Genomic DNA, 72,089 nt, shown 5'->3' with positions numbered 1-72,089 from the left:
ATGCTAATTTATTGGATAACACTATTAAGATCATGAATCAAGACCTAGTGAGGTTTGGATAGGTTTGATGGGTCCAATTTCACTAGATGACAAGACAAGGTGAGATTCCTTTTGACCACTCTCAAGATCGCCTACATTCCAGAGTCCACTCTAGAACCTCTCCCCATGCCATTCGACAAGGACACTCTCGAGGAGGTGGAGAAGAGAAGGAAGAAGGAAGAGGACAATCTCATTTGTAGGGGTCATATCCTTAACGCCCTTTCCGATAGGCTCTATGACCTCTATCCCGAGACCAAATCGGCAAAGAAAATATGGGATGCACTCGAGACAAAATTCAAGGCGGAAGAGGAAGGCACCAAATTTTTTTTGATATCTCAATATATTTGTTGACGCGGTTCTTCGGCAACAGTTAATTAATAGAATAAAGAGCAGGATTAGTGCTAAATAATGAACCGTAATAGATGAATGATCTCTGTTATCCAGATTTCCGGATAGCGTTTAGATGGATAGTCTCGGGGAACCAGAATTATCAAAGTCTTTCACGAAAGGAGACCAGAGCTCGCGGATGGACAGAAAGGCTCCGCCTCTCCCGTTTAGTGTCCAGCATACTCTTTCAACCAACCGCGACGCGGAAGCTCGTCAATTCTGCCGGACTCCCGAAGGGATATCCTTCAGGGAAGGTCCTTCCAGGAGAAGCTCTTCAGGTTACCTTCGCGGATATAGTTCCGTGCCTCGCATGGAAGAAGACCAAGCGGTCGAGTCATGGAGAAGGCATAGTTGGAATGATATCCACCTGACACAGGATCCCGCCTGACACGCCCGACAGGTCGAGGCCGCACACATCCCAGCACGCCTAAAAGTACCATTTCGCCTACTGTTCCGCTGATAGCCTGGAAAAGACAGCTGCCTTTGTGCATTCCCCATACTTTCATGTAAATATACCCACATAGAGCTTGGTAGCCAGGCGACTGCGGTAATTGTATCCCCTATTTATGGCTGGTGTAATTAAGACTCAGGGGGGCAAAGCAAAACCCTAATCCAAAACTCTAGCTATAAAGACCTCCTCATTTTGCAATAGGGAGGGGAGAAGAACACATTACATAGCAAGAACTCTGCTAAAATCCCTCTAGCTTCGTCTTCTTCTAGAGAACTCGAGAGAAACACTGTGAGTTTGTGAGGTTCTTGTACACCAGCCATTTTACTGTAATTCTCTACAAGTATAATAACATCGACTCGTGGACTAGGGCTCGTTAACGCCTGAACCACGTAAAAAACCTATTTGTCTATTTATATTTCTGCACTTCTACAGTTCTTATCTTTTTATTATTTTGTTTGTATTCGTTTCCGAAAAACTCGGTAAACATTTTGGTGCTTTCATTGAGAGCTGTAGGGAGTTGTTAGTCAGCTCTTTTTCTGCGTACTGAAAAGATGGTGACTACGAGAAAAACCGCGGTTGACAAAAATGCTAAGGTCAACCCCGATACTATGATGGAAGATGCAGTACAAAACGAACCCTCGGCAGCCCAGACCGAAGGAGAAAGTACCCACGACTCGGACTACCAAGGTGAAGACCCGACATCCCGCCAGGATTGGGTCAGTACCGAAGATACGACATACTTAGAAAGCGAAGAAGAGTATGTCCGAGACGGTTACTACAAAGATGGCTACTACTACGAGAAGGATCCCGAACTGGTCCAAGTAGCCGAAGAACTGGTGGCCACTAAGGCCAAGCTTGCTGAGCAGGAGCGCGTCTCCAGAAAAATGCAGCGCATGATGGAGCGCCTCCAAAGTAGGTTTGGAGATCTAGGCGACTCGGACGAGGACGCCTATGTTTTAGGTGGTGCTGATGCCACCATGCCGGATCCCGCCGCTGCTGGACCATCCAAAGCCGCCCCTAACAAGGGCAAAGAAAAAGTTGGGGAACCTGTGCGCACTAATGCCCCTGCACCTCCTAAAGGCGTGAATCACCAGGCCGACTGCCCCCCCCCCCCCCCCCCCCGCGCGCAGAAGGTCTCTGGCGCTTCTAAGCCCAGACGTCCTTCAACCTCAAGGGGGCACTCTGTACCTAAAGGGCCCGGTGCTAAGGCACCCAGGCCTAGGGGAAGGAACAACCGCCCCAGTGATTCCATCAACCAGGACGGTCGGGCTGCGGACACGCACTCCGAAGATAGCTGGTCCACGGTGGACCTAAGGAAAAGGTTGGAGGCCAAGTACGAAAAGGCTAAAGGAGAAAAGGCCCGGCCTCGCGGAGATGACCTGCAAAATCATCTCAACGACAAGCTCCGGGGACGTGACCTCCCGGAGAGCGATACAAAGAGGCTCGAGGAACAGATCGCTGCCTTAACCAAGCTGGTCCGGAAGCAAAGTGGGGCCCTGTCAGACTCTGAGGAAGAAGACCCGGAACCATGTATTCGGAGGATCGCGGAAACGCCCCTCCCGGAGAACTTCAAAATGCCTCACATAGAATTATATGAGGGGAGGACAGACCCGCGCACCCATCTAGCTAAATACAACAAGATGATGCAAGTGGCGCGCGTCAGTGAGGATGCCAAATGCATGTGCTTCTCACTCACCCTTACCAAGTCCGTGGAAGACTGGTGGAAAAGATTAGCTCCCGGATCCATCCACAGTTTGAAGGAGCTACGGTCCGCATTCAGGAGGCAGTTCATTGCTGCCCGGGACCACGACATGGAGGTTGGTTCTTTAACCAACATCAAGCAGCTACCCAATGAGAGCCTCAAAGCTTTCATTCAAAGAATGATGGAAGCTGCTGCTAAGACCAAGGTTAGCGATGACATGAAGCTGATCGCCCTTCAATCGGGGCTTACCGTCGGCTCCCTGCTATGGGGAGAAATGCAAAGGAGGCAAGCAGAAACTCTGTCCGAATTCATATCAAAAGCTCAAGGAATCATCAACCTTGAAGATGCCTACCAACAGGCCTTTGGAGTTCCCCCAGCTTCGACGCCCTCCGTGACTACACCGAGCTTTGCTTCGCAAGCTCCCGCGCCAGCCCTCACGCTTCCAGGAGCCCAGTTCACTCCAAGCGTGTATGGACCTTCCGCGTCTGCTCAGACGCCGAGTCAAACCCATTTCTCTAGGTACGGAGCTATACCAACCGGATGTAGTATCGCTCCCGGCCCGTCGCAACCGCAAGCGGAAGGCCCAGAACAAAATCTGAGCCAATCGCGGAATAAACGAGGCGGAAGAAACTCCAACTGGGGGGACCATTCAACGAAACCCCGGAAGAACTATGAGCCCAAGTTCACGGATTACACCAGTTTGATAGACTCGCGAGAGAACGTCTATCGGGCAACCTGTAATATGGTCAACTACCGGAAGCCCCCGAAAGTGTCTCACGGAGGAAGGCGTCCGCGAGACTCCAATAAGAGGTGTGAGTTCCACGGAGACGTGGGGCACACCACAAACGAATGCCTTCAGCTGAAGGACGAGATCGAGTCCCTGGCAAGAGCGGGACACCTCAGTCAGTGGGTGAGAATACCCATAATCTATCCCGGACAGGGAGTAGTTCACGGAGCTGCGTACTCTCCGGGACAGAGGGGGACCGCTAGCGCTCCTGGATCCAGTCACCCCCAAGCTCCTGGATCTCAGTTCCCAGCGCTTCCTGCTCCGACCTCTCCGGCACCCATTGCCATGTTGACTCCAGGACCCGGAAAGCCATATCCGCCTGGCCTTGCTCCGCCACCCGTTGACGGACACGTGGCCACCATTTCCGGAGGACCGCACCTTGCCGGAAGCACCTGCAACTCCCAGAAAAGGTACTTGAGGGAGTTAAGAACACACCGGGGAGATGTGCGCCTTAGTTCAGTCACCTGCTCAGCGTCCCCGAATGATGGATCTTCCCATCACCTTCACGGAAGACGACGCCCAACATGTGCACTTCCCCCACAACGATCCCCTCGTTGTGGAAGCCCAGATCACCAATAAGAAGGTGTCACGGATCCTAGTCGATAATGGAAGCTCCGTCAACATCCTCTTCAAAGCTGCCTTCCACGCGATCGGATTAACCGAGACAGATCTGATCCCATGCCCCATCCAGCTTCAGGGGTTCAATGGGGATGCACTCATGCCCTTAGGCAAAATTCAACTTCTAGTCACCCTCAGAGGAGACAGCGACGCTTGTGCCTTCAAGCACTGCACCTTCGTGGTGGTCGACTGCCCCACGGCGTATAATGCCATCCTAGGCCGACCGGTCCTAATAGATGTTGGGGCCATAACCTCGATAGGCCACTTATGCTTAAAGTTTCCATGCGACGACGGGCGCATCGGCACCCTCCAGGGAGACCAACGAAGTGCACGAAGCTGTTATAACGTCTCCGTCCGATCCGTCTACACGGTCCAGGAGGCGATTGTTGCCACACCTTTGGCAGAGGATTTACCAGAGACTGGGGGTGCCCAAGGGGCATACGTTGATGAACTCGACCCTAGAGTAGGGGTCGAGAGGGCGATCGAGCCGATGGAGGAAGTCGAAGAGGTGATCCTCAACTCGGAAGATCCCACCAAAGTCATTCAGGTGGGGAAAAACCTTCCATCGGCCATTCGAGAAAAGATCGTGGCCACTGTGAAGAATAATCAGGATATCCTGGCATGGTGCCACGCTGATATGACGGGGATTAATCCTAATGTTGCGTGCCACGCACTCAACATAGACCCATCTGCAACTCCAGTTCGCCAAAAGAGGAGGCCGTTAGACCCAGTAAGAGCCGAAGCAATCAAAGCCGAAGTAGACAAGCTGATGTCCATAGGCTTTCTCCAGGAGTCACTCTATCCCGTGTGGTTGGCCAACCCGGTTCTGGTCCCGAAACCCGATGGATCCTGGAGAATGTGTATTGACTTCACGGACCTGAACAAAGCCTGCCCAAAAGACTGTTTCCCTCTTCCGCGAATCGATCAGATGATATACGCTACTTCCGGGTATGAACTATTGTCCTTCATGGATGCATACTCCGGATACAACCAGATCAAGATGCATGTCGCGGACCAGGAACACACCAGCTTCCTCAAGGACAAGGGTGTCTACTGTTACGTGGTCATGCCATTCGGTTTGAAGAATGCTGGGGCGACATACCAGCGTCTAGTAAACAAAATGTTCAAGGATCAGCTGGGGAGGAACATGGAGGTGTATGTAGACGACATGTTGGTGAAATCCAAGACCACCGGGGACCACAGTGACGACCTTGAGGAAGCTTTCGCCGTGATCCGAAAGTACGGAATGAAACTGAATCCGAAGAAATGTACTTTCGGGGTCTCGTCTGGGAAGTTCCTCGGTTTCATTGTCAGCTCCCGCGAAGTGGAGGCCAACCCTGAGAAAATTAAAGCATTCATAGATATGCCTTCTCCCTAAAAGCATAGGGATGTCCAAAGCGTTACCGGAAGGATAGCTGCTCTCAGCCGCTTCGTATCTAAGGCCACTGACAAATGTGTCCCCTTCTTCAATGTGTTGCGAGGAAACAAGAAGTTCGAGTGGACCCCCGAATGCGAAGCAGCCTTCCAACACATCAAGGAACATCTAACTCGAGCTCCCATTCTGTCCAAACCTGTCGAAGGAGAGGCATTGTTCTTGTACTTAGCTGTGACAAAGCATGCCGTAAGTGCCGCTCTCGTCCGGGAAGACGGCCGTCTCCAACTCCCTGTGTATTACGTGAGCAAGAGGTTACTGGACGCCGAGTCCAGATATACAATGATCGAAAAACTCTCCCTCTGCTTGCAAATCGCTTCGCGGAAGCTAAGGTCCTATTTCCAAGCGCACACCATCAGAGTACTCACCAACCACCCTCTCCGGCATGTCCTGCAGAAGCCCGAGTCTTCTGGCAGATTACTTAAATGGGCCATGGAACTGAGCCAGTTTGACATCCACTACCAGCCACGTGTTTCCATAAAAGGTCAAGCTCTCATGGACTTTATTGTGGAATGCTATGGAATGAATGACCTCCCGGAAGATCCTGTCCCGGAACTTCCCACATGGAAGGTCTATGTAGACGGAGCCTAAAATGAAAAAAGAGCTGGGGCAGGTGTTATCCTAATTTCTCCCCAAGGACATCAGCTCCAGAGCGCCATCCGTTTCGCGTTCCCAGCATCCAACAACGAGGCAGAACACGAAGCCATGCTAGCTGGATTACAACTGGCCAGAGAAGTCGGAGCCCAAAAAAATCGAAGTATACAGCGACTCCCTACTTGTGGTAAACCAAATATCCGGAGAATACCAGACGAAAGGCGAAAAAATGGCTGCTTACGTGTCTCTCTCCCGCAGCCTCCTGCAGCATTTCAAAGGCTACCAAATCCGCCAGGTCCCCCGGGACCAGAATTCACTCGCGGACACGCTGGCCAAGCTTGCAACAGACCCGGAGATTGAACAATATCGCCTAGTGCCCATCGGGAACTTAGAAGCACTTAGTACTGAGACACAGAGGGTAAATGCCATCATCGACCATTCCCATTCCTGGATAGGACCCATCCTCAGATTTCTCACCACCGGAGAGCTCCCCACTGATAAAGCTGACGCAAGAAAGCTCCAATATCAAGCTCCCCGATACGTGGTTATGGATGGAAAGCTTTACCGCAGGGGGTTGTCCATACCCTTCCTTAGGTGTGTTGCCGGAACCGAAATCAGCACCATCATCCATGAGATTCACGGAGGCTTCTGTGGCGACCATACCTCCGGGCTGAGCCTCTCCAAAAAGATCCTTCGTCAAGGATACTTTTGGCCCACCATGAAGAAGGATTGTGTGGATTATGTCAGAAAATGTGAGCAGTACCAGAGGTACGCCAAGGTTCCGCGAGCGCCGCCTACAGAAATTACCTTAATGACCAGCCCCTGGCCATTCGCCGTTTGGGGCATTGACCTAGTAGGTTCCCTTCCAACTGGAAAGGGTGGAGTGAAGTATGCCATAGTCGCGGTAGACTACTTCACCAAATGGGCTGAAGCAGAACCTATGAACACGGTCACGTCTAAGAAAGCACTGGACTTTGTCATCAAGAATATAGTGTGCCGTTCCGGGCTTCCACGTAAAATTGTGTCCGACAACGGGAAGCAATTTGATAGTAAACATTTCACAAACTTCTGTGCTTCGCATGGAATCATCAAAAGCTTTTCCGCAGTCGCCAGACCTCAAGCTAATGGGCAAGTGGAGGCAGTGAACAAAATTTTAAAGACCACGTTGAAGAAAAAACTCCAAGCATGCAAGGCTCACTGGCCGGAAGAGCTCCCGCGAGTACTTTGGGCCTATCGCACAACAGAGAGAACTTCGACAGGGCACACACCTTACTCCATGACCTTCGGTTATGAGGCCGTCATCCCCGTAGAAACTATGATCACCTCTCACAGGCAGGACACCTACGACCCTACCCGGAACCACGCCCTTCTCCAGGAGTCCCAGGACATGATCGAAGAGTTCCGGGAGCAGTCACAGGTCCAACTCAAAATGTACCAAGGCAAGATAGCCCGACACTTCAACTCAAGAGTCAAGAGCCGTACATTCGAAGTTGGGGACCTTTTCCTACGGAGAGTATTTCCTGCAACGCAGGATCCGGGAGTGGGAGTCCTCGGACCCAACTGGGAAGGCCCCTATGAAGTCCAAGAAAAAGTGGGCCATGGGACGTATCACTTAAAGAGACTCGACGGATCTAAAGTCCCACGCGCCTGGAACGCGGAGCACCTCCGCCGTTACTATCAGTAAGCCCCGGACTATCTAGTCGAAAGTCCTTGGTGGACGTAGCAAAAATGTAAAATATGGAGATAGTCCTCCCAGCTGTAAAACACATGCCTAACAGGCTAATTTAATAAAACACGGAGAGTTTCACTCCGCTTTTACTGCATTTTTTATCCCTTTGTTCCAAGCTGCGTTTTAACAAGTGACCACGTGGTCCGGAGACGTCTGGACCCCACGATCACTTGGGGGGGTATACATGGCTAAGGCATAGCCATACGCCCCTTGAAAAAAACATAAAGAGAACACCACTTATGTGCTAGCATTGTGTTTGAAATTTTTAAAATTGATTAAGCTTAGGTTGATTTGTTGCCATGAACATAATTGCATTACGTGTCATGTGTGCATTATGTGGTTATGTGAAAATTGCCATGAAAATATCTGCCATTAGGCATCATGAAAGTTATCTCCTGTGTAGCCCAGCGATGAACAGGACTGGAGGTTGGGGCACATTCAGAGAGCCATGCCGAAACACCCCCAACTCCCTGGCAAGTCCTTCGCAGAATACTACGCGTTCGCTGCAAGCTTTGCTACGCAAGCTTCAGCTCCGGGACTCATAAAGTATGTAACGCCCTACTTCCTTAGAGCCGTTACTAAGTGAGTTTTTAAGACAAAACAGTGTGCAATGAACTCGCTAACCGAGGTTTTGAAACAAAAGTGTGACTAGTTAAAAGTTAAGGCTGTAATCTCTGAAAATGCGTCGTTTCATTAAAACTTCTATTATTAAACATTTGGGATCCCAAAATAAGGTTTGAAAACTAATTACAGCTTGAAATAAGGTTACAGTTGAGAAATCATAAAATCATAGGTTATTACAGCCATTTTTGAATAAACCCCCAACCAAAGCAGTCGGGCAGGCCAAACATGTACGCGTCGCTTCACGCTCTCCGTACTCATGGTTGGTTGACTCAGTCTTTGCCCTTCCTGCAACACGGAGCACCCGTGAGCCGAAGCCCAGCAAGAAAACTCATGCAGAACATAACATATGACAATATATATAGTTAATCATATCAGATAGCCCACAGATAAACAAGTCAATCATTAGACTAAGCAAACACGGCCAAGCCGCCCCAGAGCCTTACCGAAGCCTGGGGTATCGGTTCTCACCGCGAGGATAACTCATGTATCCCTTGGGTCCCACCCTGAATATAGCATAACACATGTATCCACCGGGCCCCGCCCTGACTGTAGCATCCCATGTGCTAGGTGTTACTTTCGGCCCACGGCCGCCCCAGCTTACGCCGTACTCGGCCCACGGCCGCCCCGGCCTACGCCGTACTCGGCCCTTGCCGTTCATTTCATCATAATCACACATATAGTACATTCGAAATAATCATTCACACACATCATGATTCATTTAAGGTTAAACATTTGCACATAATACAATCTGGGGCCATGCCCTAACCTCGGGTGTTATAGTTTTCTTACCTGCATTCCGAGCCTCCTGATGCACTAAAGCCGCGAGCACGGTCCTCAAGCACGAGCCTCTCCAATAACCTAGTCACAACACACAAGAAATATCCCTCAACACTAATCAAATCAAAAACCGCTTCCCGGGACCAATCCCACACTCTCGGGACTTCCAAATTCCTAAAACAGTTCATCGGAAACATCCCCCGAACCCCCGGAGCAAAAGCTGAAAAATGCAAATTTCCAACCCCTGAAAATGGCCTAGCGCCGCGGCTCAGCCCTACAGGGCCGCGGCGCTAATCAAGTCAGAGGCCCCATCCCCTCCTGCCTTCAGCCTTGCGCCGCGGCGCCCAAGAACAGGGCCGCGGCGCCCCAACGCGAACCCAGAAAAACTGGGTTTTTCCCCTGCATTTCCTCGAGCCAAAACACTCCCAATTCAACCCAAACTCACACCCAAGCCCCAAAACCAACTCAAGACTCCAAATAAACCATTCCACAACCCATAAACTCAATATTCAAGCTCAAAACACAAACATACTCAAAATCCACCCAATTGATCTCAAATTTCAGCAACTATCCCAAAACTTAACAATGCTTAGCTTAGGCTTTAAATTCATCAATTCAAAACAGAACCCAAACTTAAATGTGTATAAAACTCTTACCTCAAATGGAGAATCCACACAAAGCTTCCTTGATCTTCTCCCAGACTCCCACTTCTCCTTCTCTTCTTCTTCTTGCCCTAACCTTCTTTCTCCTTCTCTTTCTTCTCTTCAAATTCTATGAAAGCCTCAAGTGACCAAGACCAAACCGTGTACCCCTATAACACAGCTCAAATTTGTCTATTAACCTTGCCAAATGACCACTTTACCCCTCCTTGTTTATCCTTTCATAACTAAACCTCAAGGGCTTACTTGTCATTTCCTATCCATTACAATTCTACCATTTTACCATCAAAACCTGTTACTCTCTATGGTTACTAACAGTCACACAAGTTACCAAATTACCAGTCACCAAAATCTCTCAAGAACTAAGTTACAAAATCCCCGAATTACCCCTAGGCTCCCCCCAAGCCGGGTATAAAATCCCGTTGTGACATCTAAGTTAAACTAGCTCTCTAGGACCGTCTCGGCACGTGCATCACAACAATAACACCACACTCGCGTGGTACAAATCACGGATTACAATTATCACATATCAATACAGTTATGCCCAACATGGCCAAAATTACAATTACGCCCTTCTAACACGATCCGGGCCTACATGCATACTAGGAAACATAGCCATGCATCTCAGTTAAACAAATAGCCAAATAACATGCTTTAAATCATAACCGCGCATTTAACTCATAAAATCACACATAAATCCCAACCTGCCCTCCTGGCACACTAATCAAGGCCCTTAAGCCTTATTAGCGAATTTGGGTCGTTACAACTATCCCCTCCTCATAAAAATTTCGTCCTCGAAATTTACCCAAACACATCAGTCAGCAACCCGCAATCTGACCATAATCTCCAAGGTCCATCGCCTTACTTTAGTTCCCATCAATGCTCTTTCAGGAGAACAATCTTGGCTCGCAAGATCTCGTCTAATAGCCATACCATGATAGCTTCTTGGTTTAACACCGCAACCCTGCCGAAGCCCAAGGTCTGCCTAGATTACAATGACCAATTCATTGTCTTATTCCGGATTCCATAGATACTCAAACGTCGTCACCTCTACTAGGTGGGATCAGCTTGTAGGCCCCGCTGGCCTAACACTTAGTACAACTTCGAAATTTTATGTCGAATTAAGAGTCAGAACTCTCCATTCTTTCTCTGAACACCTTACAGATCCTTGTCTGTTAAAACGCAGAGGTGCAACACTTTCCTTCCGGAGCTTTATTTCCTCATAATTTAACAATTTACCAGCTCTTTATTCTTTCAGATAGGCAGACACTCCTGCCTTAAGGATTCCAACAACCTCTCTGGCTTTCTCTCTGAACCAATGCCAACTAGTAGTATTCATTATCCTTCGTCTCTTACCATGTCCTATGTCGTGTTACTTTAACAAGACGCCAACATTTGCCACCACGGCTAACTCACCAGGGATAACGTTTCCCTTAAAATCTCAAGTTCTCGCATACTCAGCGCTCGATTCAGTTGATGTCTGATAAACTTTCAGACTGCCATTCCACTTGCAATCCACTGGTAATCCCAGATTCCCACTCTGCTCTTTTCGTCCTCTAGGCCCATTCCAAAATTTAAACTACTAAAGGGTCTCAATTCGATATCAGCGACGCTCCATCCTGAAACCAGTTCACTCGACCCAATCAACATTAACTCAAACAACCGAGTTAAAACTCTTCATGTCTAAATATCTTACTTAAGGTCTAATGTGGTCTATCCCCATGATACACTACCACATCTCCTAAACGCTGTCACCCGCTCAGCCCTCCCGGTACAATGTACCCTAGGAGGTGGAATGATGTCATTCAGAATCCTCATCCAAAACCATATCCTGCCTGGATCCTTCACTCGATCCTGGTACCCTACTGTAACACCATGACAGGGTCCTTCCCTGTTTCAACTCAAGCCAACACTTCGGATTCCATAGCTCAGTGGCACACACCAGCTAACCCTTACCTATTGACATTATGCCGATCTCAGTCGTTGCCTTATATCCTCCATCACAATCTATGGCGTTATTCCCTGACTGATACTCGCCTCACAGCTAGGAGCTCCGCCTCTAATTATATCTCCCCTCGCTCAATCGAGGATTTCAAGCACTGGTCGTCCGTCTGCTACTTTTCGCCACATCTGGGTCTCAACGTTAACCTTCTTACTATTACCCAACACTCAAGTACCTCATCATAGACCAAGTCCTTTATGCCACCACTCTTAACTTAGCCATAACACACACACATTCCAACATTCCCAGATATTAATCAATTCTTACCTTGTCTTCTGAATTTCTTTCTGATTTGACACACTCAGTCCGTCCAACCTCAAGTTTTACTGTTCTCCTCATCTCTGATGTAGTTGTCCCCGGAGATGCTTGTGCAATAGATGACGCGCTTACCAGCCTCGTTATGCCTTCAATTCTTCAGACGTTCTTCATTAGCTTCTTTGCAGTTTCAGATCGATTCTTCTCTTACCTGTCCTTTCTTCTCGTAGCTCTAATCTGAGAACTCCTGACGACACCCAACTAACACTCCGTAGAACCTTACCTGAGACTCTGCCTTCTGGGTACTAACGTCTTCAGCATAATTACCAGTTGCTCACCATTTCCATCTGGGAGTAATCCACATGCACTGCTCGTGAGCTTGAAGGGGACTTGCCCATACCATTCACGCATTCTCCGCCTAAAGAACTTACCTGTGCTGCTGCAGCTTGAACCGTTCCAGAATCCTTGTTACCAATTCCTCACACCCTGCCCGGTGCAACCAAATCAATTCACGAAAAGTCTTTATCCTTGGTTTCCAACTGGTAATAACCAGGTCATAGATCAACTCTTGGGGACATCGTCCCATCTTGTATCCAACATTGTACTTTTCGTCCTAACCCGACGATACTAGCAATCCCCGCAGTATAGCACACTGACTACACCAGGCTCAGATTCCTTCGATCGTTTCAATAGACTTTCTGTCGGCCAAAACCGCCTTTTACAACATCCCTTATACCAATCCTATCTGTAGTCTGACCTTGAAGTATTCCCTAAATCTTTCTTTGCATACCCACATAACTTTCCCACTGGTCAGCTCTGTCTCCTTTACGTACTCCAGATGATATCTGTTGACGCGGTTCTTCGGCAACAGGTAATTAAGAGAAGAAGAGAAAGAGATTAGTACTTAAAAGTAGAACCGCCGCAGATATGAAATCTTTGTGAGAAGAACTAGGTGACCCTAAACACGTTTTTTAAGTGGTTCGAAGGTTAAAATCCTTCTACTCCACTAGTCAATATTATTGATCTTTTCTGGGTAATTGGTTTACAAAATATATAGTTCTTACAAGACTCTTTTTTCCAACCCCTATCAATTCCCAGGGTCTCCATATTTATAGGAGAAGGCACCTGGAAATTGGTAGGGAGGTCATCCCGTGACCTTACCATTTGTCATATCAAGTCTGTGATATTCATGATTACTTCCTAAACCTGACACACAAGTGTGGTCTAATCAGTATGGAAGGAGATAATGGGCCGCACGGCCCAACCCATCCGTGGGTGTCTGAATACGCACGTTCCTGCGGCGTGTCCGAGAAGTCAGGGGGATATCGGACACGTGATGGCAGGATTATGCACGTTTATCTTGCGTGTTGACCTCCCATAGGGTCAGAGCTTCCTGAGAAGCTCGCTACCGGAGCAATCCATAACCCGAGCTGATCCTTCAGTGGTCGTCGGATGTTGTTCCCAGCTCCTGGAACAACAAGAAGGAGCAGGAAACTCCATCCCCTCGAGCTAGAAAGGGCCCGTCCTGAAGATAAAGCCTCTGGCCTGTGGGAGCCTCGGGCTAAATCATGTTTAGTCCGAGGATCGTCCTGCTAAACAGCCCGTGGGAAATCCAGGGCGTACATCTGCCCCCCAAGCTCCTGCTCGTGGTTCATGACGTCAGACATGGGAGACCAGAGTTGGAGCTTTTAGACTTCTCCCACAACCCTTCGCATTCCATGCTTTTCGCATGCGTCTGATACATGGAACGCCGAGGGTGGCGACGGTACATTCTACGAGAACCGCATTAAATGGCCTAGCCTACTGTCCAGCCGTCGTTTCACATTTCGAGTGGAGGGTCTCCCAGGAGCCTTTTACACGTGATCCCCCCTTGTATAAAAAGGGGGTGGTCATCCCACGCACGGACCACCTTACCATTCAGAACCTCTCAAATTTCCTTCTTTTCTCTCTGACCTTCCGAAGAGCAAAACCCTCATTTCCATTGCTCTCATCTTCTCCGTTCACGAAGCTTAAGCGTGCGAGTTCCTTCAAGGCCTTGGAGACTACTGTGCCAACGAAGCCTCTACCCGCGCAGCAACCTCGCTCACCATCCAACCCTACACTGTAAGTCTTCTGTCCCCATTTATTTTTGAAAGCATGCCACTGTAGCCTAGGTAAAAATTTTTACTGTAGCCACATGCAGAGGTTTTCTGGGTCGCGCGGATATGGAGGGTGATGGCCCTTCTTTGATTAGGGCACATTTGCCATGGGACATCGCCTTAGAACATGGGTTCCATGATTCTTTCTTAGGAACAATTTCTGGTAGGATCCGTAGGAACTTTGGGTGCAAAAACCGGGTAGCTTAGGGAATACGCCTTAAAAGCGGTTTTGCCACGCCTTGCCTGTTGAAACTTTCCCCCCAAGGAAAATTTTTTTTTCTTACTCTGAGCCATCTGACACACGAATTCCGAGTAATCTGGGATCTGTTGAGGGCATAGGCGCGTGTTCCTTGGAACGCGTGGCACCACTCTCCACGGGCTGGGCTTACCCCAGCTCGTGTACTTAATGCTTGCCTCACTCTCCTGCTTGGGTCGCCTTTTCTAAAGTGTTTTCTTTTGTTCGATAGGCGACCAGATGGCTCCAAAGAGAAATCTGCCACAGAAGAATGTGGGAAGTTTGGCCTCCCAGAAGGATAAAGGAAAGGCGGTGGTGACCAGCTCGCCAATTCCTCACTTTGGACCGGCGGTGGAGAAGCAGGCCGAGGTGGCTCCTGACGCGTTTTTCGAGGCGGAGAGAATCGTCTCGAAGATAACCAGCCAGGCAAAGATCACCAAAATCTTCCTTAACCACAACATTCCTCTGGGGAAGACCTCCGTGATCGCCCGACCTGCTGCGGATGGGGAGAGGAGCTGCACGCCGCTCGACGAGTCGTTCGCGGCCTGGAGCGGGGAACACTTCAAGGCAGGGGCCTTCCTCCCCCTGGATCAGTATTTTGCTGATTTTCTGAACTACGTGGGGTTGGCCCCATTTCAGCTCCCCCCCAATTCCTACCGTCTGCTGGCGGGACTGAGGTATTTGTTCCAAAAGCATGAGTGGGAGGTCCCCACTCCTGCTGATATCTTGTATTTCTTCTGCCTCAAATCCAGCCCGGACCAGTGGGGGCGAGGTGACGGGTTCTATTACTTAACCCGCTTCCCTAACACAGCAGCAGTGATCGAGCTGCCGAGCCATCCAAACGACTTCAAAGACCAGTTTTTTATGTCTACTGGGTTTCAAAACTGCGATCATCATTATTTCAACCGCCCTCGTAAGTAATCCTCCATTTAGCTCGCCTTTTAACGGTTATCTTATTTTAGCCCGTCCCTTATTCCAATTCTGATTTCGACCAACCTTGCAGCCATCTACTCGAGGACCGAAAAGTCCGTGACCCTCAGGGGTCAATACGACACACTGGCGAACCTGCCTCCCAGTGAGAAAGACTACCGCGTGCTCGTGACGGACGAGACGATGGTATTCTGCAAGCTGATTTTCCCAAATCAGACTTTGAATTTGAAAAGGCCCCGGGGGCCTCCCCCAGCCCGCGACAACAGGCCGATCGTCGCGGAGGAGGTCGCAGATGACGAAGGCGAGGAAGAAGGTGAGGAAGTTCCTCTGGTGAGGAACAGGAAGCGGAGCTTGGAGGTCGCCCAGGGGATGATCGAGGAGAGGGCCCAATCCGGAGCAGCCGCGGGTCCTTCCGGTCAAGGTAACTCTTACTTATTTAAGAACGTAGATAGGGCCACTGCAGACCCCCGGCTGGTTAGGTTCAACCCTAGGCAGCTCGTCCATCGTCACTCAAGGAATCCGGACCTGGACACGCTTCTGCTCCACTGCGTTGACCAGCTCGTGCTGGACAACCAAGAGAGTCGGCCCAAGGGTACCGTAGTAGTAGATAATACCCTAGCCTTTAGGTCGGCCATTTTTGAGGAGTACCGGACCAATTTACGCACGTGGCCTGCGCTCCAGAGGGGCGTCTACGCTCCGGGGATTAGGCAGTACGTAGAAGAGTCCAGCCCCGATTCAGAACCGGACCTAGAACCTTCGCCAGTTCGCGAGATAATCGTCCTAGGCTCTTCCAGCTCGGGGGGTAGGGCTCCCTTAGTATTTGCTTTCTTATTGCCTTTATTTCTGTATGACTGCTGATAACCGTGTTTTTTGCTCTTTGGCAGAAGAGATGTCTCAGCCCGGGAATAGTCTGCGGGGCGTTGTGTTTGGTGGGAATCCCCCAGCGGGGCCGAGGTTAAAGAGGCTTCGCGAGTCCAAGAGCTCGACCGGGGTCTCCACCAAATCCCCAGCTACGGAGAAGGGGAGAGACCCGTCATCCCAGGTCGCGGGGGCGAACCTCCCTGTCGCCAGGACAGGACTCATGCATCCGCCACCACAACGATCTCCACTGGCCGCCCAGGACGGGGTAATAGAGGTCGGGAATCTGGCCGCGGTAGCCCCGGACGTGCGTATCCCGGTCGACCCCCGGGCTCTGGAGAAGATGCCCGAAGCATTCCGGGGTACGGTGTACGAGTCGGCCAGCTACGCCGTCAGCCACTATTACAATATCAGGGAGAAGGAGCTCCGGGCCATCGAAACAACGAGCCCGGTCCGAGTTATAGAGTCCGCTATGGACATGACTTTAACGGTAAAGTGCCCCCTTCTTTTAAGGCTTTGACACTCACACGCCGCCTTTCTCCTTCCAGTTTGCTAATTTATCACTCTTTTCTTGCAGGGCATGGCTGCCGCCTATAGAGGCATCGTTAGGACCAAGGCCCAGCTCGAGGGTTTGGAAGCAGATCGCCAGACTGCCCTCCAGGAGTCTCAGGAGGCAAGAGACGCCTTGGCGGCCTCAAAAGCCGAGCTAGAGAAGGTCCGCTCGGAGAACCAAGAGCTTAAACGCTCCCTGGCCGCATCCGAGCTAGAGAAGCTTCACTCCGAGAACCTAGAGCTTAAAAACTCCCTGGCCGCATCGCGGGCAGACCTTGAGGTGGCGAAGGCCGAAGTCCAGACCTCCCAGACCGCCCTGAAAGACGAACGGGTCATGTCGGAGCAGTCCTTACAGGACCTATTCTATCACTGCTGGTCCCACAATCCGGACGCGGACTTCTCCTTCATGCCGCCGGACCTCTGGGCATTCCTGTTGCCGCGGCTTCAAGCCCGCCTGAATAAGGAGGCTCCTCCATCGGAGACTGGAGAGGCCTCTGCCGCGGTGGAGCAGGGTGAGACCGCGACCTCCAAAGGGCCAGCTGATGGGGCTTAGGATGCTTCTTGTTTTCGTATTTTGAACTCTATTTATTTTTTTTTTATTTTTTTTTTGTGTGAGGCGTTTCCGCCTCGAGACAATTTGCTCAACCAGTTTTACATATATATTTTCATGTATTTGGTCATAATTTATCTCTTTATTTTTATGAACGTAGTTCGAGTTAACTTTATCCGTATCCCGGGCTCTTTAAATAAGATCCGCGTTCAACAATTTTCTAGTTCACTCCTAAGTTTTCTGACCTGGTTAAGACCAGGAGCTTATTTTGAAAAAACTCAGATCGCGTCAACTTTTATCCGTATCCCGGGATCTTTAAAGAAGAACCTCGGTCAACAAATTTTAGCTAACTTCTAAGTTTTATGACCTGGTTAAGACCAGGAACTTATTTTGAAAAAACTTAGTTCGTGTCAACTTTTATCCGTATCCCGGGCTCTTTAAAGAAGAACCTCGGTCAACAAATTTTAGCTAACTTCTAAGTTTTATGACCTGGTTAAGACCAGGAACTTATTTTGGAAAAAACTTAGTTCGTGTCAACTTTTATCCGTATCCCGGGCTCTTTAAAGAAGAACCTCGGTCAACAGATTTTAGCTAACTTCTAAGTTTTATGACCTGGTTAAGACCAGGAACTTATTTTGAAAAAACTTAGTTCGTGTCAACTTTTATCCGTATCCCGGGCTCTTTAAAGAAGAACCTCGGTCAACAAATTTTAGCTAACTTCTAAGTTTTATGACCTGGTTAAGACCAGGAACTTATTTTGGAAAAAACTTAGTTCGGGTCAACTTTTATCCGTATCCCGGGCTCTTTAAAGAAGAACCTCGGTCAACAGATTTTAGCTAACTTCTAAGTTTTATGACCTGGTTAAGACCAGGAACTTATTTTGAAAAAAACTTAGTTCGTGTCAACTTTTATCCGTATCCCGGGCTCTTTAAAGAAGAACCTCGGTCAACAAATTTTAGCTAACTTCTAAGTTTTATGACCTGGTTAAGACCAGGAGCTTATTTTGAAAAAACTCAGATCGCGTCAACTTTTATCCGTATCCCGGGCTCTTTAAAGAAGAACCTCGGTCAACAAATTTTAGCCAACTTCTAAGTTTTATGACCCGGTTAAGACCAGGATAGGACTTAGTTTGTGATAACTCTTATCCATAGATAAAAATTAACACCTAAGTCGTTAAGGAGACCTGGATATATCCGGGTACCATATGCCCCCCAAGTAACTGGGAAAGGGTCTTTCGTTGTTACTTTAAAATTACCCTTGCAAATAACGAGAAACATTTGATTTTTATTTATACATGGGAGGTGACCTTCTAGGTCTTACACATGTTTATTGATAATATTTCTTTAGGTGGATTGCATTCCAAGTCCGCGGGACCGCCCCTCCACCAAGTCGAGCTAATTTATACGTCCCTTCTTTGATGACTTCGATGACCTGGTATGGTCCTTCCCAGCTTGGTCCCAGAACCCCATCTTTGGGATCTTTCCCGGCCAGGAAAACTCTCCTCAAGACCAAATCGCCGACGCTAAAGGCACGTCTTTTGACCTTAGCGTTGAAGTAGCGAGTGATTTTCTGTTGATAATGGGCGAGCTGGAGTTGTGAATCCTCTCGCCTCTCATCCATCAAGTCTAAGGAGTGGCATAGGAGCTCGTGGTTCTTGTTCTGTTCGTAGGACCGGACCCTGTGCGATAGGACCTTTACCTCCACGGGGAGGACCGCTTCACTTCCAAAGGTTAGGGAGAAAGGAGTGTGACCCGTGGGAGTCCGATGTGAGGTCCTATAGGCCCACAGAACTTGGGGGAGCTGTTCTGGCCAGATCCCCTTTGCCTCATCTAGCCTCTTCTTGAGGCTTGCCTTCAGAGTTTTATTGACAGCTTCGACCTGGCCGTTCGCCTGGGGATAAGCCACGGATGAGAAACTTTTCACAATTCCGTTCTTTTCGCAAAATTCGGTGAACAGGTCGCTATCAAATTGAGTGCCATTTTCGGAAACGATCTTTTTGGGTAGGCCGAAGCGACAAACGATGCTTTTAACCACGAAGTCTAGCACCTTTTTCGATGTTATTGTCACCAACGGCTCTGCTTCGGCCCACTTTGTGAAGTAGTCAATGGCTACCACGGCATAACGGACCCCGCCCTTTCCGGTGGGCAGGGCGCCTATTAGATCTATGCCCCAAATGGCGAAGGGCCAGGGAGACGATATCATTTTTAGCTCGGTCGGGGGTGCTCGTGCAACCGCGGCGAACCGCTGACATTTGTCGCACTTTTTTACGTATGAGATCGAGTCTTTGGACAGAGTCGGCCAGTAAAAACCCTGCCGAAGGATCTTCAAGGCCAGGCTTTGCCCCCCAGTGTGATCTCCGCAGAATCCGTCATGAAATTCCTGCAGGATGGCCTTCACCTCACTTGGAAGAACACACCGGAGGAGAGGTAATGAATGCCCACGTCGGTACAACACCCCCTCGACTAGCGTATACCTCGGAGCTTGATAAAGGACTCGCCGTACGTCGTTGCGCCCTTCGGGTAACTTGCCCTCGACGAGGTACTCAACAATGGGAGTCATCCAGGTCGGCCTGATGTCAATCATCTCAATATCCGCTCGATCTCCGTCTATGCTTGGTTTGTCCAAGAACTCAATTGGCACCAACCCCAGGGTTTCTGCCTCCCCCGAGGTGGCGAGCTTGGCAAGAGCATCTGCATTGGCGTTCTGCTCCCGAGGTATCTGCTCGATCGACCCTTGCCCAAACGTAGATAATTCGGATTTTACCTTAGCCAAATAAGAGGCCATCTTGGGACCCCGCGCCTGATACTCGCCTAAGACCTGATTCACCACGAACTGGGAGTCGCTGAAGCACTGGACAGAGCTTGCCTTTAGCTCGCTAGCTATCCTAAGTCCGGCTAACAAGGCCTCGTACTCTGCCTCGTTGTTGGACGCCTTGAACCCGAATCTCAGCGCCGAATGGAATCTATGTCCTTCTAGGGATATCAGAATAATTCCGGCCCCGGAGCCGTTCTCGTTAGATGAGCCATCAACGAAGATCCTCCACGATGAGCCTGAGGATGTGAGCTGCTGTGAATCTTCCGATGGGATCTCACGGAATCCCGCGCATTCTGCCACGAAGTCGGCCAAGGCTTGACTTTTTATGGTAGTTCGGGGAGTATAGAAAATCTCGAACTGACTGAGTTCGACCGCCCACTTTAGCAAGCGTCCCGAGGCTTCAGGCTTTTGCAAAACCTGCCTTAGAGGCTGATCGGTCATGACGTGTACAGAGTGGGACTGGAAGTATGGCCTGAGTTTTCGCGAGGCCGTGATTAGGCAGAACGCCAGCTTTTCCATCAACGGGTACCTTGACTCAGCTCCGAGGAGTCTCTTGCTGATGTAATAAACCGGTTTCTGAGACCGGTCCTCTTCTCGCACCAGAACGGCACTAGCTGCGTCCTCAGTCACGGCCATGTAGAGGAAAAGAGGTTCTCCTACCCTGGGCTTTGATAGCACAGGTGGCTCAGCCAGGTGCGTTTTTAGGTCGAGGAATGCGCCCTCGCATTCTACTGTCCATTCGAACTTCTTGTTTCCGCGGAGCAGGTTGTAGAAAGGCAGGCACTTGTCGGTCGATTTGGAAATGAACCGGTTCAGCGCCGCCACCCTTCCTGTGAGTCCTTGGACATCTTTCCGCGACCTGGGGGATGGAAGCTCGAGCAGTGACCTGATCTTGTCGGGATTTGCTTCGATTCCTCGGGTATTGACTATGAAACCCAAGAACTTCCCCGATGCGACACCGAAAGTGCATTTCTGAGGATTGAGCCTCATGCCATATTCTCGCAGTATGTTAAAACATTCTTCCAGGTCGGCGACGTGGTTAGTGGCAGTCTTTGACTTGACAAGCATATCATCGACGTACACTTCCATGTTCTTCCCGATCTGATCCGCGAACATTCTATTTACCAGCCTTTGGTAGGTAGCTCCGGCGTTCTTTAGACCGAACGGCATGACCTTATAGCAATAGACATTAGTCGGGGTCATGAAGCTGGTGTGATCCTGGTCTGCTGGATTCATCGCGATCTGATTGTAGCCCGAGTACGCGTCCATGAAGGACATGAGCTCGTGCCCCGCCATGGCATCCACCAGTTGATCGATCCTCGGCAACGGAAAGCAATCCTTGGGGCAGGCTTTATTCAGGTCGGAAAAATCAATACAGGTCCGCCACTTGCCATTGGGCTTTGGAACTAACACGGGATTGGCAACCCAAATGGGAAATCTGGCTTCGCGGATAAAGCCACATTTCTTGAGCCGGGCCACTTCTTCTTCAAGGGCCTCGGCTCGGGTTGTCCCTAAACGCCTCTGCTTTTGAGACTTTGCAGGGACGCTTTTGTCTAGGTGGAGCGTGTGCATGATTACGCTCGGACTGATCCCTATCATGTCCTCGTGCGACCATGCGAATACGTCTAGGTTCTTTTTCAGAAACGCGGTCAGATCCGCCTTTCTTCTATCGCAGAGGTTCTTTCCGAGCTTCACCGTCCGTGAAGGGTTTTGTTCATCGATGCCTACCTCCTCGAGATCTTCAATAGCTTGGAGCTCGGACCTGTCCTCGCCTACTCGGGGGTCAATGTCCTCGCTTAAGGCGAGCTTTTCGTCTTCGGAAACCCGAGGTTTTTCAATCTCAGGGGCCGCCTTGGGTCCCTGCGATTCCTCTTCATCCTGAATGGCCATCGCCACCTGCCCGGGTTTAGATTTTCCCTTCATGGAAATGCTGTAGCATTCCCTGGCAGCGAGCTGATCGCCCTTTATAGTGCAGACCCCTGTCGAAGTAGGGAACTTCATGGCGAGGTGCCGGACGGATGTGATGGCTTCGAAAGCAACGAGCGTTGGTCGGCCCAAAATTGCATTGTAGGCAGCGGAGCAGTCAATGACTACGAATTCGAGCAGTTTGGACACTGTTCGGGATTCGTCGCCTAGGGTGATCACCAGCTCGATCGTTCCTATCGCTGCTGACCCTTCGCCTGAAAAACCATATAGCATCATCGAGGTTGCCTTTAGCTCGGAGACGGTCAGACCCATTTTTTCTAAGGTTGAACGGAATAGGAGATTCACCGAGCTCCCATTGTCCACTAACACCCTCCTTACTCTCCGGTTGGCGAGCTGGACTGCTACGACCAAGGGATCGTTATGAGGGAATTGGACATGGCCCGCGTCCTCCTCCGTGAAAGTGACTGGTTGTTTCTCTAACCTTTGTTGTTTTGATTGACGCTGTTCCGGGACGAACTCCCCTCCATTGTGGGCCTTCAACTCATTTATGTACCTCTTCTGGGCGCCTCTGCTCGTGCCAGCCATGTGTGGCCCTCCAGAGATGGTGGAAATCTCTCCCTCGACCACGGGGGGAGGGACGTCCTGATCTACTCGAGGTCTAGGTTGACTGGCTGGGATCTCCGGAGTGGGTCGACCTGTGGGGACCCTGTTCCGCGAGTATTGCACCAACGGACCTGCTCGGATGAGAGTCTCGATTTCATCTTTGAGGTGCCTGCAGTCGTCGGTATTGTGCCCGACGTCGTTATGAAAACGGCAGAATTTGGAAGCGTCTCTCTTTCCCTTAGGGTGCTTTATTGGCTCCGGTCTTTTCCAGGGGACTCGCGTAGCGTTGGCCAGGAAAATATTCTCTCTGGTTTGGGTGAGCTCGGTATACGCTGTGAACACGGGCTTGAATTTATCCACGGACTTATTCTTCTTTTGACCGTGCTGGACGTTTTCACCATTTCCTTTTCTTTTGCCGCCACCGGGCTGGTTGCTCTGCGTGACGTCGGGAGTCGCTACTACGATCTCTGTTCCCGCCCCAGCGGGCTTCTCGAGGACCTGGCTGGTCCCCGCGGCTGAAGCTTCAGCTTCCTCCAAGTTTATCCATTCTTGGGCTCTGTTGAGGAATTCACTAACTGAGTTGACCCCCCTCCTTTGAATATCCTTCCACAGATCTCCGCCTACTAGGATCCCGGTCCTCATAGCCATGAGTTTGGAGCTGTCGTCGGCATCTCTGGCTCGAGCAGCGACATTTGCAAATCTGCTCAAGTAGGCTTTTAGCGTTTCTCCAGGTTGCTGTCTCACGTTAGCTAGGGAGTCGGCCTGGACCCTGGCGGCCTGAGAGGCGCGGAATGCCCTCTTGAAGTCAGCCGAAAAGGTCTTCCAGGAGCTGATTGACTACCTTTTACTTTGTTTGAACCACTGCCTGGCAGGTCCAGTTAGGGTGGAAGGAAAGATCAAGCAACGAAGCTCTGGCCCGATGTTATGAGCCATCATTAGGGTGTTGAACATCCCTAAGTGGTCAGATGGGTCTCCATCCCCGTTGAACTTTGACAAGTGAGGCATACGAAAGCCAGAAGGGTATGCCGTTGCTGCTATGTTGGGGGCGAAGAGCTCCATCTCATCCCCTGAATCATATTCGTCTTTTTCTTTCTCTGACAGGAGCTTCTTCATCAGCTCCTCCATTTGAGTTAAGCGCTCTAAGGTTTTGTCCTGAGATCCTGGGTTATTCCGGGGCTGTTCAACAGCTCCGGACCCGTTGTACATATTAGGCGGGTTATTTCCCCTCCTATCTGGAGATAGGTCATTTGGGGCATTCCCGCCATTACGTACTTCGGATCGGACCCCAACTGAGCGGGCCTGGCTACCATCCCTAACTCGATCCTCTCTGTGAGAGTTGAGGCGATCTCGAAGGTCGCCTCCATGGGTATTATGGTGACTTTGTGTTGAACTTAGTCGCTGTCGCAGGTCTCCTCCTGAAAGATCACTCCGTGCACTACCGGTCCTGTGACTCCTGCTGGACAGGCTCGATGTGCGTCTTTGGCGGCTCCGACCTGATCCTTCCCCCGGCACCCTGCTGCGCTGGGAAGGCCCGGCCGATGGCGGGTCTCTCCTACTATTTATGTAGGCCGGGATGTCTTGGATGGTTTGAGGAGACGGATATCTGATGGGAGAGGGAGGATGTCTGACCGGAGAGGCGATCCTAGTGCCGTCTGGACGGACTAAATTTGGTGGGGGCCTCTCGGCCCTGCCAGCTTGATGGTTTCGCGCTGGGCGATCTGGACGAGGAACTGGACGCTCTTCGGGGACGGGCTGACGTCTCTGGATCTCCTCGGCCCTCCTTTGGGAATTTCCCCTATCTCTTCTGGGTGTCCTTGAGGAAGGCTGAGAGCTAGGGGTTGATGTCCTAACCGAACAGCTGTACTGCTGCGGTTCGGTCTGAGGCATTTCCCTGAAGTTCGCCTCTTGATGGCGTGATGAAGGGGTGGAGTTGGCTGCAGGGAGTCTACCCGAACGGCTATACCTGGATCGATTACTCCGGCGAGACTTAGGAGCCTCGCCTTGCCTCTCTCCAACGTTACCGTTGGTTGTGAGAGGGGGTAGTCGACTCAGAATATCCTGGATTTGCTGACCAGCTGCTGCTAGCTGGCTCCTCAGTTGAGCATTCTCCATCTCCACCGCAGTATAATAACCTGGATTCGGATTAGGCGGCCGGGGCGTCGAACTACCAGTATCGTCTTGGCCGGACGGCTGCTTTCCTGGCCTTTGCTGGACTTCAGGAACTTGCTCCTCGGGGAGGGCAACATGGCGGGCCTCCTGCCCATCATGCTGTTCTGTCTCGTTGCCATGTTTGGATCGAGTGGTCACCATAGTTGTATGTTTGTGGTAGTACTAATTGGACTTGCTCTCAATGAAAGCACCAAACTGTTGACGCGGTTCTTCGGCAACAGGTAATTAAGAGAAGAAGAGAAAGAGATTAGTACTTAAAAGTAGAACCGCCGCAGATATGAAATCTTTGTGAGAAGAACTAGGTGACCCTAAACACGTTTTTTAAGTGGTTCGAAGGTTAAAATCCTTCTACTCCACTAGTCAATATTATTGATCTTTTCTGGGTAATTGGTTTACAAAATATATAGTTCTTACAAGACTCTTTTTTCCAACCCCTATCAATTCCCAGGGTCTCCATATTTATAGGAGAAGGCACCTGGAAATTGGTAGGGAGGTCATCCCGTGACCTTACCATTTGTCATATCAAGTCTGTGATATTCATGATTACTTCCTAAACCTGACACACAAGTGTGGTCTAATCAGTATGGAAGGAGATAATGGGCCGCACGGCCCAACCCATCCGTGGGTGTCTGAATACGCACGTTCCTGCGGCGTGTCCGAGAAGTCAGGGGGATATCGGACACGTGATGGCAGGATTATGCACGTTTATCTTGCGTGTTGACCTCCCATAGGGTCAGAGCTTCCTGAGAAGCTCGCTACCGGAGCAATCCATAACCCGAGCTGATCCTTCAGTGGTCGTCGGATGTTGTTCCCAGCTCCTGGAACAACAAGAAGGAGCAGGAAACTCCATCCCCTCGAGCTAGAAAGGGCCCGTCCTGAAGATAAAGCCTCTGGCCTGTGGGAGCCTCGGGCTAAATCATGTTTAGTCCGAGGATCGTTCTGCTAAACAGCCCGTGGGAAATCCAGGGCGTACAATATCCTCAACAATCCATCTGCCAGAGTTTCTAATTCCTTCTCAATAAGTATTACTGTCCTCGGCCTCTCAAATGGCACCTTTGAGGCAACCTCTCTATGTCCATCTCCCTCGCGGAACATTCTCAACACCGAGCCCTTCTAGTTCATTACATGCCCAAAGCACAAGCTCGCCAGTTAAATACTCATCCTTGAGGACTCAGCCTCGAATGTATCGGTGCATTCCAGTTCTCCGTTTCCCGCACCATGGGAAATCCATCCTAACATCTCGAGTCATTCTTCGTAGAAGTCATGTCCTCACCTGACCTCCTCTCAGGTGGCATCCTCTTCCTCATGTGCATACCAATTAACCTCCTGGTTCCTGTCGCCATCTCGATAACTACCTTTTCGATCATGCTTCTTTCCAATCTCAATCTAGGTGCCCAAGCACTGTCTGGAGTCCTTGTACCTCAAAATTGAGAATCCGACCTCGCTGCGTTCTATCAACAAAAGTACCGTCTTATCAGTCAGACTTTTCCCCTTTTTCTTGGCAATCCAAAAGCCACCACACTATCTGGGGTTCTTTCAACTTGATTATCACGAATCTATCTTTACTAATTCCATCAAAGGAAGCACCGCCCTTGCGGCTCTAGCACTCATGCTCTATACATCAACCATCAGTTCCTCAAACAATATGGCCCTTCCGCCATCCACATGCAGACAAAAACTCTTTCCTCAAAGCAGCCCAAATGCCTTAGGTTATTCCAGATCTCATGCCCTTAAATGGGTCGCCACCAATCCCAGATACATCCATCTGTATAAATTTCCGAAATGAACTATCCAATTCACCAAACCCATTGATCTACGCTGTCGTTACCCCTAACAGTCCAAACCAGACTTAAACATTTGCCCGTCTCCACGGTTCTAATCATGTCTTTAAAATCTCTTTTAACCATTCATCATCTAGGTTCTTTCCAACCCATTAAGCTAGTACCTCAGCCCCAGTACCAATTCCAGGCATCCCTCTGCCTCATCATTTAACATAACCCTCTAATCAGGATCTCTCATCCTCTTAACCATGGGTGGAATTAACTCTGCCCGTCTATTGATAAATCCCTTGTCAGTCCGAATACCTCATAGTAAACCAACACTGGTAACCTTACTGTTAAAACATCGAAATCAGCCATCTCCCCAGAGAATCCGCTGTTCTTCTATCTCATCTCAACTAACAAACTCCACAGCTTACTCACACACTAGTGACTCTCTGCTGCTACTTTCAGGGATAACTGGAGATCTCAACTCCAACTTATATCTAGAATTCCCTTTTAACACCATATCAGGTCCCCAAACCCTTCTAGGAACCAACAACTCGAGTTCATCTGTCTAAACGGACCAAACTCCTGAACTCTGAGGTTCATACCCTGAACCAAACCACAACTAGGTCCAAATATCCACAGGTATAATGCACACATAAGCCTATACTAGGTCAAATCCACAATGATATACATTTAGCTACCAGATACTATTATCACTAAGTGTATCCATACTCAACATGCTTCACACAAGCAAATAAACGGATATAACATACAGATTCAACTTAAACAATCGACCACATAGCTCAATATGTAAACCATTATGCCAATATTCATCCATATGCATAATAGTATTATTCAGCATGCATCAATCTCAACATGCAATAATCAAGGGCTCAACCCAACAGCATCTCCTGCATATGTCAACTCATTTCTCATGCTCCATATATATAAGCAGGCAAACAGGGCAATCAAACATATATTCAAGCATATTAATCATTCATACCAACCAACCCTGAGTCGAGCTTGTCACTGACAGCGAGCGTACATGTTTGGTCGATCTCCAGAACCAATAAACCTTGGCTCGCTCTGATACCAAGTTGTAACGCCCTACTTCCTTAGAGCCGTTACTAAGTGAGTTTTTAAGACAAAACAGTGTGCAATGAACTCGCTAACCGAGGTTTTGAAACAAAAGTGTGACTAGTTAAAAGTTAAGGCTGTAATCTCTGAAAATGCGTCGTTTCATTAAAACTTCTATTATTAAACATTTGGGATCCCAAAATAAGGTTTGAAAACTAATTACAGCTTGAAATAAGGTTACAGTTGAGAAATCATAAAATCATAGGTTATTACAGCCATTTTTGAATAAACCCCCAACCAAAGCAGTCGGGCAGGCCAAACATGTACGCGTCGCTTCACGCTCTCCGTACTCATGGTTGGTTGACTCAGTCTTTGCCCTTCCTGCAACACGGAGCACCCGTGAGCCGAAGCCCAGCAAGAAAACTCATGCAGAACATAACATATGACAATATATATAGTTAATCATATCAGATAGCCCACAGATAAACAAGTCAATCATTAGACTAAGCAAACACGGCCAAGCCGCCCCAGAGCCTTACCGAAGCCTGGGGTATCGGTTCTCACCGCGAGGATAACTCATGTATCCCTTGGGTCCCACCCTGAATATAGCATAACACATGTATCCACCGGGCCCCGCCCTGACTGTAGCATCCCATGTTCTAGGTGTTACTTTCGGCCCACGGCCGCCCCGGCCTACGCCATACTCGGCCCTTGCCGTTCATTTCATCATAATCACACATATAGTACATTCGAAATAATCATTCACACACATCATGATTCATTTAAGGTTAAACATTTGCACATAATACAATCTGGGGCCATGCCCTAACCTCGGGTGTTATAGTTTTCTTACCTGCATTCCGAGCCTCCTGATGCACTAAAGCCGCGAGCACGGTCCTCAAGCACGAGCCTCTCCAATAACCTAGTCACAACACACAAGAAATATCCCTCAACACTAATCAAATCAAAAACCGCTTCCCGGGACCAATCCCACACTCTCGGGACTTCCAAATTCCTAAAACAGTTCATCGGAAACATCCCCCGAACCCCCGGAGCAAAAGCTGAAAAATGCAAATTTCCAACCCCTGAAAATGGCCTAGCGCCGCGGCTCAGCCCTACAGGGCCGCAGCGCTAATCAAGTCAGAGGCCCCATCCCCTCCTGCCTTCAGCCTTGCGCCGCGGCGCCCAAGAACAGGGCCGCGGCGCCCCAACGCGAACCCAGAAAAACTGGGTTTTTCCCCTGCATTTCCTCGAGCCAAAACACTCCCAATTCAACCCAAACTCACACCCAAGCCCCAAAACCAACTCAAGACTCCAAATAAACCATTCCACAACCCATAAACTCAAGATTCAAGCTCAAAACACAAACATACTCAAAATCCACCCAATTGATCTCAAATTTCAGCAACTATCCCAAAACTTAACAATGCTTAGCTTAGGCTTTAAATTCATCAATTCAAAACAGAACCCAAACTTAAATGTGTATAAAACTCTTACCTCAAATGGAGAATCCACACAAAGCTTCCTTGATCTTCTCCTAGACTCCCACTTCTCCTTCTCTTCTTCTTCTTGCCCTAACCTTCTTTCTCCTTCTTTTTCTTCTCTTCAAATTCTATCAAAGCCTCAAGTGACCAAGACCAAACCGTGTACCCCTATATCACAGCTCAAATTTGTCTATTAACCTTGCCAAATGACCACTTTACCCCTCCTTGCTTATCCTTTCATAACTAAACCTCAAGGGCTTACTTGTCATTTCCTATCCATTACAATTCTACCATTTTACCATCAAAACCTGTTACTCTCTATGGTTACTAACAGTCACACAAGTTACCAAATTACCAGTCACCAAAATCTCTCAAGAACTAAGTTACAAAATCCCCGAATTACCCCTAGGCTCCCCCCAAGCCGGGTATAAAATCCCGTTGTGACATCTAAGTTAAACTATCTCTCTAGGACCGTCTCGGCACGTGCATCATAACAATAACACCACACTCGCGTGGTACAAATCACGGATTACAATTATCACATATCAATACAGTTATGCCCAACATGGCCAAAATTACAATTACGCTCTTCTAACACGATCCGGGCCTACATGCATACTAATAAACATAGCCATGCATCTCAGTTAAACAAATAGCCAAATAACATGCTTTAAATCATAACCGCGCATTTAACTCATAAAATCACACATAAATCCCAACCTGCCCTCCTGGCACACTAATCAAGGCCCTTAAGCCTTATTAGCGAATTTGGGTCGTTACAAAGTAATGCATGGCAAGATCCGCGACTGCTGAGAGCTTTGCTTCGCAAGCTCCAGCTCCGGGCCCCGCAAGGCAAAAGAGGGCAAGATCCGCGACCGCTGTAAGCTTTGCTTCGCAGGATTCAGCTCCGGGTCTCACAAAAAAATGCATGGCCAGCTCCTCGACCACTGCAAACTTCGCTTCGCAAGCTTCAGCTCTGGGAGCAAATATAATCGATCCCCCAATTACAGCAGGCCTTGCTTCGCAAAGCCCCTACTCCAGGATTGCACATGGTAGGCGTGACGATTTCCTCGACCGCAATGAACTTTGCCTCGCAAGGCTTCATGCCAAGTCCCTGAAGTCGGCCACCGTGAGGTCCGCAACGATAGTTAGTTTTGCTTCGCAAAGATCTAGCCCTAAGTCTAGCAACGCCCACCAAAAGATCTCCCGTTCTGGCACCATCCCGCCGAATCGTATTAAGTGTTGGCCTCGCAAGCTTTGTAAAGATCACGATGGGAAGATGCAATGGGTCACCTTAGCCATCCCAGCGAACGGTATAACTACAAGTTCCGGGATTGGCTATTTACCTTAGGAAAGCTGAGTACAATGAAAGAGGGAGTCTGGCCGTTGGAACCAAGAACCCTCCGTAACCTAGAAACTACGTGGGAAAAGACATAAGCCGTTGGAGCTTCAAGTTAGAAATGCATAGGTTCTGGCCGTTGGAACCTAAACCTCATGCGCCCCTACAGCAATTTCTATCGTATAAAAGTCTCTACCCTAAGCACAAAATTAAACAAGGAACTCAGCAGGAAAGGAAAGAAGAAGTCTACAATTATGACAATGAAGGCCCTGCAGACCGGACATCTGTAATGTTCCCGCAATCAAAGAAAAATAATAAAAAAAAAATTTATTCTTACACAAAGAATAAGACCCCTTCAAGCACTGGGGGTGGCAGCGACTTCCACGACCGGGGTCTCGGAGACAGCGGTTTCAACTGGGGCTGGCGGAGTCAGCTCATTGGAAGATGGAATGTCATCAATGGCAAGTTCAGAGGTCCCCGCCTCTTCGGGATCTTCTGCCTCAGGGACTCCAGCAGGCTCGTCGATGTTATAAGTCTGGACGTACACCTCTGGGCTTTGATCCCACACCTGTATCTTTTCCCTCATGGCGGCGGCGTCCTCTCCCAGGTAGCCTTCTACCTCTGGGTTTATTTTCCAAAGTTGGTGCATGAGGACCACGTGGGATAGATTAATCGTTCTATTCAGCACCACCTCGGCATCTTCCTTCTCCTTCAAGCGCTCTGCCTCAGAGGCCGCCAGCTTTGCTTCCGCGACAGCCAATTGAGCCCTCAGTTTTTCCAGCTCGGCCTTGGATGCATCCCGCTCTCCCTTAAGGGAATCAATCTCCTTGCGCTGCACCTTATTTTGATCCCGCAAGGATTTCTTCTCGGTCACATGCCCCCTGACAGTGAATTGCAAGGCTCCAATCTGTTTATCCTTCTCAGCGAGCCCCAACTCCAGCATAGACGCGAGATCCTTGCTCCTCTTGTGATCTTGCTCCTCCTCGTGCAGCTTATTCTGAAGAATGGCGTATTCCTCGTTTTGCTTAAGGAGGAGATCGTTTTTCGATTGCAAGCGGGCATCCAGGATGTCCTTCTCACCCCTGGCCTGGGATAGCTCTTCCAGGAGCTTGGAGTTCTGGGCCTTCAAGTCATCCGACCGCTGCTTGAACTCATTCTCCGCGTTGGCCCGGTACTCTCGATATTTGGCAAGATATTTCTTGTCCGCCTCTTCTTCAGACGTGCGCCGGGCCTGGTTAATCTTCTCCACAGCCTCCCCCTTTATGCTCTCGACCTGTTGGGTCAGTTTCTGCTTCTCCGCCTCCAAGGCCTGGCGAGCCACCTGGCTCTCCTCCAGCTGAACCAGAACTGCACCCACCTCCCGGAACGAGCGTTCCGCGATGAGAGAGGCCTGCGAGGAAAGACAACAGAATGAGTTAAGCAGAACCAAATGTACTAAGACAATTGATCCCGGAACACAACAACTGACAGCTTACCCCCGAAAGTTGCTGCTTTACGGCATGTGTCAGCAACAGCGGGTCCTTACTGCTACTGATGGCCCATTTCTCAGAATTGAGTTTGCACAAGCTCAGGGCCATGTCCTCCATCATCTCCTCTCTGAACGGCGCCAATGAACGTTCGAGCCTAGGCACCAGCCTCTTCTCCAAGGCCGGGCCATCCAAAACCGCTCCAGCCGGGTGAAGGGATCTCACCCCCTCGGCCAGCTCCGCTCTCTTCACGGTAGACATGTTGTCTGCCCTTCCCTGAGTAACAGCCTTCTCGGCCTCCAACCGCCTCTTCAAAAAATTATCAGCCCGTCTTACACCCTCCAGGAGGGCAGCGGGGAAACAGATTGGTTTCTGAGGGAAGTGGAACTTCAGGCAAGGCCGAGGAAGGCTTGTTTGTTGAGAAAGTGGAAGAGAAGAAGAAGAAGGAGACCCCGAAAGGGTGGACTCCCTTTGGACTGGAGGAGGAAGTAGACGGGGTATTGGGGATGGTAGCGAAGACACTACCGCCCCGCTTTGTGGTTGTTGCTGATGTTGCTGTTGCTTTTGCTGCTGCTGTGGCGGTGTTGATTGTCTTTGTGGTTGTTGTTGTTGTTGCTGTTGCTTTTGCTGTTGGAGTTGTGTTTGCTGCTGGGTGGGGGTAGTCTGGTGGGGACTGCGCGCAGCCCGGAGGTCTCCATCACCTCCGGGAGAAGAGTGTCTAAGGCGTTTCTTCTTGTCGCCCTCAGCCTCTCCTCCGGAGCGCTTGCTCACCCTGGCCCTCTTCGCGGGGAACACAAGACCTTCCCCATCGCTGCTACTGCTCGAGACCACCATGTTCTCGGAAGGCCCCTTGACAGGAGGCTTCTCCACCACGGGCACGATTGACCTCTCCACCACCGGAGACCCTTGCGCCTCGCCACTTGTCTTCTTGGGTGTGGCAGCTTTACCTCCCCTACCAGCTCCGGCCTTTCGTCTTTACCCCTTGGACGGGTCTTGGCTGGTGGCGGCCTTCTTGATAAGTGAGGTAGCTCTCCCCAACATCTTTGCTTCAGGATGTTCTGCAAGAAATGTGCAAAGCAAGGTTAACCAACCAGCAAGCAATGTGAAAAAAGATACGCAGAAAACAAAACAAGCAACAACATAAAAGCACAAATAAGTCCCCCAGCAGGGAACAAGAAACAAAAAAAGGGAAAAGTTTGAAAGGGACGACCATGCATGAGAAACGTGGATGGCCTTCCCCGAGCAAAACAAAACACCGCTTCCTGCTCCAGGAAGCTCCCGTACTCCTTGAAGTCCGGGAATGACATGCTAAGGGAAGAAGGGTCAACCATGGTGACACCTTCTGGCAGACTACCGTCACTCAAACACCCGAGGAGCTCATCTACCCTATCGCAATATCTGTCAAAGGGTATCCTACGCGGATCTAGCCTAAGGAAGCGGGGATCGAACCCCGCCTGAGAAGTCCAGGAAACCTCAGACAGGCTGGGGGTGTGGATCAATCGAAAACTAGTCTTACCTCTCCCGGAGGTACCAGCTCCCGGAGTCCCTTCATTGGGGTAAACTGCGGCGTGGCGAGCCTCGATCTCTTCTTCCTCCGGTTGGGGGTCTGGGAACCTCTCCTCCCAACTAGGAGATAAATTATTCTCGTCCCGGGCCGCTTGGCAGATCACCTTGGACAGCTCTAGGGCAATCTGCTCCCGGACGTCAGCTGACACCTAACTTTGCCCCCTGCCACTCACTGGCGAAGAGATCGAGGCGAGTAGCCCATACTCCCTCAAAGATTCGGTGGTCACAAGTCCTTCCACCTTCAGCTCTTCCTCCGAGAGCCCCTCGTAGAAGTTTGACCTCCTTATCATCTCCGCACAGCGAGGTGTCCGCGGGACGGCTTCTGCAAAATCCAAACACGAGTGTTAGAGATCCTCCCGGAAGGCAGACCAAACTTAAAGAAACAAAGTTAAAGAAGAGAGGAAGGAGCACTTACCAGGAACTTTGAAGTCCAAAGATAGAGCTGGCACCCTCTTCAATGGGAAGCCAGTTGTCAGGAGCCAGTACTCCCGGAGATCTAGAACCCTCGCAGTATGACATGTGGGGCACATCACGTCCGGATATCTCTCCAGCCTATAAAACCCCACCTTGTCTGCATGACCTCTCATGGACTGAGACTTCAGCCCATAGAAGTATAGCACCTCCTCCGGGGTAGGGGCTTCCAGATTCCTGGATTTGCAAAAGATGTACCACCCCGCTAGAAGCTTGTAGCTGGGGGAAATCAATTGGAAGGGGGCAATCCCCGTCTTCACGCAGAAGTTGGCAAAATAACTTCTTAGGGGAAAGTGTGCCCCACACACTATGTGTGCCCAGCTCCAGGCACCAAAACCCTCATGACTCTGACTGGCAGACTCACCCAGCACCGACAGGCGGTGCCACATCAGGCCTGGGATGTTCTTCAGGCCTGCCTCTGAGGAATACAACTCCAGCATGCCGTAGTTCCTGAGCAGGTTCGGCTTTTGGTCCATCTCCCAGATGGAGCTGTTGATAGTCGGTGGGCTAGCCGAGGCCACCTTAGTTTTTGCTTTCCCCTTCGCGCCGGCAACAGGGGAACCTTGCTCCTGGGCAGATTCAGCCTCTACCACAGCGATGACTTGTTCCTTTGAGGTGCTCGTCACTGAGCAAAAGAAACAAAGAAGAAAACACTCCAAGCAGTCAGCACCCTTGCCATACCCTAACGGTATTAAAGGCGTCGGGGAGACCCTCCTCGAAAACTGCTTGGAGAGGCTCCCACCGAGCTTGCCGAGGGATTGGCACCATGCCACCCGGAGGACAGCAAGGAACCAGATTCAAACTTCGAGCCTAAGACCGCCGAGAGGAGTGTTTTCCCAGGGGAAAACACCCTAAAGGCGTTCACGCTTATGCCCTAAAATAACAAACCAGAACAGCACAAGCAGACGAGAAACAACATTCCAAAAGCAAATCGTCAAAGCATGCAAAGAAATGACTTATTGACTCGCATCAGTCACATGCCTATCAAAGCCCTATTCACGCATGCATAAAGATGACACCGGCAGAAAACTCAACCCTAACAACTACCAACAAACTGAGGTTTAGAAGGGAAAAGCAAAGTAAAAATACTTACTGGTATTCGAGTAGTTGAAGATTGAGGGAGTAACCGGGTCACTACACCGCACGAACGCATGAAGTAAAGGCGGCAAAGACAAGCAACGATTCAAACCTAGAACTTCGGCGATCAAACCTACTGCCTAATCGAAAGAAAAGTTCCTGGATTCCTAACCAAAAGAAGTGGCGAATTCGAAGGAAAGGAAGCTTGGAACCTTGAGAGTTCGAAGATTTGGGAATCTGAGAATCTGAAAGCTCGAGAATTTGAAAGCGTAAAGAGGAAGAAAGGTCCATTCCCTCATTTTTATAGCAGGAACGAAATCGTTTCGAATTCCACAAATGGACGGTCCCGATCTTCCCATAGCGCATGCATCAAATCCAACGGTTGGGGATGAAGCGCCGGTCCCATTTAAGACTCCTCGGATGGGAATAAATTATTTATTTCCCATCATTATACCACCTCGGGCTCAGTGCACCATTAAATACCGTCAAATCACTACTCAGCCAGTCGCCTCATGCACACGTCTTGGTCACAGAGCAATTCCCTGCATGACGCGTGGCCCTCGCCACACTTGAGTACTTGAGTTCAAACAGAAGAAATTTCCTTTTTTTTGTACTGACACTCAGGCAGAAAAAAGGAACCCTTCCAGGAACGCAGGAGGTGACCCCTCGCCTAATCTAGAGACCAGAACACCCGGAGGACTGTACAAGCTCCCGGACCTCTCAAGCCCCGTGACCTTGGGGGGTAAATGTTATCCAGATTTCCGGATAGCGTTTAGATGGATAGTCTCGGGGAACCAGAATTATCAAAGTCTTTCACGAAAGGAGACCAGAGCTCGCGGATGGACAGAAAGGCTCCGCCTCTTCCGTTTAGTGTCCAGCATACTCTTTCAAGCAACCGCGACGCGGAAGCTTGTCAATTCTCCCGGACTCCCGAAGGGATATCCTTCGGGGAAGGTCCTTCCAGGAGAAGCTCTTTAGGTTACCTTCGCGGATATAGTTCCGTGCCTCGCACGGAAGAAGACCAAGCGGTCGAGTCATGGAGAAGGCATAGTTGGAATGATATCCACCTGACACAAGATCCCGCCTGACACGCCCGACAGGTCGAGGCCGCACACATCCCAGCACGCCTAAAAGTACCATTTCGCCTACTGTTCCGCTGATAGCCTGGAAAAGACAGCTGCCTTTGTGCATTCCCCATACTTTCATGTAAATATACCCACATAGAGCTTGGTAGCCAGGAGACTGCGGTAATTGTATCCCCTATTTATGGCTGGTGTAATTAAGACTCAGGGGGGCAAAGCAAAACCCTAATCCAAAACTCTAGCTATAAAGACCTCCTCATTTTGCAATAGGGAGGGGAGAAGAACACATTACATAGCAAGAACTCTGCTAAAATCCCTCTAGCTTCGTCTTCTTCTAGAGAACTCGAGAGAAACACTGTGAGTTTGTGAGGTTCTTGTACACCAGCCATTTTACTGTAATTCTCTACAAGTATAATAACATCGACTCGTGGACTAGGGCTCGTTAACGCCTGAACCACGTAAAAAACCTATTTGTCTATAGATATTTCTGCACTTCTACAGTTCTTATCTTTTTATTATTTTGTTTGTATTCGTTTCCGAAAAACTCGGTAAACAATCTAAAAATAAAATGATAAGATGAATACTTTTTTAGGTGGTTCAAAGGTTAAAATCCTTCTAGTCCACCAGCCACTATTATTGATATCTTTATGATATTCTTTACAGTGTATTTCTTTGTAGATTAGAATCCAACCCATTGCAACTCCTAAGGTCTCCATATTTATAGGGAGAGGGCACCTGGGGGTTGGCAAGGGAGGTCATCCTGTGACCTTCTTACCCATCATGTCACTTCTGTGACATTCATGATTAATTCCTAAAACCTGACAATGAAGTGTGGTCTAATCAATAGGTAAGGGGGATAATGGGCCGCACGGCCCAACCCAGTCGTGGGTGCCTGAACACGCACGTTTATGCTACGTGTCTAAGAATTCAGTGATGGATCAGACATGTGATGTCTGATATATGCACGTTTACATTGCGTGGTTGACTTTATAAGGGGTCAGAGGTGCCAACTCAAGCTCGCACCTCGATCTTGATGTACTCTCAGCTGGTGGTGTCCATACTTTTGGCCCGATTCCTTAGTAATCTCATTAAGCCTTTGGTTTCCTCGAGCTAAAGAGGTAGGACTTGGTAACAACAGCTCCGGGTACGTGGTATCCACGTGGCTGATATAATTATGCCCTTTCTCAGCTCGCTAATAGGGCGTACATTTTCCCCCCAAGCCCTTGCTCATGGCACACGACGTCACCTGGGGCAACAGTGGGGGCTTTTAGGCTTCTTTGTGGACTCTTCACATTTCTCCCATTACGCTGGTATCGAATACGTGGAGCATCGTGGTTGGTGACGGTCCATCTACCGAGAACCGCATTAAATGGCCTAGCCTATATTCGGTCGTCGTTTCGTCTTTCGAGTAGTGATCCTCGTATCCTACATCAAGGCGATCCAACGCCCCCCCTCCTTTGGCCTTTTACGTATATAAAAGGGTTGGCCACCTTTCGCATGGGCTACCCGTTCATTTGAAACTTTTCTCATCTTCTTCTTTCTTCTTAGTCTCAAAATCCTTCCTTTCTTCCGGTCACTGTTCCCAGCGTTCCAGAAATTCAGCCACGAGAGCTCCTTCGAGACTCCGGTACCAGCGATCCCAACAGGATTTCAACCTAGACGACCCTTTTAGTCTCTCCACATCAAATCATTTCTGTAAGTCCTCCATTTGTGCATGTTTTAAATGTTTTCCTTCGCTGTTGCTTAGGGGAACTTTCTCTTTAATTGCATGCAGTAGATTGCTTGATTTTTGCTGGTATTTTATGCGTAGGTTTTTATCCTAGGGGCATCAGCCGTAGGAAAAACCATTTAGGTGCATGACTCATAAAGTACACTTTCTGGGGTGATTTTCTGGGTAATTTTTTTTTATGCCTGTTTGGAATAGCCAGTTCTTAGGGTGCAAAAACTGGGTAGCTTAGGGGACACGCTTCACAGGCGATTTTGCCTACTGTTGCCTACTGAAACTTTCCTTCCAAGGCAAACTTTTACTCTGACCCTCCTGACACACAGATTCCAAGTAATTGGGGACCCGTTGGGAGCACAGGCGCGTGTTCATAGAACCGCGTGGTCTCACTCGCCACGGGCTGAGATTACCTCAGCCCGTGTAAAGGAAACACTTCGCACTAGATTCTTTCTTATACTTAGGTCCCCTTTTCTAAATTTTCTTCTTTGTTTGTTAGGTGATCAGATGGGACCTAAGAAGAGTGCACCCAAGAAGAGTGTGGGCAGCTCGTCTTCCCAGCAATCCAACAAAGGAAAGGAGGTGGTCACGGACTCCCCGATCCCCAAATTTGGTCCAACCGTGGAGAAGGAAGTCGAGGTGGGGCCCGACGCCTTTTTTGAGGCCGAGAGGATCGTCTCGAAGGTCACCACCCAAGGGAAAGTCAACAAAATTTTGCTTTCTCATAATATTGAGATCAGGAGGGGCGCCCTGGACGCCCAACCTCCCCTTGAAGGCGAGCGGAGCTGCGCGCCGCTTGATGAGGATTACGCCGCCTGGAGTGATGAGCATCGTAAGGCTGGAGCCTTCCTCCCATTGGACCAGTACTTCGCGGATTTTTTAAATTACGTGAAGCTGGCTCCCTTCCAGATCCCCCCTAACTCATATCATTTGTTAGCGGGGTTGAAGTATCTATTCCTGAAGCAGGAATGGGAGGTCCCCACGCCGGCAGACATCCTCTACTTCTTCTGCCTCAAAACCAGCCTGGAGCACCGGGGGCAAGGCGACGGGTTCTACTACCTGACCCGTTTTCCAAATTCGGCTGTGGTCATCAAACTGTCCAGCCACCCCACCGACTTTAAGGACTAGTTCTTTATGTGAAAGGGGTTTCGCAACTGCGAGCTCCATTATTTTAACCGTCCTCGCAAGTACCTTCTACCCTCAGCTCGTAAGTTGATTGCTGACTAGTCTCTTTTTATTCGTTCCTGACTTAGAAACTATCATGCAGCTATTTTTGCGAGGATGGCCAAGTCAGTGACGCTTGGGGGTCAATATGAGACCTTGGCGGGGCTCCCCCCAAGTGAAAAGGATTATCGCCAGCTGGTGTCTGATGAGACGATGCTGGCGTGCAAGTTAATCTCTTCGGGCCAGACTTTGGCCTTGAGGAGATCGCGAAGCCTCCCTCCAGATAGTGAGATGGCGTCCATCCCTGAGGAGGATGCCATGGGTGAGGATGAGGACGAGGAGGATGAGGTGCCCCTCGTGCGGTGGAAGCGGGCTCTGAAGGTCGCCCAAGAAGTAAACGTGGAGAGGGCCCAGTCCAGGGCAGCAGCCGGCCCCTCCAGCCAAGGTAATCCTTATCTGTTTAGGGATTTAGATAGGGCCACTGCCGACCTATGGCTTGCTAGGTTTAACCCCAGCCAACCCATTCATCGCCACCAAAATGACCCAGACCGTGACATCACCCTACTCCAATGCGTCGACCAGCTCGTGCTATGTTATGACATGAGCCGCCCTAGGGGTACTATAGTTGTAGATAATACCTTGGCCTTTAGGTCGGCCTTCTTTGAGGAGTACGGGACCAATATTAGGTCATGGCCCTCCCTCATGGAGGGTGTAGTAGCTTCGGGTCTTAGGCAGTACGTAGAAGAGTCCAGTCCCGAGGTGGATCCGGACCCAGAGCCTCTTCTTGCCCGTGAAGTCGTTATCTTAGACTCCCCCGCTGAAGCTCCGGGGCCAGAGGTCGTGACCATAGATTCCTCCTCTAGCTTGGAGGGTAGGACCCTGATCAATACATACTTAAGATCTGCTTTCTTTTCTTTTTTTGTTTTGCACAAATATTTTTACATGTATATGAATGCTTTGCTGTCTGTTTCAACAGAAGTGATGTAGCAGCCCGGGAAAAATGATTTGCGAGCTATGTTACCTGGGGGAAACCCTTCCTCTGGGGCTTCCGGGCCCATGGTGAAGAGGCTTCAGATGGCGAAGAAAGCCATCGGGACTACCTCCAAGTCTCCTGCGAAGGGGAGAAACCAAGCCCCGGCTGCTTAGGAGAAAGTGCCTCCACCCGCCTCCTCCGCTAGCTCCCATCTCTATTCGGGAACCGGAGGTTCCCACTGGGACCATATCAAATACGACCCCCGATGTGCGCATCCTAGTCAACCCCCAAGCCTTGGAGAAAATCTCCAATGTCTTCAGGGGGACGGTCTACGAGACCGCGACCTACATGGTGGACCACTGTTACAATGCCACCTCGAGGGATCTATTGGAGATCGAGACAAGGAGTCCCAAGAATGTGATGGAGTCTTCATTGGGGATGACCCTCACGGTAAGTTGGCCTTGCCACTGGTACTCCCTGTTTTTTTTTATTATTACTTTTCCTAAGGCACTTGCCTTATTATCTTTTGGTCTTGCAGGGGGCTCTGGCTCTCCACCGGAGCATATCTCGGTCCCGGGCCAGGATCGAGGAGATCAGGGGTGAGCACCAGGCTGGTCAGGTCGCTCTCACGACAACTCAACAACAGGAAAGGGACGCCAAGGCGGCCATGGCAACTGCTCGAGAAAACAAGAGGGTCGCCCAGGCCGAGCTGGAGGCATCCTGGCCTAGCCGCTGTGAAGATCGAGCTCGAGGAGGCCAAGGCTGCCCGAGCCGCACTGGATGCCGCGAAGGTTGAGGCCGAAGAGGCCAAGGCTGCCTTGGTGGCGGAGAAGGCAGCTTCTAGCTCCTCCATGGAGGCTATGCTGTACCACTGCTAGGTCTTCAATCCGGAAGGTGACTTCTCCTTTCTAGGGCCAGATGCGTGGGAGTCCTTCTTGGAGAAGTTCAAGGCTCGCCTTCAACAAGAGGCACCCTCCGAGACGAGGGAGACTTCCACTGCCACCGAGCAGGATGGCGAGGGGGCGACCTCATCAGAGCAACATGGCGGGGCATAGGACTTTTCTTTTTCTTTTTATCCTTTACACATTTTTTTTTGTAACTTTATATTATGAGGTTTTCTGACCTCGAGACAACTGATTTCTTCACCTTTATTTTAATTGATTTACATATTTTTGCCTCTATCTTATTTCTCTTCTATGCATTTGGTAATAATCTTAGTTTTTGTTGGTGTTGTGATTGGCATCTTATGCTTTTCTAGGAAAAAACATGCTAATCAATCTTGAACCAACTTCTAAGACAAGTCCTGGTTGTATTCAGGACATTAATTGAAAAACTTAGTTCGCGTTAATTTTTTATCGATATCTCGTGCTTTTTAAGAAAAACATCGATCAATCAAATTAAACTAACTTCTAAGTTTTAGGACCTAGTTGAATCCAAGACATTAATTTTGAAAACTTAGTTTGGGTTAATCCTTTATTGATATCTCGTGCTATTTAGGAAAAACATCGATCAATCAATTTGAACTAACTTCTAAGTTTTTAGGCCGACCTGGTTCTATCGAGGATATAACTTAGTTCGCATTAATCCTTTATTGATATCTCGTGATTTTTAAGAAAAACATCGATCAATCAACTGGAGCAAACTTCTAAGTTTTTAGGCCGACCTGGTTATATCCAGGATATAACTTAGTTAGCGTTAATCCTTTATTGATATCTCATGCTTTTTAAGAAAAACATCGATTAATCAATTTAATTAACTTCTAAGTCTTTAAGATGACCTGGTTATATCCAAGACATATGCCCCCCAAGTAATTAGGAAAGGGTCTTTCATGGTTACTTGACATAACATCCACAAATATACACAATAATGAAAAAAGATTTAATTCTCATTACTTAATAAACAAAAGATGGCCTTTCTGATTAAGCCTTACAAAGGTATCATTGATAATATTTCTTCAAATGGATAGCGTTCCAAGTTCGTGGGACTGCTTCTCCATTAAGCTGAGCTAACTTGTAGGTTCCTTATTTTATGACCTCGGTTATTTGGTAGGGCCCTTCCCAGTTCGGCCCCAATGATCCGTCTTTAGGATCCTTATTGGCTAAGAAGACTCTTCTGAGGACAAGTTCGCCAATGGCAAAGGCGCATTTTCTGACCTTTGAGTTGAAATAATGAGTGATCTTTTGCTGATAATGCGCGAGCTGTAGCTGTGAATCTTCTCATCTTTCATCAATCAGGTTGAGGGACGCGCAGAGCAATTCGTGATTGTGGTCCTGGTCAAATGCCTGGACTCTATGCGAGGCTACCTTTACTTCAATAGGAAGGACTACCTCACTCCCGAAAGCCAGGGAGAAAGGAGTATGACCCGTCGGCGTTCGATGTGAGGTCCGGTATGCCCACAGTACGTGGAGGAGCTGTTCTGGCCAGACTCCACAGTACCGGGGCTTGGTTTTTTATTGCAGTTCGCGGTGTGTAAAAAATCTCGAACTGGCTGAGCTCAATAGCCCACTTCAACAGACGTTCCGATGCTTCAGGTTTTTGCAAAACTTGCCTTAAAGGATGATCGGTTATGACATGTATTGAGTGGGACTGGAAATATGGCCAGAGCTTTCGGGAGGCCATAATGAGACAGAAAGCCATCTTTTCCATCAACGGATACCGGGACTCAGCTCCGAGAAGCCTCTTGTTGATGTAATAGACTGGCTTCTGAGACCGGTTTTCTTCTCAGACTAATACGGCACTAGCTAGGTAAAGGAAAAGCGGCTCCCCTGCCATTGGTTTGGACAATACGGGTGGCTCGGCTTAATGTGCTTTCAGGTCAAATAAGGCACGTTCGCACTCCTCGGTCCATTCGAACTTCTTATTCCCCCGGAGCAGGTTGTAGAATGGCAAACACTTGTCAGTAGATTTAGAGATAAACTGATTAAGGGCCGCCACCCTTCCTGTCAGGCCTTGAATGTCCTTTCGCGACCGAGGTGAGGGCAGCTCGAGCAACGACCTGATATTATCGGGGTTTGCCTCGATTCCTCTGGTATTGACAATGAAACCCAGGAATTACCCTGATGCGACCCCGAAAGTGCACTTCTGCGGGTTAAGCCTTATGCCGTATTCTCTCACTATCTTAAAGCATTCCTCCAGGTTGGAAACATGGTTATTGATAGTTTTTGACTTGACCAGCATGTCGTCAACGTACACTTCCATGTTCTTCCCGATCTGGTTGGCAAACATCCTGTTTACCAACCTTTCGTATGTAGCTCCGACGTTCTTCAACCCGAATGGCATGACCTTGTAACAATAAACATTAGTTGGGGTCATGAAGCTATTGTGCTCCTGGTCCGCTGGATTCATGGCGATTTGATTATTGCCTGAATATGCGTCCATAAAGGACATGAGCTCGTGCCCCGCCATGGCATCTACCAATTGGTCGATCCTTGGCAAGGGGAAACAGTCTTTGGGGCAAGCTTTGTTCAGATCGGAGAAGTCGATGCAGGTTTGCCATTTCCCGTTGGGCTTTGAGACCAACACAGGATTGGCGACCCAGACCGGGAACTTAGCTTCGCGGATAAAGCCGCACTTTAAGAGCCGGGTTACTTCCTCTTCTAGTGCTTCAGCTCGGGTTGTTCCTAGGTGCCTCTGTTTCTGGGATTTCGCAGGCACGCTTTTATCCAAATGGAGGGTGTGCATGATGACGCTCGTACTGATCCCCACCATCTCCTCATGAGACCATGCGAACACGTCCAGGTTCTCCTACAGGAACTTAATCAGCTCCGCCTTCCTTTCGTCACATAGATTTTTCCCGAGCTTTACCATCCGCGAGGGATTCTGTGGAACAATATTTACCTCCTCGAGCTCTTCGATAGCTTGGAGCTCGGATTTATCCTCGCCTATTCTGGGGTCGATATCATCCCCTAAGATGATATTTTCCCCTTCGGCATTCTGAGGTTTTTCAATCTCAGGACTAGGCACGAGTTCCTGAGATTCCTCATTTCCACCTTGGACGGTCATCGCTAACTGCCCGGGTTTTAATTTTCCCTTCATAGAAATGTTGTAGCATTCCATGGCAGCAAGTTGATCGCCACAGACCGTGCATATCCCCGTTGATGAGGGGAATTTAATGCGAGGTGGCAGATGGAGGTAACGGCTTCAAACGCTATTAGCGTAGGTCGACCCAAAATGGCATTGTATGCAGTGGGATAATTGATGACCACAAACTCGAGGAGTTTCGAGGCTGTCTAAGGTCCCTCTCCCAAGGTGATCACCAGCTCGATCGTTCTTATTGCCGCCGATCCTTCTCCAGAGAATCCGTAAAGCATCATGGAGGTGGCTTTCAGCTCGGTGGCAAACAAACCCATCTTTTCCAGCGTGGACCAGAATAGTAGGTTTACCGAGCTCCCATTATCGACCAGCATTCTCCTAACCCTTCGATTAGCGAGCTGCACGGCTACGACCAAAGGGTCGTTATGAGGGAACTGGACATGGCTGGCATCTTCTTCAGTAAATATGATTGGTTGCCTCTCCAATCGTTCCTGCTTCGGTAAATGCTACTCAGGGACGAACTCCACTCCATTGTGAGCCTTAAGTTCGTTAAAATATCTTTTTTGGGCACCTCTGCTCGTGCCAGCCAGATGGGGACCTCCAGAGATCGTGGAAATCTCTCCTCCTATCACGGGAGGAGTGACGTCCTGATCTACCCGAGATCTGGGCTGACTTATCGGGACTTCTGGAGCTGGATGACTGGTGGGAACTCTATTTCGCGCATATTGAGCCAAGGGTCCAACTCTGATGAGAGTCTCGATCTCATCCTTCAGGTGCCTACAATCATCGGTATTGTGGCTAATGTCGTTGTGGAACCGACAAAACTTGGAAGGGTCTCGCTTACCCTTCTGATGCTTTAACAGTTCCGGCTTCTTCCAGGGGAGGTGAGCAGAATTTGCTAGGAAGATGCTCTCTTTAGAGTGGGTGAGCTAGGTATAAGTCGCATAGACCAGCTTGAATTTTTCTACGGACTTGTTCTTCTTTGGGCCGTGCTGATTGCCCTCGCTGCTCCCCTTTCTCTTGTCTCCACCAAACTGGTTATTCTGTGTAACGGTTTGAGTCGCTGTCACGACCTCCGTTCCCACTCCAGCGGGCTGTTCAGGGGCCTGGCTGGTTCTCATGGCTGATGCTCGCGCCTCCTCCAGGTTTATCCATCACTGGGCCCTATTTAGGAATTCATTTACGGTGCTGAATCCCTTCCTCTGTATCTCTTCCCAGAGTCCTCCTCTGACGAGGATCCCAGTCCTCAAAGCCATGAGCTTGGAGCTGTCATTTGCGTCTCTGGCCCGAGCAGCGACGTTAGCGAATCTGCTCAGGTAAGCCTTTAGAGGTTCATTGGGTTGCTGCCTTACATTTTCCAGGGTATCGGCCTTGACACGGGCAGCCTGGGAAGCTCGGAATGCTCTCTTGAAGTGAGAAGAGAAAGTTTTCCACGAGCTGATTGACTACTTTTTACTCTGTTTGAACCATTGTCTTGCCGGCCCAGTCAAGGTGGAGGGAAATATTAAACACCTCAGCTCGGGGTCAATGTTGTGGGCCATCATCAAGGTATTGAACATACCCAGATGATCCGATGGATTCCCGTCTCCGTTGAATTTGGACAAGTGCGGCATACGGAAACTAGGTGGATATGCCGTTGCTGCTATGCTGGGGGCGAAGAGCTCAAGTTCATCCCCTGAATCATATTCATCTTTTTCTTTTTTTGATAGGAGCTTCCTCATCAGCTCCTCCATCTGAGCCAGACACTCAAGGGTTTTGTCCTGACTTCCTTGTTCAATAGCTCCGGATCCATTGTGCGCGTTTGGCAGGTTATTGTCCCTCCTATCTTGAGATAAGTTATATGGGACGTTCCCACTGTCACGTACTTCAGACAGGTCTTCCCTTTGGCCAGTGCGGCTGCCGTTTCCAACTGGGTCTTTTCTTCGAGAGTTTAGGCGATCTCGGAGGTCGTCTCTAGGGGCGGCCTGAGGACTTTGCGCCGAGCTCAAGTGCTGGCGCAGGTCTCCGCCGGATAGATCACTTCGACGGCTTTCGGTCCAATAGCTTCCATTTGAGAAGCTCGGGGCCCACCGCTAAGGACGAAGATCCGAGACTTCTCTAGGCACCCGGCTACGATGGGAAGGTCCGGCAAAAGGAGGATTTCTCCTGCTGCTCCCATGAGCTGGAATGTCTAGGACTGGCCAGGGAGGAGACATGTATCTTATTGGTGAAGGAGGATGCCTGACCGGGGATGCGATTCTAGTCCTGTCAGGGCGGATCAAGTTAGGTCACTGCCGCTCCGCATTACCATCCTCTGCGTCCTGTTCTCGGCGGTCTGAGCGGGGCGCAGGATGGCTGGCCGGGGTGAGCTGTTGTTGTGAGCCCTCCCCGGATCTCCTTCGCGAGCTCCCTTAAGCCCTCTTGGGCGTGCTCGAGGGTGGCAGTGAGCTGGGAGTTGAGGTCCAGACCGATCGGCTGTACTGTTGCTTGGTCCTTGGTAGTTCCTCAAAAGTGGTTTCCCGGTGGTGCGATGTGGGAGTGGAATTTGATGTTGGGGGTCTGACCGACCGACTGGGCCTGGACCGATTACCTCGGTGGGACTTATGAGTCTCGCCTTGCCTCTTTCCGACGTTAGCGTCGGTTGTAAGAGGGGTTAGTCGGGCCAAAACCTCTTGAATCTTCTGGTTAGCTTTCGCCAGCTGACTTCTTAGCTGTGCATTTTCCATTTCCACCGCCGTGTAAAAATCTGGGTTCGGATTGGGCGGCCTGGGAGCCGAACTTCCAGTGTTGTCTTGGCCTATTGATTGCTTGCCCGACTGCTGCTGAACCTCAGGGTTCTAATAATTGGACATAGCGGCATGATGGGCCTCCTGCCCATCGCGTTGGTCCACCTCGTTTCCATGTCTTGAGCGAGTGACTACCATGGTTGGGTATTTGCGATAACACCAATCTAACCGGCTCTCAATGAAAGCACCAAACTGTTGACGCGGTTCTTCGGCAACAGATAATTAATAGAATAAAGAGCAGGATTAGTGTTAAATAATGAACCGTAATAGATGAATGATCTCAAAATAAAATGATAACACAAATACTTTTTTAGGTGGTTCAAAGGTTAAAATCCTTCTAGTCCACCAATCACTATAATTGATATCTTTCTGATATTCTTTATACGGTATTTCTTTGCAGATTAGAATCCAACCCTTTACAACTCCCAAGGTCTCCATATTTATAGGGAGAGGGCACCTGGGGGTTGGCAAGGGAGGTCATCCCGTGACCTTCTTACCCATCATGTCACTTCTGTGACATTCATGATTAATTCCTAAAACCTGAAAATGAAGTGTGGTCTAATCAATAGGTAAGGGGGATAATGGGCCGCACGGCCCAACCTAGTCGTGGGTGCCTGAACACGCACGTTTATGCTGCGTGTCCGAGAATTCAGGGATGGATCAGACACGTGATGTCTGATATATGCAGGTTTACATTGCGTGGTTGACTTTATAAGGGGTCAGAGGTGCCAACTCAAGCTCGCACCTCGATCTTGATGTACTCTCAGCTGGTGGTGTCCATACTTCTAACCCGACTCCTTAGTAATCTCATTAAGCCTTTGGTTACCTCGAGCTAAAGAGGTAGGAGCTGGTAACAGCAGCTCTGGGTACGTGGCATCCACGTGGCTGATATAATTTTGCCCTTTCTCAGCTCGCTAATTGCCCATGGATATTTAAGGCGTACAATATTGATTTCAAATTTTTTGGTAATAAATCTATTCTTACTCAAATACATGAATTTCAAATAATTGTTAACAAATTGAAAGTTTTGAAGATTGAGCTTCCCGAGGCCTTTCAAGTTGGTGCTCTAGTGGCTAAATTACAACCAACTTGGAGGAGCTATAGGAAAAGAATCCTTCATAAAAATGAGGATTATTCTTCGGAGGAAATCCAAAAGCATATTCGAATTGAGGAGGAATCGATATGTAGAGATAAACTTGTGGAGGGATCTAATGGAGAGACTTCCAAAGAAAATGCAGTGTCACAACCAAAACATCCTAAAAACAAAGGGAAAGGAAAGAAGGGTAATGAGACATCCTTGGGTCAAAGAACCAACCCAAACAAGTTTAATGGCGAGAAAGGTCCCTGCTTTGTATGTGGGAAAAAGGGTCACTATGCTAGAGAGTGTAGGCATAGAAAAGACCAACAAGGACCTAAGGTAAACACAACTCAAGAGGAGAATATAGTTGCTACCCTTAGTGAGGTGAATGTTGTCCAAGACAAGGTGAAAGGGTGGTGGTATGATACATGTGCCACCGTCCATGTCACCTATGAAAAATCATTGTTCAAGACCTTTGAAGAAACAATGATAAACCATGTGATTCAAATGGAAAATGAGGGCAAATCCAAGGTACTTGGCAAAGGTACCATTGAAGTCTTTTTCACCTCTGGCAAGAAAGTAACATTAGTGAATGTTCTTTATGTTCCTGAAATGAGTAAAAACTTGGTAAGTGGTTATTTTCTTGGCAAGCCCGGCATTAAATCCATTTTTGAGTCTAGTAAACTTATACTTACCAAATCCAATGTATTTTTGGGAAAGGGGTACTCTTGTGAGGGTATGGTTAAATTGTGCACCAATGATGTAACTTTCAATGTTATCAATAAAAATGATAATTCTGCCTATATTGTTGAGTATGATTCTTCACTTTTGTGGCATCTTAGACTATCTCATATAGGTTTTTCAACCATGAAAATAGTAGTAAAATGTGGTATGATTGCATAAAATATTAAAAACTATGGTAAATTTGAAACCATTTCCTCGTGTAGAAAGATCATCTAATGTACTAGATTTAATCCATAGTGATCTTTATGAATTAAATGGTGTTTTAACTAGAGGTAGTAAAATGTATTTTCTTACTTTTATAGATGACTTTAGTAGATATACCTATGTGTTTCTTTTAAATCATAAAGATGAAACTTTTGATGCTTTTAAAATATATAAATTAGAAGTTGAAAATCAACTTAATAATAAAATGATTAAGGTGTTAAGAAGTGATAGAGGAGGAGAGTAATTCTCTAATGAATTCAATACATTTTGTGAAGAAAATGGTATAATTCATGAGTGCACCGCACCTTATACACCACAACAAAATGGTGTTGCCGAAAGAAAAAATAGGACTTATCTAGAGATGATAAATTGTATGATGGTGTTTTCTAAGTTGAATTTCAACTTATGGGGTGAAGCGTTGTTAACCGCTTGTCACATTCTTAATAGAATACCGATGAAGAAAAATGAGATATCTCCATATGAGTTATGGAAAGGAAGAAAACCCAACATAGGGTACTTCAAAGTGTGGAGGTGTCTTGCATATTGCAAGAAAAACGAACCTAATAGAACAAAGTTAGCTTGAAGAGCCATAAAGTGTGATTTTGTTGGTTATGCCAACAATAGTAAAGCTTATAGGCTATTACACTTAGAGTCTAATATTATGATTGAATCTAGAGAAGGTTAATTTTTTGAGAACATGTTATGTGACAACAATTTTCAAGCTTCAACATCTCTAAAGGAGAATTTGTTATATGAGAACAATTCTCAAGCTTCTACATCAAAAAATGATTCTCAAGAGGAGAATTCAACAAGGAATTTGAACTTAGAAGAAGTCAAAGGCTTAGAAGGGAGAAAAGTATAGTAGTGGATGAGATAGATTCTCAATGAATTTCTTTCTACATGGTAGAAGGAAATAGAGAGGAAGTCATTAGGAAAATTCCTATTGTACTTCTTGTTTAGGATGATCCTAAGACTTATAGAGAAGCTATACAATCAAGAGATAGTGCATTTTGGAAAGAAGCCATCAATGATGGGATGGATTCCATTCTTTCCAACAACACTTGGGAATTGGTAGACCTCCCACTGGGGTTTAAGCCAATTAGGTGTAAGTGGGTATTTAGGAGAAAATACCACACTGACGGCACTTGTAATGCCCTACTTCCCTAGAGTCGTTACTAAGTGAGTTTAAAACGTACAATTAACTTGCTAATCGAGGTTTTAGGTTAAAAGTGTGGCTAAACTGTAATAAAAGTCATATAATTTAAAAATGTAGTCATTCATTGGAATTATAAAGCATTATGCATTTGGGATCCCAAAATAATGTTTAGAAAATATTTACAATTAAAAATACGTTTAAAGTTGACTAAACGACAAAATTTAGATTAATACATAACATCTTCCAAAAATACCCCTGGCCGTGGTAGCTAGGCAGGCCGAACATGTACACGTCGCTTTACGCTCTCCGTACTCATGGTTTGTCGACCTTTCCCTTGCCCTTACCTACACCAAAGAGCAACCGTGAGCCGAAGCCCAGCAAGAAAACTCAACAAAAACAATCCACGTATGAATAACTATCAATCAGCATATATCAAGGCAGCCAACAGGCTAAACACATAGCGGTCATTCGTCCCAAGTGCTTTACCAGGCCCTGGGTTTGCGGTCTACACCATGAGGATGACTTAAGCATCCGAGAAGGGTCACACCCTCGCAGCTTGCAATCCGCGTGCTCAACTCCGCTTCCGACCCCTTGTCGTACTTAGCCTTGCACTCCACGTGATTAACGCCATTCTCGGCCCCTTGCTGTACTCAGCTCCTACTGTTCTCGACCTTCGCTGTTCCTGGCCTTCACCGTACATTCACAAGTATGCAATTCATAGCATATATTTAAACAAATATTTTAAATAAAATACAGAACATAAACAATAGGGCTATGCCCTGCAATTCAATCACATAGGGTCGTGCCTTGCAATACAAACCATAGGGCCACACCCTTCTCTACGGGTACAACAGTGTTCTTACCTGTGTCCCAAGCTTCCCGAGCACCGATATCCTGAGCACAGTCCCCTAGTTTGAGCCTCATTGAAAACCTAGTCACAACGTATCAACAACATCCATCCATCAACCTCTAATCCATTGAATAACTTTGTGATATAATTCTAGTCTCCAAGACTTTGAATTCTATCTATCCGGGTGATAAAATCCATCCCGAGCCTAAACTTTTGGGTTCCCGAGCCAAAATCCTTCTTGGGGTCAAAAAACCCCTAAGAGCCGCGGCCCCATGGCCTTGTGCTGTGACCCGCCTCAATCAGAGGCTCAGCCTCCCCAATCAGCAGACACGCGCCGCGGTCTAACCATAGGGGCGCCGCGACCCGCCCTTCATCTTGGCCCCCATCTGTTCTAGAGGGCCCCGGCTCACCAAGAACAGTGACGCAGCCCGACCTCTTCAAACGCAGAAAATCCCCCATTTCAACAACCAAAACCCAGCCAATTTAACTCAAAATCAATCCAACAACACAATTTAACTATCATAGTAGTTCTAAAATGTTCATAGCAACAAAATCCAACAAGAAGCTAGTTTAAAACCTCATCAAATCCTCAATTCAATATTTAACTTCAAATGCACAAAATTTAATGGTTAAAATCATAATTCAAAGCTTACCTCAACCTCTATTTGAAACCACAAGCTAATATTGAAGTCTACAACTCCAATTCCTTGTTTTAGCATCAATGGTTCCCTTGGAAAGGTCTAGAGAATACAAGAGTGAGAGAGAAGAAGATAGGGTCGGTTTTGTGAAAAAATTTCTAAGTGTTTCTATATGTGATCTTATCTAACTTAAGTCACTTAAGTTACTCCCAAGGCTCGGGGTACCAAAAACGTCCGCGAGGGCAAAATGGTAAATTTCCCTGATATTCCTTCCTAAACGCTTTAACTTCAAATTTATGTCAAAATATTTGATTTCATAACCCGATAACTCAATTAAATGTCTATTGCCCAAAATACCCCTTGACTTGCCCCGAGTCGGGTATCGGGTCCCGTTGTGACTTCCTCGCTAAACCACTCCCGAGGACTGTCTCGGATCATGCATCACAAATATATCACCACTCACATGTGGTAAATATCACAATATACACAAATATTGCATTTATGCCCTCAACGGGCTAAAATTAAAAACATGCCCCTAATAACCAAATGGGACCCACATGCATATTTAATTCACCTAAACATGCATTTCTAATCACATACACATCAAATTCACATATTAACATAATAAATCACTTATTGCCCTCCAGGCACGCTAATTAAGGCCCTAAGCCTTATTAGTAAAGTTGGGACGCTACAACACTATCCAAACCTTTAAAGCTAGATTAGTAGCTAAAGGGTTTAGGCAAAAAGAGGGTATTGATTATTTCGATACCTATGCGCCTGTTGCAAGAACAACTTCTATAAGAATTTTGTTCGCTTTGACTTCTATACACAACTTGTATGTTCATCAAATGGATGTCAAAACGACATTCCTTAATGGTGACGTCAATGAGGAGGTCTTTATCGAACAACCCGAAGGGTTTTTCCTACGAAGATATGAACATAAAGTGTGTAGACTTGTAAAATCCTTATATTGATTGAAACAACCTCCTAAGAAATGGCATGAGAAATTTGATCAAGCCATCATGTCTAATGAGTTTAGGCATAACAATGGAGTCAAGTGTTTGTATTCCAAAACATGTAAGAGATATGTGATCATGTTTTTCTTATATGTGGATGACATGCTTATTCAAGTATTAGCATGAAAGGGATAGAAGAAACGAAGAGGTTTCTATCATCAACCTTCAAGATGAAAGATCTTGGACAAATTGACACCATACTTGGTATCAAAGTGAAGAAACATAGTGGGGGTTTTACGTTAGGGCAAGCCCACTATGTTAAGAAAGCATTGAAAAAATTCAACCATCTCAAGGTAAAAGAAGCCAATACTCCATTCGTGTAAAACTAGAGAAGAATGAAGGAAGAGCGGTTGTAACGCCCTACTACCCAGGGACCGTTATGTTGTACATTTTAAATAGTGCTAAACTTGCTACCCGTGCCATTTAGTCATAATCATGTAACTAAGTGTGATTAACGATTTAGGGTTAATCACACTGGCCCATTATCCTAGGCAGCCCCACCGCGAAACCCATCGCGATGTCCTTCCACTAAATAATACACAAAGGGTATAATGGCCCTACTGATTCCTAATACTTTGTCTTGACCTGCTAAAAGATTAAGAACTTTACCACATATTCTGTTACGTCCTTCTCCATCCAATGCCACAAATATAAAGCTTTCAAACTATGTCACATCTTCATGATGCCTGGACGAAGAGAATAAGAGGTAGTATAAGATTCATCCAAAATCTCCTGTTTAATCCCAGTGTCCATTGGATCCCAAGTCCGATCCTTATACCACAATAAAGTCATACCTGACACTGTATAGTACTTCGCTAATCCAGCTAAGATTTTCCCCTTGCCCCTTCCCATCTGTGGGTCACTTAACTTTTTTTTCCTTTGATCCTCTCTACCAGAGTAACTCAAACATAATGCTGGCAACCTGGTCCACCAGTATCTCTAATCTAGTTCAGGTCATATCCTTCAACTATCATGATACATAGGCAATCATTTTTCCCTATCACTTAGGTGTCATGACAACCTACAAACTGATTATGATTTGTAAGAAGACTCAGAACTCTTTCCCAAAACATATGTAATATCCTGCCCGTCTAAGGAAACTTCTGCCCTCTGAGTCGTTCCTTGACCTTGGAGAACCTCTCATTGAGAGTATACCACAATACCCTCAATCAAGACGATCACAAATCCAATTCAAATAATCCTTGAATAATAAGTCCATCTAATTCATCAAAATAACTTGGCATTAACCAAATCCTCAAAACTTAACTCAGCACTCCCAGTGCCCTTATCTGATATAAAAAGCAGTCTTCTGCATATCATTCTCCTTGACCTTCAGCTAGTACTAACAAGATCAAAGATCCACCTTGGAGAATATCATCTTACTCAATAATTGAGCCTTTAGTTCTTACAACTCTGCTGAAACCTTTCAATACAATGCCCTAGACCTGATTCAGTCCCAGACACAAATCCAATCACGATTCTATCTCTTTATGTAAAGGTAACCTTGACTATTCCCCTGGAGACACATCCAGAACTCACAAACTAATCCAGTCTATCATGATCCCATTGGCATGACCTGAGTGGTATCCACCACACTACCTAGGAGTTCTATACATCCTCCTACAACAGATTTCTGGCTCTAAGTACAGATGTCATATGCATAGTGCCAACAAATACAAGGGTTTCTCCCCCTCAAGCTGCAAGGGTTACTATCCTTTCCTTGCAATCTATCATTGCCCCATACTTGGATAATCAATCTATATCCAGGATACTACTGAAGTCAGTCATAACCAACTTTATCAAACCAACTGATGAGTTCTTTCCACAATAGTCTAACTCATTTCTTAAAATCACCAGTAAAGTATCACATTCTCATCACAACAAAACCATGCAATTTGCACATCAAATCTATGCCTCCCTAAGAGCAACAAGAAAATAATAGCATGTCACCAAACTAGTCATCCCAATACAAAAAACAGAACAAGAAAGCTGACCTGCTACCACTGAGGAACCAGCCTCAGTCTCAGTCTCTGACTGCATCAGAGTGAACACTCGAGCTAGAGTTGAGCTGTCCACCCCCTTTTGCTCATCTGTCCTCTGTCTTGGGCAATCCTTCATGAGGTGCCCAGCTATCCCACATATGAAACATACCTTTGGTCGGCATCCCTTCAAATGACACCTCTTGCACCGAGCGCATATTGGGAAGAGTCTCTAATTCTTATTCTTGCTCGCTCCAATAAACAGAGGAGTCACTACTTGAGCACTACTCTCTCCAATACTCTCCTTCTCAATTTGATTCCCTATTCTCTCAACAACAAGAGCCTTCTGTTTACCTAAAATTGACCCCTGATGATGTGGCATGATTGACCTACACGTGGCAGGCACATGGCAGCTTTAGGTGGATGCATCCTAATCGGCCCTCGACCAGAAAGTTGTTGATTTGTCAAGCGTCATAATTATATGCGACCAGCCTGATCACATACTTCCTTTTACTTCCTTTATTTGTGCAAATCTATAATTATGCATTAATTTTAATTTCTTTTATTACCTAGATACGCAAGTCTTAATGGTAATTAAGGACCATCGACCCATGTAATCTTCTTGAGCCCATAAATAAGAATGAAAGGGCTCAAGGAAAGGGGATTTTTTTGGAACTTTTGGTCTCTGTACTCTGAGAGAAAAGTATAGTGTGATTATTCACTGAATTTGTAATCTTCCCAAGGCTTGCGAAACTCATGATTCGTAGTTCATTGATCACAGTATTGGAATTCTACAGTAATAAGAACATTAAGTGGACGTAGGTCATTACCATCCAATTGGGGTCGAACCACTATAAATCGTTTGTGTCATTTATTTTTCCATTTGAGTTTTCTTCTAGATTTCATCTCATTTCATATCATTTATCTGACCCTGTGTTGTTGACTAATTTGAGGGTAAAAAATTTGGTGCTTTCATTGAGAGACGAACTCAAGACTTCAAGAAAATCAAATGGCTAAAACATCCAGGAAGACGGGGCAGACTTCTGGCGCTGCATCTACTCAGCCTCCTCAACCAAAAGTTGCTAAAGATGAACCACAATGGATTTTGAAGAGGAAGAAATAGATTATGAAACCTTGAGGACAACACTGAGTGTGTTGCAAGAGGAGTTGCCCAATATGAGGGCCAATCAAGAGAATGCGGCTGAGACATTGGCATTGCAGCAGAGGGAAATTGAGCATCAACGCCAATAATTGAATGAGCGACAGATGGACATGGACCGCTGGCAGTGAGATGCCAATGCCGCCCTAGAAGCTGCCATTCAGTTGGCCTGGGGACAAGCTGTGCTGACTTCTCAACCAGATCAGCAACCAAGTGCACCACAACAACAGGCCCCTAACCCAAGTCCTCCGCTTCAGCCAGCAAGCCCTCAAAGACCGGAGCAACCACATGCTACTCAACAGGATATCCCATATCAGGATCCTAAGTAGCAACTGCCTTCTTGTGTTGGTTGAGATAATCCCTAGCGTCAAAGGAAGAATAGGGTTGGGCAGCCTCCCTAAAGCCCTAGACGCCCAACGGCTGAGGAACCAAATCCACCGAGCAGGGGCAACGTCCTTCTGCTAACAGAAAACACGCCGAGTAAGGCTCTGCGGCCAAGGACCCCCATGGTATAATAATGCCCGGGGGACCCACCGACCAACGTAGGCCTCCCCCAGATGCTCGAGAGATGCCAGCTAGAGGAGGAAATAGTGCAACCAGCTGGTTGCGCCATAGTCGGTCACATTTCAGTGACAGACATGATTACAATGAAGCTGATTCTAGTAGAGGGAATGCTGGTCGATGTCAAGGAGAGAGAGGTGGGGAAAGGAATCCCCCACTAAGAGAAAATAGGCCTACGAGCCAGAACACTAGGGGCAGCCTCGGCAGCCTAACGTCTTTGATCGGTTGCGCGCTAGTGAGCAAAGATGCATAGATGATAACCTAAGGAACGTGCTCAACGACAGGAGCGAAAGGCACGATGAGTACGCTCCCCCAGCACCAGTCACCCCAGCGATCCTAGAAGCCGTGTAGGCCCAAATCGATGCATTAAACCAGGTTGTCCAGTAGTTGGTAGGGAGCCGGACATCTCACATCGTGTATGATCGGAGAAGGGCACTCCATTCATATAGAAAATAGCAATGGCAGAAACCCCCAGCAAATTCAAGATGCCAGTACTGCCCAATTTCGATGGATATGGGTACCCAGTATCTCACGTGAACAAGTTCGAGATACAGATGGACATCCAGAAGCTGTTGGATGATGCTCGCTGTAGGATCTTTCCGGCCACCCTATCTGACACCGCTCAGGAGTAGTTTTTTAAATTCCCTCCTGCTAGCATAGTATCATGGGAAATGTTCATGAAGGAATTTTATGGGCAATTCTATGTTGGTTGTATTCACCCGACTGAAGCCAACCAACTGGTCGAGATACGCTAGAAGGAGGGAGATTCCTTAAAGGAGTATGTCTAGCATTTTGCACGAGCCGTAACTGGAGCTAAAACAGTTGGTGATGAAGGGAAAATGATGGCCCTTATTGTTGGGGTGAGGCGCCATTCTCCCCTCTGAAACACTTTAAGGAAGAATGAGGTAAAAAGTACCCAGGAATTCCTTGATCGAGCGGATCGGTACATAAAGCTCGAAGATGTGATTGCCAATAAAGGGAAATCGCCCACGACAGACAAGGGACCAAAGGAAAGTCCCGCTAAAGCTGCCAACGGGTCAGATAAACCCAATGGCAACGACAAAGGCAACGGGAATAGTTAAAATGGTGGAAAGAGGGCAAATAATGAGCATTCGACGTCTGAGAATGAACGCCCTACGGGCAACAGGTACGAGCCAAGATTCACCAAATATACGGCCCTTATCGAAAGCAGAGCGAAGGTGTACCAGGCGATCAGCTCCAATTAGAAAGGATATCTCTAAGAGAGATACGACAAAGTTTTGTCATTTCCACAATGACTATGGTCATGACACTAATGAGTGCAACCAACTGAAAGATGAGATTGAGTTCCTTATCAGACAAGGACACCTAAGGAGATACATACGAGCCATGGGAGGTTCTCAGAGAGAGGCTCAAGGAGGCAACGAGCAGGCGCCTGTATGCCAACACTCGCCACCTTTACAGCCAGCTCCTATCGCATGTACATTCTTAACCATCTTTGGTGGCCGCACCTTGTAGGAGATAGTGGGAAGGCAAGGGAGCGATACATCGAGATGCTAAATGTGGAGGAGCGAACTCCCAAAAAAGCTCGAACAGAGGAAGAGCTAATAACTTTCTCTGAGCTTGACGCTCAGCATGGCCGATTTCCTCATTTGGATCCTCTGGTCGTGGACGTCCAGATAGCCTACATGATGGTATAAAAGGTACTAGTTGACACAGGAAGCTCAGAAATATCTTCTACAAGTCTTCATTGGAGAGAATGATGTTGCCAGTGAAGGACCTAGAGCCATGCAACCAAACCATTTATTGTTTTTCTGGCGAAGGGCTTGCGCCGATGGGGTCGATTAAGCTTCCGATTACAATAGGAACTATGCGTGCGAACAAGGCATTGCTCACTACTTTTATAGTAGTTGATTGTCCTTCCGCATACAATGCTGTAATTGGAAGACCTATTATGGTTGACCTGTGAGCTGTAACTTCAGTTTGGCACCTTGCCATGAAATTTCCAACTGACGCAGGGGTAGGATGGGTGTTGGGAAATCAACGAGAAGCGAGGGAAGGCTATAATTACTCGATTACTAAGGAAAAGAGAGGTGGATTGAGGAAAGTCGCTAGAAAAGAGCTGCAATTGGCTGATGAAATACAAGCCTCATCAGGTGAGCGCGTCACCAAATGGGGTGTTGCCCAAGGTGAGGATAGGGATTTAGATTCTCGCTTTGGGGATTTTGATGCAGAAGTAGGACCAATCGAGGACCTCGAAGAGGTCCAACTCGATGAGGTATATCCGACCACAGTTGTGAAAGTCGGTAAAATCTTAGAGACAATAATAAAGTAAAAGCTGGTGGAATTTTTGAAGAAAAACTAAGAAGTCTTTGTCTGGTCGTATAAAGACATGGTTGGAATTGACCCTGCAGTTATCAGCCATGTCCTGAACATAGATAAAAGCTTTCCACCAGTGCAATAGAAAAGAAGGCTACTCGATAAAGATAGATCGAAGGCTTTAAAAGACGAAGTCAAGAAGCTAAAGGAGAATGGATTCATCAGGGTAACGTTTTATCCATCTTCCGTCTCTAATCCTGTACTAGTGCCTAAGCCAAATGGCAAATGGAGAACATGCGTGGATTTCACAGAGCTTAATAAAGCCTGCCTGTAACACCCTACAACCTTAGAGTCGTTACTAAGTGAGTTTAAAACGGAAATTGTGCATCTAACTGACTCTACGAGGTTTCTAAAACCAAAAGTGTGATTTGATCAGAAGTTAAGGCTGTAGTCTTTGAAAATGCTTAGTTTCATTGAAAACATTAAGTGTCAAACATCTGGGATCCCAAAAATAAGGTTTACAAAATATTTACAACTCAAAAATAAATTTACACTTGGTTAACTATCAAAAGAATAGGTTAATACAGCCATAATCAAAACGCCCCCAACCAAAGCAGTCGGGCAGGCCGAACATGTACGCACCGCCCCCACGCTCTCCCTACTCATGGCCGGTTTACTGACTCTTTGCTTTTACCTGCAACACGGAGCACCCGTGAGCCGAAGCCCAGCAAGAAAACCCAAATAGTACATAACATATGCAAATAATATAGCTGACATAATCCACTGATAAATAGGAAAACCATTAGACTAAACAAGCACGGCCATGCCGCCCCAGAGGCCTTACCAAAGCCTGGGGTCTCGGTCCTCACCGTAAGGATAACTCATGTATCCCTTGGGTCCCACCCTGGCTATAGCATCCCATGTGCTGAGTGTTACTTCCGGCCCCAAGACCGTACCCGGCCTTCGCCGCTCTCGGCCTTAGCCGTTCATTTCATTATAATCGCACGTATAATACATTTTGAAATGACCATTCAAACATATAATAGTTCATCTAAGATTACACATTTACACATAATACAATCTAGGGCCATGCCCTGCAATCACACTGTGGGCCCATGCCCTATTCTCGGGTGTTACGGTTTTCTTACCTGTATCCCGAGCTTTCTGATGCACCAAGGTCACAAGCACGGTCCTCTAGCACGAGCCTCTCCGAAATCCTAGTCACAACACACACAAAACACTTTTAATACTAACCAAGCCCAAGACCACTTCCCGGGACCAATCCCGTACTCCCGGGACCTCTAAATCCATAAAACAAAACATCGGAACCATCCCCCGTGTCCCCGGGCAAAAGCCCTAAAAATTCAACTTTTTGGCTGCCAAAATGGCCTAGGGCCGCGGCACTCCCTTCAAGGGCTGCGGTGCCCAGCGGCTAGGCCACATCCTGAAGCATCCTTGCGCCGCGGCGCCCAAGAACAGGGCCGCGGTGCTCCTTCGCGAACCCAGATTTCTGGGTTTCCTCTTGCGTTTTTCCCGAGCTACAACCTCCCCAAATCAACCCAAACAAATACCAAAACCCCAAGATCAAATCAAAACTTCATATGAACCATCTAGCAACCTATAGACACTAGAATCAAGATCAAAACATCATCACACCCAAAATCCACCCCATTGATTTCTAATTTCAGCAACTCAAACCAAACTTTAAAATGCTTAACTTATGCTTTAGATTTCTCAAATCAAAACAGAAACCCAACTTAAATGTGCATAAAAATCCTTACCTCAAGTGGAGAATCCACCCTATAAGCTTCCTTGGTCTCCTCCTAAGCTCCCACTTCAGCCCCTTCTACACCTCTTCTTCTTTCTTCTTCTTGCCCTAGCCTTTCTTTCTTCTTCTTTTTCTTCTCTTCCAATTTTATCAAAACACCCAATGAACCAATGCCCAAACCGTGTACCCCCATATCCCAGCTGAAAATTGTCTAATACTCTTGCCAAATGACCACTTTACCCCTTCCTAATAACCCTTCCTAACTAAACCTTCAAGGGCATTCTTGTCCTTACACTTCTATTTCAATTCTACCATTTTCTACCTAAAATTTGTTACTCACAGTAGTTACAAACGGTTATACAGGTTACTCAATTGCCAATAATTATAACCACTCATTCTCAACTCAACTTATAAGATTCCCAAAGTACCCCTATGCTCCTCCCGAGCCGGGTACAAAATCCCGTTGTGACTTTTAGACTAAATTGCTCACTAGGACCGTCTCGCCGCGTGCATCATAATAAAAACTCCACACACACATGGTACAAATCACATAATACAATTATCACATATATGCCCTCAACGGGCTAAAGTTACCAGTTTACCCCCAACATACAAACGGGGCCCACAAGCATAAATATACGACCTAATCATGCATTCTAATCACATAGTCAATCAAATTCATATAATATCATGTCAATTCATTTATTGCCCTCCAGGCACGCTAAACGAGGTCTTAAACCTTAATAGCAACTTGGGGTGTTACAATTATCCCCTCCTTACAAGAATTTCGTCCTCGAAATTACCTGAACAACTCGGGATACTGCTCCCGCATATCCGACTCCAGTTCCCATGTCGCCTCTTCGACCTTGCTATTCCTCAACAATATCTTAACCAAGGCGATGGTCTTGTTCCTCAAGACTTTGTCCTTTCTATCAAGGATCTGAATAGGCTTTTCTTCGTATGATAAATCCCGATCCAACTCCAAGTTCTCATAGCTCAACACATGAGTAGTGTCCGATACATACTTCCAGAGCATGGATACATGAAACAAGTCATGAACCCCTGATAAAGCTGGAGGCATTGCTAACCTGTAAGCCACCTCCCCAACTCGCTCTAGAACCTCAAATGGACCAACAAACCTGGGACTCAACTTGCCCCGAATGCCAAATCGTTTTACTCCTCTCAGGGGTGAAACCCTGAGGAATACAAGATCACCAACCTGAAATTCCACGCTCCTGCGTTTCTGATCTGAATAACTCTTCTGGCGACTCTGGGAGGCGAGCATACGAGCTCTAATTTTCTCAAGTGCCTCATTGTTCCTCTGAACCATCTCGGGACCTAAATACCTCCTCCCACCTGCCTCATCCCAGTGAATCGGTGATTTGCACTTCCTCCCATACAACATCTCATACGGAGCCACTCCGATAGTCGCCTGATAACTATTATTGTACGAGAATTCAATCAGAGGGAGATACCTACTCCAAGATCCCCCAAAATCCAACACACAAGCTCGTAACATGTCCTCCAGTATTTGTATTGTCCTCTCAGACTGTCCATCCGTCTGAGGATGATAAGCAGTACTAAACCAAAGCTGTGTACCCATTGCCTTCTGTAGGCTCTTCCAAAACTTGGAAGTGAAAGTGGGGTCTCTGTCGGATACTATCGACCTCAGAGCCCCATGAAGTCGAACAATCTCCTTCACATAAAGCTCTGCATACTGCTCCACAGTATAAGTTGTCTTCACAGGTAAGAAGTGGGCGGACTTAGTATACCTGTCCACAATCACCCACACCGAGTCATGCTGACCCACGGTCTTCGGCAATCCAACCACAAAGTCCATGGCAATATCTTCCCATTTCCACTCGGGAATCCCTAGAGGCTGTAATAACCCTGCTGGCCTCTGATGTTCAGCCTTAATCTGCTGACAGGTTAAGCATCTAGCTACATAGTCCACCACGTCCCTTTTCATGCCTGACCACCAATATAAAACCTTCAAGTCGTGGTACATCTTCGTAGAACCTGGGTGCAAGGAGTAGGGAGTGGTATGAGACTCGTCCAGAATCTCTCGCCGAATGTCTGGATCAATCAGAACACAAATCTGTCCTTTGTACTTCAACAAACCCATCTCAGAAATAGAGAATTCCTTAGTTGCTTCAGTTAGGACATTCTCTCTACGTTCAACTAACTGGGGGTCCCTTCCTAACTAAACCATGAAGGGCATTCTTGTCCTTACACTTCTATTTCAATTCTACCATTCTATACCTAAAATTTGTTACTCACAGCTGTTACAAACGGTTACACAGGTTACTCAATTGCCAATAATTATAACCACTCATTCTCAACTCAACTTATAAGATTCCCAAAGTACCCCTAGGCTCCTCCCGAGCCGGGTACAAAATCCCGTTGTGACTTTTAGACTAAATTGCTCACTAGGACCGTCTCGCCGCGTGCATCACAATAAAAACTCCACACAAACATGGTACAAATCACATAATACAATTATCACATTTATGCCCTCAACGGGCTAAAGTTACCAGTTTACCCCCAACATACAAACGGAGCCCACAAGCATAAATATACGACCTAATCATGCATTCTAATCACATAGTCAATCAAATTCATATAATATCATGTCAATTCATTTATTGCCCTCCAGGCATGCTAAACGAGGTCTTAAACCTTATTAGCAACTTGGGGTGTTACACTGCCCAAAAGATTGTTTCCCGCTCACAAGGATCGACCAGCTGGTCGATGCCACGTCAGGGCATGAGATCTTATCATTCATGGATGCATACTCTGGGTACAATCAGATCAGTATGCACTCACCTGATGAGGATCACACTAGCTTTTAGACTGATACAAGGATTTACTGTTACAAAGTAATGCCCTTCAGTTTGAAAAACGCTGGTGCGACTTACCAGCGAGTAGTCAATCACATGTTCAAAGAGCTGATTGGTGCAAACATGGAAGTATATGTTGATGACAAATGCGTCCCATTTTTTAATCTACTTAGGGGCAATAAGAAATTTGAGTGGATGGAGGAGTGCGAGCATGCTTTCCAGGCCTTAAAGTCTCATATGTTGCAGCCACCAATCCTATCTAAGATGGTTGAAAAAGAAACTTTGTTCATCTATTTGGCGATCACAGAATGTGCTGCTAGTGCTGTCTTGTTAAGGGAGGAGGAACATGTGCAAAAAGCTGTATATTATATAAGCAAAAGGCTCATAGGAGTAGAACTGCAGTATCCATCCATTGAAAAAATTAGCCTACTGCTTAATCTTAGCCTCCAGAAAGCTGCGACAATACTTTCAAGCTCACCCCGTCACAGTGCTAATCGACCAGCCCCTACGGCAAGTTCTGCAGAAATCGGAGGCCGCTGGTCAATTAATAAAATGGGCAGTTGAGCTTGGGAAGTTTGAAATTTCTTACTTACCACGAGCAGCAGTAAAAGGACAAGCTCTAGCAGACTTCTTCGTAGAGCTCATTGGGCTTCCAGAAAATGAATGGATAGAAGAGCCTGAGCCTCAAAGCCAAACTCCCCCTTGGAAGTTGTTTACAGATGGCTCTTCTAATGAACATCATGCTGGAGTCAGAGTAATTTTAGTGACACCTGAAGGACATCTATTCCACTACGTAATCAGATTTGATTTCACAGGGTCTAATAACAAAGTTGAGTATGAAGCGTTGCTCGCAGGTTTACGATTAGCCAGGGACATGAACATAAAGTCACTTGAAATTTATAGTGACTCTTAGTTGGTGGTTAATCAGATTACTGGAGAATATCAAGCCAAGGGTCTAAAGATTGTTGCTTATTTGAACAAAGCAAAGGATTTGTTGGCGTAGTTTGAAAGATATACTCTCCAGCAAGTACCTCGCGACCAGAACTCAAACGCTGATGCTTTGGCCAAATTAACAAGTGCAAAGAATGTTGACACCCTAAATATAGTGCCTGTTGAGCTGCTGTCCGCACCAAGCATCAAAGTAGAAGAAGCATTTCTGGTAATTCAGGCAGCAGATACATGGATGGCACATTTCATTGAGTACTTGACGCAAGGAGTGTTGCCGATAGACAAAAACAAAGCAAGAGCCTTCCAGAGGCAGGTTGCTCGGTTTATTCTGGTCGACAGAATTTTACACAGAAGAGGGTACTCAATGCCACTGATAAGGTGTGTTTCAAAAGAATAGGCCAAAGAATTAATGCGAGAAGTCCATGAAGGTTTTTGCGGGGATCACGTTGAGGGACAGAGTTTATCAAAGAAGATCTTAAGGCAAGGATACTTCAGGCCAACAATGAACGAAGATTTTGTGGATTTTGTTTGAAAATGCAACAAGTGTCAGAGATTCTCCAAGATACCGCAAGCAACACCTAATGAGCTAAAGCAGATATAAAGGCCGTGGCCATTCGCAGTGTGGGGAATAGATTTGATTGGGTCTTTACCCACAGGAAAAGGCAATGTCAAATATGTTGTGGTCGCTATTGATTACTTCACAAAGTGGGCCAAAGCTGAGCCACTTGCAACCATAACGACAAAGAAATGCTGGATTTTGTGGTCAAGAACATAGTATGTCGATATTGATTGCCAAGAAAAATTTTCTCAGACAACGACACACAGTTCGATAATGATCTGTTCACAGATTTTTGCGAAAGGCATGGGATTATCAAAAGCTTTTCCTCGGTAGCTCATCCACAGGCAAACAGCCAAGTTGAGGCTGTCAACAAGACAAGGATACTCTGCAGAAAAGGCTTGCAGAAGCAAAGGGGGCCTGGCCAGAATAGTTTCCTAAAGTCCTCTGGTCGTACAAAACATCACATCGAACAGCAACAGGTCATACTCCATTTTCCTTGGCTTATGGATATGAGGCTATGTTTCCTGTTGAATTAGATCCGCCATCACATCGACGAATGGCATACGACCAAGACACTAATAGCCAATTATTAGTGGAATATTTGGATTTGGTCAATGAAAGGCGCAAGCAAGCCTAACTCCAAGTAGCAGCTTACCAACAAAAGGTTGCCTGCTATTTCAACTTTAAAGTACGTGAAAGAAAATTTAATGTGGGAGATCTGGTACTAAGAAGAGTTTTCCTTAACACCAGCGATTAAGCTGCTGGAGTACTTGGAACTAACTGGGAAGGACCATATCAAATCGAAGAAGTCCTCCATCCAGGCACTTATAAACTTGCTCGGTTAAATGGAGATCTCATTCCTCGCTATTGGAATGGAGAACAACTGTGCAAGTACTATCAATAAGCAATTCTTCTTAAAGAGTTGGTTTGTATTAAATTTACTTTTTACAAGTTTATGAACAAGGGTTAGTCAATCATGTGACTGATCGCTTATAAGTGTAAGATCATATTTTGATCACTCGTACAGACACGATTATCCATCTATTACGAGAAATAAAAGGGACTGTGCGCAGCCAATCAATCTTGCCAATTATTGTATTTATTACAAGTATTTGCTCATTACGTGTGTTGTTTTGCTATATTATCATTTTTCATATATCTTTATTACGAGCAGTAATGTTCGAACAGGTCTTGGTCAAGGCAAGTGACCGAGGACCTAAAGCTCCTCAATCACTTTGGGGGCATATAAGATATCTAGTAAGCAAAGCATATCTGTAAGTATATGTAAACACACGAGCAAAATAAGTGAAAGCATGCTACGGTACTTAGAGTATTTTTCAAATTTTTGTTTAAATTTTGTAAAATCAAAACAAAGTGCTATGCTACGTTCGATCATGCGAACAAATGTTATAGTAAAATGAAAATATTATAATATCAAAAGAGAAATCCTTTACACCGCGAGTAGTTAATGCTCAGATGTAATTGTTTATTAAAAGGAAAAGCTGCCCATGCAGCAAAAAATATATTGTCTTAACATCACGAATCGAGGTTCGTATGTCCCAAGCTACAAACTAAAATAAAAACAGATAAAATTATGAAGCAGCTGGAGGATTTTGCAGAGGCTCTTGGGGCTACTAGTCGACTATGGCCCTAGCATCTTCGTTAACACCCTCAATGCCTGTTGCTAGGGATATCTTACGGGATCTTCGAGCCTTCTCCTCCTCTTCCAGGCGGGCAGCACACTTCGCCAACTTAGCCTCCCTTATAGGGTCAGGTAGATAAGTAAAGGCAGCCTTGGGTTGCTTTTCCAGAACATGTAGAAGCATTGGAACGCTGGTCCCTCATACTTCTCCAGGTTATGTGTGTTGGCCTCCTCATGGTCAACAACCTCTTTGCGGCTGATTTCCAACTCCGATTGAAGCTTGTGGGCTTCTCGGTAGTTTATCAACGAGGCTTCCTTGTACTTATCTTTGGAGGCAATAATTTTGGCAACAAATTCCGCTTTCTTCTTCAATTCCTCTTTGAGTTTGGCGATCTTAGACTCAGCTGCTCGCAACTCTTCAGTGTGCTTGGCTTCAACCACCTTGGACTGCTCAACCAGTCTCTCTTCAGCCTGCTTGGCGACCACCTCCTCCGAGCGGTGCCAAATGGTACTCACGGTCAGGATTCGTTGCGATCAGAAAATAAAAGTAAAAAGGCTGTTAGTATCTATCAGAGAGATGAACAATCAAACCATAATGGAAGTGGCAGTTTACAGTGAGTAGTTTGTTCAGCCCGCGGCTGAGGAGCTGGTCGACCAGCATGGTAGGAGCATTACTGAAGGATTCCAAACTATGCCAGTGTTTGGACAGTTTCTTCAGCCTGTCACTAGTCGAAGTGCAAGCGGAGTTCAAGATCGCATCCACCAGAGTTTTATCTGGTTGAGTAGCAAGACTTGGGTTGGCGAGAGCTGGAGGATTCTGGTTGGTGGACACTGGAGGAGTCTGATCGGTAGGGCATGGAGGGGGAGTTGTCTCTTTGGTAGGAGTTGGTGTAGGAGAGTCTTCCATTCAAGCCCTCTTTCCAGATGGGTCTTGCAGTCTTCTACTGGCTGGCGCCTGTTCGATTTCTTCTTGCTCGTAGGAGTGGCGGTGGTAGGATTGGTGTACAGGTCAAAGGCTCTCTCAGTAGGCATTTCTGCAAGGAAGGAAACATACGAATAGTCAGGAAATATAATTAAAGGTGTTTGCTAAATAAAAGAAATGAGAGCGAAGAAATTATAAGTAAAATACCCGAGCTACAACTACTGGTCGCTACATTATTTACTGTACTACTACTACACTCACTCTCTGGCTTGAAGAAGTCTGAATTTAAATTAGGCGTGTATTTAAAGTTGCAATCCCCGTCAAATAAATGACAGGGAATGGGAAAACTGTCTAAGAGTGAGAAGTCAGTACCATTCTCATCCGAAGACTCTAGAGTAGGCTCAGGATGCTCAGAAACCTTCTGCTTGCCCTTTCCTGGCGGTGGAGCAGGGGCAGCAGCTGCTCGCGGGGTGTTGGAAGGTTCCTTGAAGGTCACTCTCATTGTCCTCCTCCTCGGAGGTTGTGACACATCGTGATACTGCTCGGGAACTTCTCCGTCGGCAGCACTTCCTGTAGTTGACTCCTACACATCCTGGTGAGGGGCCAAAAGGCCAACCAGCCTTAGATTATTCTCCGTGACCAACTCTTTGATGCTTTTTTCTATATTGGTCATGTTGGCCAAGGATGTTGCTCGTATCTCCATCTCTGGAGTAGGAGTAGGTTGGTGCCATGGACCTGAATAACACCAAGGCTCTAAGGCATGTGCAGAAAAGTTAAAATGAATGAGTAGTGAATAAATAACTTACCTCCTTCAGTGAAGGCTAGATTGTTGGCGACCAGAAATGTTGTTAAAAAGTACTCCTGAAAGTACCTTCCCACATTGGACTTGTCGGTAATATCACTCAGGAAAGTGCGAGCAGATTCCTGGTGATAGAACTGAAAGAACCTCGTGTTGTTTTGGTTGGGGTTGGATTGGAGATTAAACAGATAACTGATTTCATGTGGCGTCTGAATGGGCCACTTCTTGTGGTTGTAAAGAATATAGAGAGCAGAGAGCACTCTATATCCGTTTGGAGTGATTTGGAAGGGGGCGACCTCGAAATAGTTGGCCACCCCCTGAAAAAATGGATGAAGAGGCAAGGTTGCCCCTGCCTCAATATGATATCTCGACCAGGTGCCGAAGGCGCCCCCAAGCAGGTTTGCCCGCTGGTCGATGGATGGTTTGATTAGGGTTACCCTAGGAAGTCCGTACTTCTTGTGGTAATTCCCTACCATCCTAGCTGTAATATTGCTAGGAGGCATGTAACGCCCTACTTCCTTAGAGCCGTTACTAAGTGAGTTTTAAGACAAATCAGTGTGCAATGAACTTGCTAACCGAGGTTTTGAAACAAAAGTGTGACTAATTAAAAGTTAAGGCTGTAATCTTAGAAAAATGCGTTGTTTCAATAAAACTTCTAGTATTTAACATTTGGGATCCCAAAATGAGGTTTGAAAACTATTTACATCTTAAAATAAGTTTACAATTGATCAGTTATAAAAATCATAGATTATTACAGCCATTTTCCAATAAACCCCCAACCAAAGCAGTCGGGCAGGCCAAACATGCACGCGTCGCTTCACCCTCTCCGTACTCATGGTTGGTTGACTCAGTCTTTGCCCTTACCTGCAACACGGAGTACCCGTGAGCCGAAGCCCAGCAAGAAAACTCATGCAGAACATAACATATGCAAATATACAGTTAATCATATCAGATAGTCCACAGATAGACAAGTCAACCATTAGACTAAGCAAACACGGCCATGCCGCCCCAGAAGCCTTACCGAAGCCTGGGGTATCGGTTCACACTGTAAGGATAACACATGTATCCACCTGGCCCTGCCCTGACTATAGCATCCCATGTGCTAAGTGTTACTTCCGGCCCCGCTGCCGCACCCGGCCTACGCCGCTCTCGGCCCTTGCCGTTCATTTTATTATAATCACACATATAGTATAACACAACAACATTCGAACGAATAATAATTCAATTAAGTATGCATCCTAACATGTCATGCAATATAGGGCCATGCCCGGCAATCATCTCATCATGCAACATGCAATATAGGGCCGTGCCCCGCAATCACACTATGGGCCCATGCCCTATCCTACGGATGTTATAGTTTTCTTACCTTTCCAATCAATAGCTTAGATCACCTGACTCCTTGAGCACGATCCCACTCGAGCCTTAGCGCACACCTAGGCACAAACATAGGTCAAAGTCAACACCGAACCCCAAGTCCGAATACCTAGCCTCGGGACCAATCCCGAGCCCCTGGGAAGTCCTAAATCCCCTAAACAAAGTGGTGGAATCGAGCCCCGAACCCTAGGTCAAAATCCCTCATCAAAAAACCCAAAAATTCACCTTTGTGAACAGTGCAGCGCTACAGCGCTCTAAAGAGGGCGTTGTAGCGCTACAAGCAGAACTCACCTCCCCAGAACAGGGGCTAGCGCTACAACGCCCACTGACTAGCGTTGTAGCGCTAGTTGCAGCCCAGAAAACCCAAAATCGCATTTCTGCGATTTCTTTCAACCAATCACAAACCAAACTCCCCCAAATCTTTACCAAACTCAAAATCAATCTTATGAACACTCTCCATTCATCCCAAGCATCCCAAATCCTCAAATCCCAAGAACATTTATCCCAAATCTCAAAATCTACCATGAACAACCCTAAACTCATAAATTCAGTCAACAACAAAGTTAAAGGCTTAGAATTCTTACCATTGATGCAAATTTCGACCTCGATTCAACCCTAGACCTCCTTAGCTTGTTCATCATCAAAGCTTGCTCAGAAATTCCCTAAAATTCCCATCAACTCAGCTCAAAACACAGCTCTCCCTCAAAGCTTGCCCAGAAATACCCTAAGATTCCCATCAATCCAGCTTAGATACACAGCCCAAACCAGTCAAAACCCAAAACTGAAAACTCTAAAACTTACCTCAAACATTGATGTGTTCTTGCCAAATCTTCAAGTCTAACCCAAGATCCTTGATGCACAGCCTACCATTGCTCTCCACTAAGCTTTGCTCCAAGAAAAATGGAGCGGAATGGTGCAAAAATGCACAAATCGACCCTTGTGAAAACCCCTCTGTTTTCTCTCTTTTCTTTCTTTCCTTATTCTTTCTTTTCTTTTCTTTCAGCATTCTCACTCTCTATAAAGCCTTATAAAAACCTATCTTTAAAAGCCAAATGACCAAAATGCCCTTCCTATTAACTCTAAATCCTTTTGTCCAAATAGGGCCATTTTAGTCATTTTACCGAATTCCCGCTAATCCTCAAGTGTCTCTAATATTTTCCCGCTACCTTCCAACACCTGATAAACCACCAAATAAGTATCCCCCATCATCAAAATAAATCTCAATCTATTCTCTGAATTCCTGTTCATACCCCTAGGCTCGCCCCGAGCCGGGTATAAATTCCCGTCATGACTTTCTGCTAGCCTGCTCACTGGGATCGCCTCGAGTCACAAATCACAGATACACCCACATACCACTGTGGTCCCAACAATCATCGCATATCAATACAGTTATGCCCAACATGGCCAAAATTACAGTTATGCCCTACTAACACGATCCGGGCCTACATGCATACTAATATACATAGTCATGCATCTCAGATAAACAAATAGTCATATAACATGCTTTAAATCATAACCATGCATTTAACTCATCAAATCACACATAAATCCCATCATGCCCTCCTGGCACGCTAATCAAGGCCCTTAAGCCTTAATAGCTAATTTTGGTCGTTACAAGGCACATCGTACCATTCGACCTCTGGTCGAAGGACATCTCGAAGGCGGGCTTTTATTTGGATTTCTAGCTGGGAAATGTTTTCAGACTCAGGGCTGGTCAATGTATTTTCAGCCCGAGGAGGAGGCTGTTCGGCAAGAGCAGTGGCTATTTTCTTTCTATTTTGAGCAATGGATTTTACTCGACCCATGTTTGTTGGACTGATCAAAGGTTTATTTAAAGGATTAACAGTGAAGGTTGTTCCTGAACTTTGAGTAAGTGCGCGAGCAAGTTGTCGTCGATCGACCTCTCACCTCCCCATGGGTCATGCATGAAAATCTGCGAATAGAGAAGGGGAGATGAGAATCTACAGCCAAATGACCAAGAAAGTGGAAAAGTTGGAATAACGTTGCTCGTGTATAAAAAGCTAAGCTTTTATACGAGCAGTAGCATTCTAACAAAAACACTAAATTCTATGCGAACAGTTTGGGAAACAGATTAAAAAATGGAAGTGAAAAGTTTTTCAGGAAAAGCTTTTCGACTCTGAAAGGACGGGAAAATCCCAATTTTTTTCTACATGCTTAGAAATCAAATTTGTACTTCGATTTGTCTCTCTAAATCGATAATCCTAACTCCCAAGCCAATTCTTGGGCCTCTTGTAGTGCTTTTTGCTTATCTTATTGTGCTCATATCTACGTACCCATTTACCCCAAAACGGTTTTTTCCAAGAACATGCAAGAACTCAAAGGCCGAAACAGATATTAAGTAGCTATGGTATTTCAGCGACTGAAAAGTTCGAGAAACTTACTTGAATAAAGATTGGAGCAAATTTCTGAGACCCTAAGTGGCTGGGTAGAAATTCTGTGAGTCGTCAAGATCGTCTGGGTTTCTGGGTTTTTTACGCTCTGTTCTTTAGTGTTCTTGAGGAGAAAGTGAAAAGTAGAGAGTAAAAAATGATTTTGAGGAGTTATTTATATTGGTCGTAGTGCAGTTACCAAGGTAATGATGAGAGGATATTTTTCAAGGCATGGGAAAATGTGATAGCCGTCCAACACCTTTTTGGGAAACTGCAGTGATATGATTGGTTGCTTTTTTTGAGAAGGCATGGATGGCTCCGACAGATTTGACAAGGCATACAAAAAGT

This window comes from Humulus lupulus, chromosome 6 (genome assembly GCF_963169125.1).
Source record: "Humulus lupulus chromosome 6, drHumLupu1.1, whole genome shotgun sequence".
Lineage (NCBI taxonomy): Eukaryota > Viridiplantae > Streptophyta > Magnoliopsida > Rosales > Cannabaceae > Humulus > Humulus lupulus.
The sequence above is the reverse complement of the archived record's forward strand: the minus strand, read 5'-3'. Positions refer to the sequence as shown.